Source organism: Phaseolus vulgaris, chromosome 3, assembly GCF_051622355.1.
Source record: "Phaseolus vulgaris cultivar YP4 chromosome 3, ASM5162235v1, whole genome shotgun sequence".
Taxonomy (NCBI): Eukaryota; Viridiplantae; Streptophyta; class Magnoliopsida; order Fabales; family Fabaceae; genus Phaseolus; species Phaseolus vulgaris.
In genome coordinates this window covers 34,345,278-34,417,366 of record NC_143500.1, presented here as the reverse complement: position 1 = coordinate 34,417,366, position 72,089 = coordinate 34,345,278, and the positions used below count along the sequence as shown (strand labels likewise).

The following is a 72,089-nucleotide window of genomic DNA, read 5'->3' as shown; positions in this document are numbered from 1 at the left end:
AAAACATGTTAGTCTAACCTTTGCAGTTACCCACGACCAAACCTCCAGTTGAACCATCATGAAGATTTCACTATGATCTATAGTTTTGTTCCTAAAAATCTTCTTGTTCCTTTGTTTCCACAATTCTCCAATGACTGTTATCCATACGCAAGACCATATGTTATTAACGACTTTGCTTTCCTTAGTCAACCTGAACTGGGCGAAGTGCTTTTTAGGTTCATAATGAGCGATCGATGTCACCCCCACTCATTCTTAGCATTTTGCCCACACCAGCCAAGCTACCCTACAAGTACCAAAAATATGTGACGTTGTTTCCTCTTCCTCCCCACACATACTACAAATGATATTCTCCATTGATATCCCTCTCTTCACCAAATTTTCTTTAGTTGCTATTTTGTCCTCCAACACCCACCATGCAGTCAAGTGAGCTAATGGTTGAGCCTTAATTCTCCAAAACCCCTCATACATAGGTACTCATTCCCCCTGCTCTTCGTCTTTTAGGGTATTGTATACTGATTTGACTGTATACTTTGTTGTTTCACTATCCTTCCACACCCACTGATCCTTCTTTTCCTCGTTGATACTCTTGCTTCCCATCAGCCTTTCCATCTCTAGCTCTTGGTACTTTTCCCAATCAAACAAGTTCCTCCTCCATCCTATATTCCATACCAACTGAAGATTATTATTCCACTCCCCTCCTTGCCACAACTTATCACCCTTGCCAGTACAAATAGAGAAAAGTCTCAGAAACTTATCTTTTAGCGCCTCGCCACCCAACCATTTATCCTCCCACAACATAATTTCTCTCCCATTCCCAACCTCCCAAAATCAATTATCCTGGAAGCTTCCCTTCCATCCCTTCAACCTCCAAATCTCCTTCAAATCTCTCCACCATAAGGATTCTGGCCTGCTAATCCTTTGGTTCCTCAGGCTTCTTCATCCACCGTACTTTGATTCCATCACCTCTTTCCACAAACCTCTTTCATCATTGCTCAACCGCCATATCCATTTTCCTATAAGAGCCACATTGAACATTCTTAACTCTAACATTCCTAGCCCTTCCATCTCCTTTGTTTCGCAAACTTTTTTCCACGACACCCACGCTACCTTCCTTCCTTCTGAGCCCCACCCGCATAAGAAATTCCTTTGCAGTCTCTCCACCTCCTTAGCCACCGTAACTACTATTTTGTAAAGAGACAAATAAAATAGGGGTAATGAAGATAACATTGATTTAATTAGACATAAGCGGCCTGTCATAGAGATAAACTTGTCTTTCCATCTTCCTAGTCTTTTCCTCACACTCTCCACCACCCCCTCCCAAAAACTTCTCCTTTTATGGCTCCCCCCAATGGGCATCCCCAAATACTTAAATGGAGTTTTCATCACCTTACAATTCAAGATAGTTGCACAACTCTGAACCAAGTACTGATTGCATCCCACCCCTCTTATACGACTCTTCATATAGTTAACCTTTAGTCATGATGCCAATTCGAAACAATTAAACATGACTTTGGTCACAGACACATTTTGTGGATTCGCTTTGCAAAAGAACTGAGTATCATCTGCGAACTAGAGCATATTCACCTTTACTTGCTTATCTCCAACAGTCAGACTCTGAAGCATCTATTTCTCCGTCGCTTTCCTTACCACGCCAATTAAACCCCCTGCCACTATAAAAAAAATAAAGGTTCTAGAGGATCACCCTGTCTCAACCCCTTCCTGGGTTTGAACTCCTGAGTAGGACTATCATTCACCAGAACGGAGATCGACGATGATTCTAAGCAAGCTTTTATCCATTCAACCCACTTTTCACAAAAACCAAGTCTCTGTAACATATAATAAATAAAGTCCCAATCAACTGAGTCGTATGCCTTCTCATAGTCTACCTTGAAGAAGATGCAACTACTTTTTCTCCTCTCATTTGCCACTAAAACACTGTCCATCAACCCCCTACCTGCCAGAAAAGCAGAGTGTCTAACATCGATGACCTTGTGCAAAACCTTCTTCAACCTCAAGGACAAGATCTTGGCAACTATTTTTTACAAGCATCCAACCAAAGATATTGATATGAAATTGTTTAATAGTTGGGGATTATCCACTTTAGGTATAAGTGAGATAAAAGAAGCATTTGTCCTCCTTGGCCACCTACCACACTCCTCAAAATTGTTCACCGCTCTCATAACATCCACCTTGATCTCTTCCCAGCAAAACATGATGAAACCGAAGTTAAAGTCGTTAGGTCCCAGACTTTTCAAATTGTCACAATTCCACATCGCATTACTTACTTCATCTTTAGTGATTTTTTCCATCAACATATCATTATCCTCGTTTGAAATACTGTTAAAAACTGCATTATCAAGCCTGACTTGTGGCCTATCACCTACGTTGAACCTGGCCATGAAGAAGTCCCTTACCTTCCTTTTTACCTTTGTTTGATCTTCGAGCCATCGCCCATTTTCTCTCAACCCACTGATTTTGTTTCTTACCATTCTCCACTTGATAACTGAGTGAAAATACCTAGTGTTCAAATCCCCCTGCTTCAACCATCTCTGACGAGCCTTCCGTTGTAAAAGAAGTTCTTATCTATGTTTGGTTCCTCTTTGTTTCGCCAACAGAATCCTCCTCCCTCCTTTCCTCATCTAACTCACTTTCATCGTCCTTGGCATGAAGATTTTGAATATGTCGTTGGATGTCCTCCCCTGCCTGATTTAAGTTTCCAAAGGTTTCTTTGTTCCACACCTTTAGATCTGCTTTCAGTTTCTTAAGTTTTTCCTTGAGGACGTAAATCCCACTACCTTGTACTTCATATCTTTGCCACTTACTTATGACGAAATCCTTAACCCTCTCATCACTTTGCCAAACATCTATACTCCTAAAGGGTTTAGGGCCCCAATCTGTAGAACTAGTCTTTAACACCAAAGCACAGTGATCAGACAACACTATTTCAAGAACATTCTAAATACTATATGGCCATCTGTCCAACCACTCCCTTGAGACTAAAATTCGGTCAATTCTACTCTTTGCAGTTCCATTCGGTTTATAACACGTAAATTTTTGCCCCACCATCGAAATATCCAACAATTTCATTTTTTCTATGAAATCGTTAAACCTTCTCATCTCCTTCTTATAGTCCATATTTCTGTTCACGCTTATCCTCTCACCTAACCTCCTGATAGAATTGAAATTACCGACCACGCACCAAGGCATAGATATTTGCGTCCTTCTTGTTTCCCATATCTCCTCCCAAATAACTCTCTTCTCTCTAAACGACCCAGAGATGTAAATATTCACAATAGTAATCTAAGTCGCCTCCCCTACACTCCACTCCCCTTGAATAATACAAAAATTCTCCTCGGCAAAGGCGTTTGTCACTTGTAAACATCTTCTCCTCCACATCGTAATCATCCCACCTGCATTATTTACAGCACCCCTCTCGACCCAATCAATTTCGTTAGAACCCCACATCTTGAAGATACTTTCCTTCTCCATCTCCTTGCATTTGGTCTCTTGTAAGCACACCACTTCAGCCTGTTCTTTCTTAATCAGCTCCTCTAGATATTTCTTGTTAGCATAACCCCATATTCCCCTGATGTTCATGCTAATTATCTTCATCATCAGAAACTATGTTCTCCACCTTGCTAGTACTCACCTTTCTAACAGCACCATTGTCCCTCATCTCCATTGTCTGAATATGTCCTATAACCGCATCCTCCTCTCATGTAAAAGAAAACATTATTTCCTTTCCCATCCTCCAAATTCTTATGGCTTCGACGTGCTCATTTTTCAATAAGTATATCTTGTTATAATTTCTAACATCGCTATCAATAGGATGGTTGTTGAGATAATTCGTGCCTAACCTTATCTCTTGGCTGAAAAAAATTGTTCTTTGAAGCTTCTCCCATCTCCGCATTCCGCACCTGCTTCTCTCCCAAAGAGTCCCTATCTTGGCCTACAAATGGTGTTGCTGCCATCAATAAATGCCCATGTTTCCCATCGACGGTTACTTCTTTCTTCCTCAACACCCTTCTTCTCCACAGATTTTTCGTCATTGCCCCTATTCGGAGTTACTTCTGCTCCCTTCGACGCACTCCGCCCTTCGTTTGTGACGCGCACTTCATCAACGCTACAACTTTAACCATAACGTGTGTAGTTGCGCCCCATTCTGACGAGGTTGGTCACCCCTACGTCTTCTTCCATCGTTGGTACCTCCTTCACCAAGCCAGTAGAGCTCCATCGTTGCTACCGTAGTGTGATTGTGGATCGTGGTTCGCCATAGTCGTGTCACCATTGTTAGAATATATGGCCTTAAACGAGAGGGGGGGTGAATTGTTTAAGGGGGATTTTCACAAACTTTGAAGGTATAATGAAAATCAATGCTGAATTACAGAGAAAGAAATCAAAGAAACAAAGAACCAAAACTGTTTCAAGATGATATTAGAAAAACAATCAGTTGTTTCTTCGAAACAATCGGTTGTTTTTATCAGCAGTTTATAAAAACAACTTAAAAACAGAATTTAAAGAGTTAAGGGTAAGAGATAAGCACGCAAACAATTTATACTGGTTCACTCTTACACCAGGGCTACATCCAGTCCCCACAAACCACTGGGTATTCCACTATGCAATCAAAACCAGATTACAAACACCACACACCAAAGTAGTGACCTTGAACCCCTCAAGAAACACACTACCTTTGGCAAACCACACCAAGAATGTTGATCTTGAACCCCTCAAGAACACACAACACTCCTTGGCAACACAACTACAGAAATACAGTAATCAAAGAAGAAGGGAATAGAATACACCTGGGTATTACAAAGATTAAAGATCAGAATTACAACCCAATCCTATTCCACACACTTAAGAATGATCCAAAGCTCTTTTCAAATCTTGGAAAAATTGTTTTGATAAACTCTTTCTGTTACTTCAAGATTAGGAGCGTAAAACCACCTTTATATAGACCAACCAAGTGGTCAAAAGCATTTAATAAAGGAGCCAAGTTAGTTAGGATCATTTAAAACATATTAAAACCGCTTAAAAGAATTTTGTTAAGGTTTTCAGGAAAACAATCGGTTGTTTTGTCGAAACAATCGATTGTTTTGGTTTGACAGCAAAGTCAACCAAGTTTTTCAAAAACAGCTAAGGTAAAACAACCTGTTGAATTTTTGACAGCTTTTCAGAAAACACATCTTTTCAAAAGGTTAAAGATTCAAATGAACTTGGATCAACTTAAAGAGTGAATTAACAAGTTTCAAACAACTAGACAACACACACACACACCCAGCAGCAAGGTCTTCAAGCTTTCCTCTTGGATTTGGAGACATCAAAGCATCTTGTTCAACAATCTCCCCCTATTTGATGAAGACAAATCCCTGGTTTGTTTGTGTTGTTGTTTTTGAACTTGAAAGGTCCTGCAAAACAGAATTTGTGCATATACAAAGCAAGTATACCAGCAGGATACCAAGGCACACAAAACCAGTTTTCTGCATAAGCCTTTAAGCAGAAAAACCAGTCAAATAACCATAAAAACCAGTGCCAAAATGAGACTTGTGTGCAGCAGAACAATGGTGAATAATAACATGGCAGCAGCAGAATTTAAACCATGATAAAACCAGATAACACCAGAGTGTATCAGCAGCACCACAACACATAAAACCACACCATTCTCCCCCTATTTGTCTTCTCAAATAGAATGAAAGAAGGGATACAGACAATAAAATTTCCAGCATTGAAAACCAACATATAATAGCAACATGATAAACCAGAAAACCTGTGTGTTGTAGCAGCACCATTGCAGCAACAAATCTTTGATACCATATCAGAATTGCAGCAAAATCTATGGTGTATCAGAGCTATGACAGCAGCAAAATCAAAGTACCATAGACCCCAGAAATTTTAGCAAGGAGACCACAATTTCTCCCCCTATCTTTTCTTCATCCAGCAATTCAAGTTGGTCAAATGATTGCTCAAGAGGCGAATTTGGTAGAAATATTCTTTCTTCTGTTAAGAGCAAACCTTCCAGATAATCCAAAGATACATTCACAAATATTCATCAACCCCATGATCACCAATGTGGTTTCCATTCATAAAAAGCTTTGAATTTCAAGGATGACAAAGAATATGTCTCTTTATGATCTAATTCAGAGGCACAAAGAATGCACATTTGACTCATAATGAGTTATGAAAGAAAATAAACAGTTGTAATCATGCATAAGAAATCATGACAACTTTATTCAAATGTTCCAGAGGTAAAACAATCGGTTGTTTCGTGAAAACAATCGGTTGTTTTTCTGAGACAGCAAGAAAAAAATGTTATTTTTCAAAGCAAATCATCTTTCAAAGTGATGGGAAATGCATAATAAAATACATTCATACCTTTGCATTACCTCAAGCATGTTTAGAATCTCATTTGGTCTTATGAAGCCAAAAGCATAGGATAAACATATACAACTTACTTTACAAAGGATGAACATATACAAGTTACTAAGCCTCTCATACCACATTGCCTTGGAGCTTGCTTAAGCCCATACAAGGCCTTTTTCAGCTTGTATACATGGTTAGGATGTTGATGATCTTCAAAGCTCGATGGTTGTTCAACATAGACTTCCTCATTGATGATTCCATTGAGGAAAACACTCTTAACATCCATTTGAAACAATTTGAATCCTCTCAAACAAGCAAAAGACAGCAGCAACCTTACAGCTTCTAATATTGCAACTGGAGCAAAGGTTTCACCATAATTTATGCCTTGTTCTTGATTATAACCTTTAGCCACAAGCCTTGCCTTGTTCCTTGTGATTTCTCCAGATTCATCCAGCTTGTTTCTGAAAACCATTTGCATCCAATGATGTTCTCCACTGAAAGATCCCTTGGAATTCTCCATTCCTTTGGTTGCTCTTCCTGTTGCAAAATTTCAACCGGTTGTTTCGCAAAAACAATCAGTTGTTTTTCTGGACAGGATTTCAACTTCTCCAAGGTGATGTTCTGCTCATCTTCTTCTATATAAACCTTTGTAGAACTTTGATCATTCTTCATCATAGCACCTGTACTTGAAGGGTCCTGTAACACAGAATTGATGCATATACAAAGCAAGTATAGCAACAAGATAACAAGACACACACAAATCAGTTTTCTGCATATACAACATTAGCAGAAAAACCAGAAAAATTGAAGTAATCAAGTGCTTTCAAGTGCAGAGAAGCAACAACATAATGCATCAGTTTTAAAGCTATCTTATACAACCAAATCAAGCATAAACAGCTCCCCCTATTTGATCTACAAATAGACAATGAGAAGGGTTGTACAAAGCAGAAATCATAATGATAATAGAGTAGTCCGGCAATACAAACAATTTTGACATTTCAAGAATATAACATGTCATAGAGCTTTCAAGAAAACAAGTGGATATAATCTTTTATTATCATACTCTGAGGCACACTCAATGCGTATTTGTCCAAAAGCAAGATTTGAAAAAGAGAAATAGGTTTAATCATGCATAAGCAAACTTGACAGCATTATACAAAGGTGTCAGAGGAAAAACAATCGGTTGTTTCGAAAAAACAATCGGTTGTTTTACTGTGACAGCAAAAAGAACATTTTTCATAACCAAAAATTACCTTTTAAATTGATGAAAATGCAGAATGCAATTTGTTCATACCTTTGCACAGAGAACCCCAATAGATTCACTAAAAAGAAGACTTTGAGATGTTCATATGATCATAAGGCATACTTACGTAAATTGTGAAATGAAAACACACATACTCTCTTTGAAGTTTCTCTTTTGATCAACACTATGCATGTGCCAAGATGTCTCTTGACTTTCAAAGAACCTTGCAAGACATATACAATTGAAAGTGTAGGTACAAAGATTGACTTTACTCTTGTCACTTTTCCCTTTGACAGTCATTCTTCAAGCCCAAAGATGATTCTTGGCTGCCAAGGATACCTACAAGAGAGGATTAAGAAGCAAGATTTGGTCTCCTTATGAATTTGGGTCCAATGATGTTAGTAGGAACCTTAGAAACCTTAGGAACCCATTTCAAAATACCTTTAGGAACAGAAAACCTTCTTACTCTGCAAAATCTAATAGTGTGGCCCCTTTTCATGCAGTAATGACAAATTTCAACCGGTTGTTTCGATAAAACAACAGGTTGTTTTTCAAAGAAACTTGAAAAGGGTTTTGAAACAGATTTGTTCTTGCTGTTTGGATTAAACCCCAACCCAGCCTTGCCAAAAACACATTTTTGAGAAGCAAGAACAGTTTCAAGATTGGATTGGCCTTTGGAAAACTTGTCCATGGTTTTCAAAAGATATTGAACCTTCTTTTGGAGAGATTCACAATTTTCACAAAAACTTGAATCAACACACTTACAAGAAGAGTTTTGGTAAATCATTTCCAAATTTTCAAAATCTGTTTTTGAATTGTTCAACTCTTCTTCCAAGATCTTGACTCTATTTTCCAATGAGTTGTTCAAATCTTTCAACCGTTTATTCAAAAGGGCCAACCTATTAGCTTCTTCATGAGTTTCATTGAAGGCCTCAAGAAGTTGGCTATAGTTTTCAACATTAATGGAAGAGCTTGAACTTACATTGCTTGTGTCACTTTCTTGTCTTGTCATTTGACATAAGATTGCTTCTTCTTCATCACTTGAAGAGGAGCTTGATGAGTCATCATTATAAGCTCTTCTTGATTTTCCTTTCTCCTCATGCTTCTTGAAGTTTTTCCTCTTTTTGTTGGGACATTCAGTTTTAATATGACCCTGTTCACCACATCCAAAGCATGTATATTTGTTAGTGTTAAACTCAGTAGGTTTCTTGTTATCATACCTGTTGAATGAGTCACTTTTGTTGTTTCTCTTCTTTATGGACTTGCTGAATTTCTTAAACAGCAACCTAAATGTTTCCTCTTCACTCTCATCACTTGAGTATTGACAGTTTTTGTTCCCAGCATCTTGACTTGATCCAGATTCTTCTTTTGTCATAAGACAAACCTCTTTTCTGGATTCTGAAGAGAAAGATTCAACAAAAGATTCTTCTTTGTCCATCAAGGCACTCCTTGGATTCTTGTGATACTGTTCAAGGGTATTCCACATTTCTTTGGCAGAACTACATTATGAAACATTGAGCAATTCATTAGAATCAAGTGCAGATACAATGATGTTCATAGCTACACAATCAAGATGTTCTCTTTCAGAAAAAACATTTTCAGATATAGGCATGAGATAGTTATTTGTAATAACATTCCAGATTTTTCTATCTATAGATTCAACAATGAATTTCATTCTTATGCACCACAATTCATATTTCATACCACAGAACAAAGGTGGTTTGCTTAAACATGCACCTTCCCCAAAAGAAAACTTTTCAGCCATTTAAAAAAGATTTAGGATCAAAACTTGAATAACTTTCAAGAACCAAGCTCTTGATGCCAATTGTTAGAATATTTGGCCTTAAACGAGAGGGGGGCGAATTGTTTAAGGGGGATTTTCGCAAACTTTGAAGGTATAATGAAAATCAATGCTGAATTACAGAGAAAGAAATCAAAGAAACAAAGAACCAAAACTGTTTCAAGATGATATCAGAAAAACAATCGGTTGTTTCTTCGAAACAATCGATTGTTTTTATCAGCAGTTTATAAAAACAACTTAAAAACAGAATTTAAAGAGTTAAGGGTAAGATATAAGCACGCAAGCAATTTATACTGGTTCACTCTTACACCAAAAGCTACATCCAGTCCCCAGAAACCACTGTGATGTGATTCCACTAGCCATATAGAGAAAGGTTCTTGACCTTCTTAGGAATCACCTTGAGTTGGACATTAGAGAGGCACTTTTCTTAGAGTTGGATCATTGTTCTAAGACAAGAACTCACCAAAAACTAGTACCAAATCCCAAACTCATTTGGATGAACCAATTGTAGTCAAATTGAACCGAACAAATGAGCAAGAAAAGCAAAGGAACAAGATGAATGGACATAATTATAAAACTGCCGAACCAAAAACTCATAAAAACAGCAAGAACATCTAACCAAAACTCAAGAACACAAGCTAACACAAACAATAGAAAGAGGAGAAAGGAAGGAGAGAAGAAATGCTCATGAAGATGGAAGGAGGATGGATGATCTCGCCACTAGAAGTGTGGAATGCTCCTAGATGAGAGTGATGCCGCCACTTGAGGACTCCATTGATCCATCGAGATAAGACTAGAGAAGAAGGCTCAAAGCTCTCCAAAGATCACTCAAAATTTGAGTAGAGTTTTCTTAGATTAATTCCAATCTGAATTTTACAAAGAGAGCACCTCTATTTATAGCCTAAGGTGCTGAAAAGTAAGCTACACAAATTCAAAAACTCCCTCCTAAAAAGCTTCTAGAATTTGCGCCTAAAACAAAGCATGAGGAAGGTGTGATCCCTTCTCTCACTTTGGCACCTCCTTATTTACTCCTACACCTATCTACTAACACACCCCCCCTAAGACTCTTAACTAAAGACTAAAAGATGCTTTAACAATAGAGGTTTCTAATGTTTCCCTCTAAGCACCTTTCTAAACAATATTTATTTAAAACTTGGCTTTGCCCTTCATGGGATGGTCTTTGGGCTTTTGTGGGCTTTGGCCTTCTTGGGCTTGGGCTTGGGCTTTATCTTTTGCAAAGATTAACAAGAAAAACTTTAAATGTGAAGGCGAATGATCTTGTTCTTCATTATAAAAAGCCACCTTTAGTTGATTCTCATCATACTCCCCGAGTTGGAGAGAATTCGCCCGCGAATTCTGAATCCTTGCATATAACAAAGTCAGTTTACTTTTACAATCAAAAGTGTAAGAAAAAGGAATACATGACTTAGCAGATGGAACCAAAGGGATTGCAGAAAAGGAGGTCCTACAAATCGACCAAGTTGGAAAAATGTGTTTGGGAATGATGATATTTTTGGGAAAAAGACCTCTTAAATGGTGAAACCCATTAGGAGGTATGAAAAAATCATCCCTAACATATTTTAACCAAGGTGGTGTTGAAATAGGAACCTTGGGTAATGAAAAAGATAAAGAAGAAGAAGACCTTGGAGGGTCCATTTGAGGTATAGCACGAGTCAACATGATGGATTTAGAGGAGAAAATGGTGTGACTCGGTGTAGTACTTACTTCTTTTTCTTTCTCATTTTCTCTTTTAGTTTTCATTTTTATTTGGTCCTCATGAACCTCTTTGGGAGAGAGGGGTTTTAATATAACCTTGCGCCCTAGGAAGGAAAAAGACATTGTATTGGATAGGCCATCATGTAAAACATGTCTATCATATTGCCAAGGCCTTCCTAAAAGAAGATGAGAAGCTTCCATGGGCACAACATCACATAAAACCTCATCTTTATACTTTCCTATAGCAAAGTTAATGAGGACTTGTTTATTCACCATGATTTCACCTACTTCACTAAGCCATTGTAATTTGTAGGGCTTGGTATGAGAGATAGTGGGTAAGGCTAACTTCTCCGCAACTCTTGTACTAGCCACATTAGTGCAACTTCCCCCATCAATAATCAAGGAACATAACTTGTTGTTGATAAGACATCGGGTGTGAAAAATATTTTCTCTTTGAGTATCATTCAAAGATTTTGGAATTGTGCCCAACATACGTCTTACCATCAATAAGTCACCTTCACAAGGACTTTCACTCTCATTTTCACTTGATGGTCTAGAAGGTGAAGAATGCCTAGGTGAATTGGAATCATGCTCACTAACTACAATGCCTTCATGCATGTACATACTTCGTTTAGAAGGGCAATTAGCAGCAATGTGACCATATCCCAAACATTTAAAACACTTTTGACTAGACGATTTAATTGGGGATTTAGGCCTAGAAATAGATGGCGTAGGATCCTTGGGTTTGAAAGAAGAATCTTTGGAAGGATGTTTAGAAAAAGAATTTTTGTTTTTCCAAGACTTGGAGTAGTATCCATCATTGGAAGCATTTTTGAAAGAGTTTTTCTTAGCAAGTTGGGCTTCCACCTTCATTGCAAGATGAACTAAAGAGCCCAATGATGAATACTCTTGTAACTCAACAATGTCTTGAATATCCTTCCTAAGACCACTCACAAACCTAGCAATCATAGCTTCCTCACTTTCCTCTAATTCAATTTTAAGCACAAGCGTTTCTAGCTCTTTATAATATTCATCCACATTTAGCGTGCCTTGTTGAAACCGTTGGAGTCTCAACATGAGGTCTTTCCTAAAATGTGGGGGCACAAATCTAGCGCGCATGTGATCCTTTAAAGAGTTCCAAGAGTCCACGGGAGGACCCTTGTGATAGATAATGTCCTTTACAATTCCATGCCACCATTTCATGGCATAATCACTAAACTCTAGGGTGGCTAGCTTAAGCTTATTCTCATCTTGGATCTCATGGATCTCAAATATTTGTTCACACTTAGCCTCCCAATCTAAATATACATTAGGATCACTAGAGCCATTAAAACAAGGAAGTTTGACCGAAGGTAGCCTAGCCTTTGCATCTTGGTAGTAACCATTGCCATAGTGAGGTCTCTCCCCTTGGTTGTGATGTCTATGTCCAAGGAATTGGGGTGGAGTTCTCCTTCTCCTATGGTCCTCTTCACGGCCTATGTCATTGGAAGAACCTCTTGTTGAAGGTCTATGTGAATGATGCCCATCATGGATAGAAGGAGATGGTCTAGCTTGTTGGACCTCCATCTTTTGCATTTTCTCTTCCAAGCGTCTAATAGTTCTTTGTGCTTCATGTAATTCACCAAGGATTGAAGCTTTGGAAGGAGAATTCTGCTTGTAGGATGCATCACTTGAAAATCCAGCCATTTGTAATTAAAAACAGCAAACAAGTTAAAAATTAGCAAAAACAGTGAGCTTGGTAATTGAAACTGCCGAAGTGAAATGAGGTAGAAAAAAGAGGTCACTCTCAAAGAAATAATGTTCTTGAACCAATCTGATCTTGAGGCCTTGGAATCCTCAAATGAAAGATGTCAAAGCAAGCACACCAATCTCAAAAGCAACCACCACAAAACCAATGAAACAATAAAGACAAACAAGAAAAGGTATAAGCAAAGAAAGGTAATTGCAAAAGGAAAACTATATGTAAGACAAACTCAAAGAGTAAGAATGAAAGACAATCAAGAAAATAAAGAACTCAATGAGAAAAGTAGGCACACAAAAGAATACTTAAGGAAAAGCTCTAGAGTAGATGAAGAAAACAAAAAAATTAGCTACTGGAAAATTTTTTTAAAAAAAATGCAAACTGTGCGTGATATTCACCGATTTAACTGGAATGATGTAGAGCGAAATGGATTATGAAATTTAAACCACAGAAACTTCAAGATGTTAACTCAATAATGGCACTGGAATCAATTAAAAACAGTAAGCCAATTGAGAGAAATAAATTTTTCAAAATCGCTGCCAGATTACCGTATTTTTTTTCGGCAGAAATGTACACTTTTTTATTTTATTTATCATTTTTTGTGTACTTCGTATTTTTGAATGATTCTTTTTGCTATTCTTTTCTAACACGTTGAATATCTCAAATCCAGAATTTCAGAATTTTCCAGTAAGTAAATCAATTGCAATAAGGAAAAACAGTAAGCACTTTTTTTCAGAAACAGAGGAATCCTAATAGGAATAAGAAAAAAACGGGATGATGAACTAGCAAAGACATAATAGAAAATGATGTATTGGAACTTGTATAGGTCTAGAATACAAGTATGAACTCAATTCTAAAAAGAAAATGCACAAAGGATCAACATCAATTCAGAAAATTATATGACACCAAAGCAAGAAACAATCAAAGTAATAAAAGTACTACTAGAAGTAATGACAATTATGGAATAACATGACTAAGATAAAACTTGACATGATTACAAAATTAAAAGACACATCACAAATTTTAACAACAAGTGAAAGGAAGCTTAAGGTAAACTCTAGGAAGGATAATGCCATTCCAAAAGAGCAACCATACTCATAAGAATTATGAGTGCCATAAACCTTTTCACAAGCGCTTGGTGTAAAAGAAAAACAACAAGAATACTCAAATAAAATTCTAAAACAGAAACTTAAATTGCAAGAAATTAAAGAGCTCTTGAAATTAAAGTGCACACAACTCAACAATTAAACAAGAATGAACCTAAGACTCATGATACCACATGATGTGATTCCACTAGCCATATAGAGAAAGGTTCTTGACCTTCTTAGGAATCACCTTGAGTTGGACATTAGAAAGGCACTTTTCTTAGAGTTGGATCATTGTTCTAAGACAAGAACTCACCAAAAACTAGTACCAAATCCCAAACTCATTTGGATGAACCAATTGTAGTCAAATTGAACCGAACAAATGAGCAAGAAAAGCAAAGGAACAAGATGAATGGACAGAATTATAAAACTGCCGAACCAAAAACTCATAAAAACAGCAAGAACATCTAACCAAAACTCAAGAACACAAGCTAACACAAACAATAGAAAGAGGAGAAAGGAAGGAGAGAAGAAATGCTCATGAAGATGGAAGGAGGATGGATGATCTCGCCACTAGAAGTGTGGAATGCTCCTAGATGAGAGTGATGCCGCCACTTGAGGACTCCATTGATCCATCGAGATAAGACTAGAGAAGAAGGCTCAAAGCTCTCCAAAGATCACTCAAAATTTGAGTAGAGTTTTCTTAGATTAATTCCAATCTGAATTTTACAAAGAGAGCACCTCTATTTATAGCCTAAGGTGCTGAAAAGTAAGCTACACAAATTCAAAAACTCCCTCCTAAAAAGCTTCTAGAATTTGCGCCTAAAACAAAGCATGAGGAAGGTGTGATCCCTTCTCTCACTTTGGCACCTCCTTATTTACTCCTACACCTATCTACTAACACACCCCCCTAAGACTCTTAACTAAAGACTAAAAGATGCTTTAACAATAGAGGTTTCTAATGTTTCCCTCTAAGCACCTTTCTAAACAATATTTATTTAAAACTTGGCTTTGCCCTTCATGGGATGGTCTTTGGGCTTTTGTGGGCTTTGGCCTTCTTGGGCTTGGGCTTGGGCTTTATCTTTTGCAAAGATTAACAAGAAAAACTTTAAATGTGAAGGCGAATGATCTTGTTCTTCATTATAAAAAGCCACCTTTAGTTGATTCTCATCACACTGGGTATTCCACTATGCAATCAAAACCAGATTACAAACACCTCACACCAAAGTAGTGACCTTGACAGCAAAGTCAACCAAGTTTTTCAAAAACAGCTAAGGTAAAACAACCTATTGTTAGGTAAAACAACCTGTTGAATTTTTGACAGCTTTTTAGAAAACACATCTTTTCAAAAGGTTAAAGATTCAAATGAACTTGGATCAACTTAAGAAGTGAATTAACAAGTTTCAAACAACTAGACAACACACACACACCCAGCAGTAAAGTCTTCAAGCTTTCCTCTTGTTCAACAACCATAGTCGTAGCATGCCTTTCTGTTGGCGACGGGGACCAGAGTGGACTTGTGTACCTGGCCTTCTTTGTCGTTTTCTTCGTCCATGGTGTCGTCGCCCTCCTCCCATGCGCGTCGCCCATTCATCCCATACCTGTTCTCGTGAATATGGGCCAACTCCTCACTCCCAGCCTGCCCATGCATCCCAAACCTGTTCTAGTGAACGTGGGCTAACTCCTCACTTCCAGCCTACTTAGCTTCCACCTCCTTTGGGCCCAAACCTTTGAACTCGCTAAACCAATGGGCATCCTTCAATTGGGCCTTAGGAAGCCCACTACCAATTACATCAACCTTTCAGCCTTTCAAAAGAGTCGTTGCTTTATTTGTTTGGTCCAAAAGCTGTTATGACTCCTCTACCTCAAGATAGCAACTACCACACTCTCATTTTCTACACCTGCCTAATTGTGCCTCCATTTTTGTGAAACCTGCATATTTTTCCTTCCTCCCAACCCCACTCAAGGCATTACACGCGCTACCGTCGTTCGTTGTCTCCTTCTCAAGGCACTGCACCGTTGACTCTTCACCGACTCTCCCTCCACCCCCTTCATTTCACCATAATCTGAGCTTTTAAATTCAGATAGGTTCGCTCCTTCGTTCTCCTCTATGTTTGTCCCCGACTCTCCCTCTGAAGCTACCCCCCACGTAAAAAACGGTCTTTGATAGAAGGAGAAGGGAGACATGTGTATGCAGCACTAGACGCCATTGATGTTCAAGAGCTTCTCCATCTTCGCCTCTCCACCCACTAGCAACCTTATACACAACCTCACGAACTCCATCTCCTTCTTACCGATGGTTGCTTCATCAACATTTACCAGAGAACCTACCAAATATGCTTTTTTCTCAAAGTAATCTCTACTCCAAACCCTTAAGGGAATCCCTCTGCACCTCACCCAAGTATGCTTTTCCTCAACGACGAAGCTTCTCTCCCATGGAACCACTATTTTGAAGACCGAATCAAATCATGACTTTTTCTCCTCATAAGTCTTTGTGACTACTCCTTCTGTTTCCCCGATGAGCAATACATATTTCCCTCTTAAGTACCTGACTCGAATCAGATTGAACCCTTCCAGGCCGTCTCATCAAGGGCGTATTATTCTTAAGAAGGATGAGAAAGCGGACATGCTGGTGAAGTTTTATTAAAAAAAACTTTCCTTCACCTCCTGCACCTTTCTCGCCTCAAACATACTGCCTATAAAGCTTCCCTCGAGCCACTTAGAACTCTCCTCCCGTACTCCAATATGGACAACATTTGCTTTTGCAGCTCTTTGCTCCCTCCTTTCATTCCCTTTCTCTACCGCTTGTGCGTAGGTTTGAAGTTGGTCCTTCTTCTTCCATACCTTTCTCTGTTGTCTTGGTTGATGACTGTTATTTCACTCCTTCCTCGTCTCCTTATTCCTCTTATACTCTGATCCATTAGCCCTCAGTTTCCACGTCCATATCCATATAAGATTAAACCTCTTCTCTAGAGCTACTTAATCAACTATCCCTTGAAATCTAATGAAATCAAACCTTTTTCCTTTCACGTTTAGTCTCTTTGAAATAAAAATGTCTTTGATTCTTCCCCACCTCTGAAAAATCTTCCACATATCTCTTTCATCCTAGTCTAATGGAAAATTTGAGAAGAAGAAGTTAACCTCCATGCATAAAATGTTCTTTGGCATGGTTTGTAGATTGCTGAAATCATTTTCAACACCACATTTTAGTCATGCAAGTAGCCTCAACAACCATCATGCAACGGTTGCCAGAATCTTTCCCCTTAATGCCCACTCTAAAGTTATAGCTGATGAATCAGTTCCCCCACAAAATTTTGTTGCATAGCAAATGGGGTTTTAGCTTATGTTAATGTGGAATGGTATTCCATCAATTAAACGGTTTCGTCAGTCATTCCACATTGTTATCCACCTTTGGTGATATTGTGACCAACATTTATATGATCTCCCACGTATGTATACTTTGTGCACTTCATCGAAGTTGCATGGGTTGTATGGAATGGGTTGTCGATACCCAAATTGTTGCATCACTCGGTCTTCATGATGAAATTTGACAGTTGCAAAATAGATTAAAGGTACAACCATCCGAGTTAAACCTGCCACATCAATTGTAATTATGATGTGAGTTGATTTTAGGATTGCATATTTTAGAGGTTTCACTTTTTTTAGGCTTTTTGAGTTTAAAAATTATGGTGAGAAACCTAAAGAAGATTCTCACTAAATACGAACTTAACCAAGTGGTTAAGTAAATGTAAATGTTCACTTCTAGAGGACAAAGAGAAAAACACAAATATGGTGAAATGATGAAGATAACTTGCAAAATTAAATGAACACACAGATGAAGATAACAAGATAATGACTGGAATTAAAAGGACATGAGATTATAATGGAGGAAAGAAAAGTGGTGCAAAAGAAGAACATAAAAGAGAAAAGATGAAAGGATGAAGAAAGCTTGTGGAGAATGGGTAATGAAGCACACCACTTGGAGGATGGGTAACTCCAAGATGAGTGGTGAAGAGTCATCACTTGAAGTGCACACACACTCAAGATCCACTAGGAGAACACTCAAGTCTCACTAAACACTCCTACAAAGTTTCTTTACTATTTCCAAATTCAATGTGCTATTACATGGGGGAAGGCACCCTTTATATAATAAGGAGTGACTTGGAGAGCAAGATGAGAGAGGGCTAGAAATGTGAGAGGAGAGGGGCGACCTAGGGTTTGACTTTAGGTCAATGTCGCCCCCTTAGGCCTAGTTTTTAGAAATTAGGTTAAAACCCTAATCCTAGGTGCCTTTTCATAAAAAGTGGGCTTTTGCACAAGCCCAAAATATACTAAATGCACCCTACTCTAGCTTATTCTTCTATTTGGACCCCCAAAGTGAGCCCAATTTATTTACATAAACTTCTCTTATGGAAAGACTAGAAGGAAGAACTTATGATGCTCGGACCTATGTTCAGTTCTTCTTTTGCTGAGGTCCTTTTGAAGTTTGGTGGACTTAATTGTGAAGTGTTTGTGGTGTCCCTAGTCATTTGTTTGTCAAGATGGTTTGTATCATGCCCCCAAGTTGGAAAGAATTCGGTCTCGAATTTAGAACTCTTGCAAATAACATAGTTAGTTTGTTCACTTGATTTATATATGTGAGTTGTGAAGCAAACTTATGTTCATTGAATTTTAGGAGTTTGGGTGGAATGGTTCTAGTTACATGTAATGTTTGTAGAGAATGTTTAGGATCAAAGGGAATTTGGTGTGAAAAGCTTCTTATAAGGTGTAAACCTTTAAAAGGATTTTGAAAAATATTCCCACATTTCTCTAACAGATGTTGCATGTAGTTAGAGCTATGAATAGATAAACAAGAGAAGAAAGGAGAGTACCAAAGTGAGCCGACAATATTTATTTTTGGACGGATCAATACTACGGTTTTCACCATGTTTGGTGAAGTGATGAGCCCCGTTTTGTTATTTTCGTCATCCTTTTCAGATTTCTTTTTTGTTTCATTTTTATTTGGTCTTTATTTACCTCTTTTGGAGATAGAGGTTTCAATGTGATCTTATGGCCTTGGAAGTGAAAATAAATCTTGTTAGTTAGGCCATCATGTAAAGTTTTCCTATCATATTGCCATGACCTTCCTAAAAGAATATGGGTTGCTTCCATGGGCACAACATTACATAACACCTCATCTTTATATTTGCCAATTGAGAAAGATATGAGGATTGGTTTATTAACAATTATTTCACCCTCTTCACTTAGTCATTGCAATTTGTAGGGTTGTGTATGAAAAACGGTGGGTAATCCAAGTTTCTCCACCACTCTTGTACTTGCCACATTTGTACAACTACCCCTATCTACAGTTAACGAACATAATTTGTCATTAATAAGGCATCTTGTATGAAAAATATTTCCTCTTTGAATTTCATCAAAAGGGTTTTGAAGTTTTCCAAGCATGTGCCTTACTACTAACAAATCACCTTCACTGGGTATCTCAAATTCTTCCTCACTTTGGCTTCTTGTAGAGATAGGGGAGCTAGAACTTGAAGATTGGGAACTATGCTCACTCACTACAATCCCTCATTTGACCATCATTGTTCTTTTGGTTGGACAATTGGCAGTTATGTGTCCAAAACCTAAACATTTGAAACATTTTCTACATAAGGTTTTGGTTGGTGACTTAGGGATAGAGGTGGAAGGTTTGTCTTTAGAAACTCTATTTTTTTTCTTAAATTTATTTTATTTTATATTTCCTTTCTTCTTTCTCATTCACTTTCCATAAAGTAAAAAAATAATTTAAAACATCATCCTAAATTTTGATTACCGTATAATTAATTTTGGATGAACACTCATACACCAAAGTTAAAAACTAAAAGTTAAAATTATGTTTTTCAGAAACCGGATTTCGATGACCCATTGAACGAACCTTTTCCGCTCTTGTTTATTATCGGAAAAAATATCCCCAAAATTTAAATTAAATTCTGTAATTCTTTTTTTTTCTAAAATAAGAAACCAAGTGAATTCTCACCATAAACAAAATTGGTGCTATTCAGAAAATTAAATATCAAATGGTACTAAAATATGAGACTTTCTTAAACAAATTTTTGTTGATTCTTAAAATGTATAAGAATGGGTGTAATCTCAACTTGAAGAGTTCATTACTGAACCTGATACTTAGAATGTACTTGAACCAAACAGGGAATTTCTGGAAAATTAACGAAGTGGCTAGTGTAATTGAAATCGTATATGCCCAAATTTATATGGTTGATTAATTACAAATATTTTTATTTATACTCGTGGAAGGTAAAATTAGAATTGTTTTTGGAAAATTGGACTATGTTTTGGTTCCTCTAAGCTTGCTTTGTATCTCCAAAGCATTCATTGACGGAGCTTAGTGTCGTATGAGAGGTCTTCCTCCAAATTTTGTTTGCATATATAAAAGTTTGTATAAATTTATAAAGACTAAAATACCAATAAAAAATAATCATGATATTTAAAAGTCAATATTATGGTTACTTTTTATTGGTATAAATTTTGGCCGCATATCAAGTTATGTATAAGAACTAGACAGACAAGTGACATCACTCTTATTTAGTCATAAATCAGCAGCTGCACATATGGAATTAATATGTGGAAGACTCTCTATATGTCAGCGCATGATATATATTTGAAGTTGCAGACGTGATAATGCGTTACAGATTGAGATTGCGTGCGAATGAGCAACACGAGCTTTAAAATAAGGTAAAAAATAATATATTACATGGTTCTTAGAAATAACCGGTGTAATATATTTTTTTACTCAGAATGACCCATATTACACGGTTAAGTCATCTAACCGATGTAATATATGATCCATATTAAAAAAATGATTTTTTTTTCATAAAGAGTGGGTGGGTCATAAACGTCACATAAGTAACCACTTGCAGACACACGGGTAACCAATTTTACGTGTGCCTGTATATGTGGAGGAACCTGTGGTTGGGTAACCAGTTCTTGTAGGGTTATTACATCGGTTAAGCCATCTAACCGATGCAATATATGATTTTTACATTGCTTAAGTTATCTAACCGAAGTAATACATGGTTTTTATTAAAAAAATGATTTTTTTTCATGAAAAGTGGGTGCCATAAACGTCACATAGGTAACCACTTACAAACACACGGGTAACTAGTTTTGCGTGTGCCAGTATATGTGGAGGAACCTGTGTTTGGTAGTTCTGATAGGGTTATTACACCGGTTAAGTCATCTAACCGATGTAATATATGGTTCTTATTAAAAAAAATTGAATTTTTTTTTCATGAAGAGTGGGTGGCCATAAACGTCACATAAATAACCACTTACAGACACACGGGTAACCAGTTTTGCGTGTGCTACTGGTCATATATTATAATATAGAGTCAGTGTAACATCCTCACCAAATGTCACATCTGCAGCGTCAATTAATGCCACGCAAGCGGTGTCAAGTCTGTGTTAGTGACAGAGGGTGTTAATAAAACATTTTTCTATGTGAAAAGCAAGGTTAGTTGTTCTGAAGCAAAAATTGAAGAGACTCACGTATGACTTGAACTCTTGGAATCGTTCTCCTATAAAAAGGGAATGAGAGAACATTTATGTTTGCTAAACTATTCTTTGGTGGGTCGGTTTGCTTCCTTCTTGTACCGAACGAGTCAAACTGCTTTATTCTTCATTCTTTTAATCTCGTTTCTTCATTCCAGTCAAACTCTCTTTTTCTTTGTGAACTCTTGGTAAGGAGGACACCTGCAAAAGATGTTCCGATGTTCAAATAAGTATTCGGTATTCGATACAATTAATGCACGATAATAACATATCTTTTTCTCAAAAGTTGTGACTATTTATATGTTTATCATTGACCCATAATTATTGGGTGAATTAGCGTTTGGGTCATAATTAAGAACACATTACCTAGTGTTTCGTATTGCTTAGGCTCATTAATCTTCTTATGGTCTTAATGAACATATTGGTCGGCTAGAATCGAACACCAATTAAATCATAAACCTTAAACCATAAACCATGGTAACTAATTAGATATTAATTTAAAAATCATTTAACAATAATATAAACTAATTTAGAAACCAAAATTTTTGTAATCTCTAAAATGATCTCTAATTTAGTCATTATTTTTTTCTTTAAAATTAATTTTTATTTCGTGATATATAATTATTCCTAAAATTATTCTCATTCAAAATAGTTATTTTAATTTATATGGAGAACATTATTAGGGTGTCAAGCTGTGGTTTTTAAAAAATGTTTTACATATCTTATTATTTAACTATTATTACTTTATAAATTTAATCAATCAGTTTCTTTACACATTTTATCATCAATTTTTTTTCGTGTACTTCACCGATAAGTTAATAAAGTACTATTCATTTAATAAAGTACTATTAATAATGTACTATGCCTTTTTATTATATAGCTCCAAAATGTACTAGTATTTTAATCTCGGCAATTCATGGAATAACTAAATTATTAAAATCCAAAATATATCAATATTTTTAGATATATAATAACTAAATATATATGTTAAAAATCATATTCATATCCTACTAGTTAGTAGTATAACTTTCAAAACAGACGGTTATTAATTTTAGTGCAGTTATTTTAATTTTATATAAAAAAAATTATTATTATATTAATTTTAGTATTTATTAGGTTATTTTTTTATGCAGTTCAAATTGAAAAAAAAAATAATATAAATTGAATTAATGTTTCATTACATGATACTATGTAAAAATTATATACAATGAAAATTATAAGAAAAGTTAATATAACAATAATTTAAATTGATAAATATACTATTAAAAAATTATTAAATAAAAATTAATTTAAAAAAATAATTAAATTAAATTAGATATTATTTTAAAAATTAAAAAAAAAATATTGGTATTCATCAAACATTTTTAAAAATTTTAGTATATTTTACACCAAATTCTTCTTGTATATCTAAAAAAACATTTTTACACTCCCAAAATATTTTCTAAAAATCCGTCACTAAAAGCAAGCATTTTGACATAACTCTTTCAAAATGTTGTACAATATAGAAACCTTAGCATAATAAATTTTAAAAGGTAATTATTTTTATAGAGAATGTAAAACATTTTATGATAAAATATAAAAAAAAAATCAAAATTGTATAACTTTATAAGAGTATAAAAGTAATTAGATTATTTAAAATTAGACAATTTCAAATTTTACTTAAAAAGGATAAAAATTTGAGAATTTTCATACTTTGATGTGTTTTCATATTAACTCATCAATTTGATTTTAATTGTGGTGTCGTCGACTTAATTAAGATGATTATTTTCTGAGGTTGATTATGATTTTTTTTTGTGATGTTTGTTTTAATTTAAATTTTAAGGAGTATTTTTGTTATTGTTGTGTACCACTTATGTAGCACAAACACGAATATGGATACTGACACGACACGGACACGGACATAGAGATACAAATAAAAATATAATCATAATAAAAATTTATACAATAAATTTGAGTTTTTAAAAATTTATTGTATTTATCCTTTTTAAAATTGTGTTAGAACCGTGCTAGAATTGTCAAAAATCCAACAAATATTTTTTGAATTGAACACTTCACCGATAAGTGTCCTACGAGTGCCAACACCGATACGTGTGTCCGACACGAACACGCCATTTAAGAGAAGTGTCCAAACCTCGTAGTATACCATCTCATTTCTCGTTAGATATTAGTCAATATTTTTTAATTAATATCAACCGATTGATGTTTGACGGGTTATTTTGTATTGATGTCTTTAGTATTTTTTTTCAATAGTTTATAATTCAAAAGAAACTTTCAAAAAAACATTATTGACATCTTCCATTTTCAAATTGATGAAATTTCTCAATTGACATCAAACTAAAAGTCAACAAAAAAAAAAAAACATGTCTTTTTAGAATTTGTTTTAATAAACTTTTATAAAAAAAAACATTACCAAGATTGAGTAAAAATATAAAGCTTATATATTTTCAGTCAAACTAAAACTTCTAATTATAACATTCATCATATTAAGAAAAGTTCTATTTTTTTTTCAATACCATTAGATTGAAGACTACATGGAGATGTTACTTCATGAACAAATTTTCTAGGCTTACTTGAAAGTGACTTAAACATATACATGACAAACATATGATAAAATATTATCTCTGACTTTTGTAATAAAAGAAATAATGAAGTCATTTTCTCTATAAGAATGATAGCAAAAAGACAAAGACGAGAATAAATAAAATTGATCAAGCCAAACAATTCTTATAACAAACAATACCATTACAAGATAAAAAAAAAACTATAAGTGAAAAAATTATTAGAAAGAGTTTGGGCATGCAAAGTCTATCCTTATAGAGAAAACATCTCCACTACACATGACAAAACCAAAATAATATACGCTTCTCTTTCAATATATACAACGCCCAATTGAGTGCATATACACTTCCCTCCCAAGATACATTGACCCGTTAGATGGATTGAGTGCACGAAAGATCTCTAAACCTTATGACACCAATATTTTTTTAAATAATACATAATAGGTAAAAAAAAGTTATAAGATTTGTTTTGTTTGTTGTATATTTTCTTGCTTTGGATATATTGTATTTATAGGTAAATAGAAATAAGTAGTAATAACATGCATTCATCACTTGTAAAAGTAATGTTCAAAACTTTCAACCAGAAAATATATATCCATAAAAGTAACGACAACAGTAGGATTTTTGTTCTATAATTGAAGCTCATAAATTATGGAAATTTGAGTGATAAAGGTTTTTTTTTATTATTTTGGATTGAGTTTGTATCGAGACTATTTTTTTTTAATGAGATAAGGGTGTGAGGTGCTAGAGCACATATAATAAGACAAATAACAAATAAGAGAGATTCTTAAACTCTCTAAATAATCTCCAAATAAAGACTTTAAGTCCATCAACACTAGACATTGATGTTTCTGATACGTTGTGGATGTCATTATATTGATGAACAATAGAAGTATCTATGGACAACTAATCAATAATGGACAAAGGAATTACCATATCATCAATAAAGGAATGAGGGAAGAATCTTTAAAAGGAGTCACTACCTTGAAAGGAAAATTTGTGTCATGAAATAACACATCCTTTGAAATAAAAATTGTTTGGTGTCTAGATTGTATAAGGTATATCCTTTGTAACTTCTAGGATAGTCAACAAAAAATGGATGGAATAACCTGAGGAGTAAACTTCTTTCTAAAGGAAGGCAAAGTTACTCCAGTCAAATAACTAAAAACTTTTAATGATTGATAATCAAGTTTGGATCTATATAGAAATTGGTAAGGTAATTTATGTTGTAATACAGAAAAAAGAATTGTATTGATTAGAAAGATGGAACGCAGTCCCTCAAGTTGGATTGATAACATAAATTAAAACAATCAACTAGGGTTTTAAAAAAATTGAGATTAATGTTGGTCAATGCATCACTAGGGTTTCAAAAAAAGAGTATAATAATATACACAAATGTAATGTTCATAAATAATATACCCAATTGTAATCTTCTACTTGAAGTGAATGTGTTTCGGTGTAAAACTACTATGTTAACATTTTACCAACAATTAATGTATTGTGATTGGGTTAAAGATTGAGAAGATCTCAAAGCTCTTATTTGTTTCTCTCATTTTCCTCTTCTCCACTCATGATCTTCGAAAAAATATTAAAGTGGTGCGATTTTTTTTTCCAAAATATACCATCATGTAGTTTTGAAAAAAATTACACTAATAGGCAAATAGTGATTTTCTAGCACGACTTTATTATGAAAAAAAAAATTATCTTCCATAAATACAACTTCAAGTTAGAACTTTGAATGATACAAAAGTTGTAATTAATAACCATGACTTTCATGTGTGTTTATTCGTTGTGAAAGTTTTTTGTACCAACCAGTCCTCTGGCATCGTTGACCACTGGTAATGTTGGTGCCACGTAAGCAGGGTCACACGAGCGACGTGGGCCAGTATCTCGCGAAGCACGTGCGCCAAGGAACCAAAGAGTGTTCAGACATCGGTCGCCAAGATGTACCGACGTGCCACTAGACAATGTGGAGAGATCGGACATTGGGACCCGAACAGTAGAGCTGGGCCACGAGAGGTGGATCCCAGACCACACACCAATTATCAGTAAAGGAGAAACCTAGGTCACGAGAACCCATGCGTGTAGAGTGGATGACGCGTTTAGGCGTAACACAAGTGTAGAGCCACTGGAAAGATATGACCTGTGAAGGTCGCATTCCATGGATGAACTGCATGCATGGCGCGTGAACAGCTAGGGCACTCCCAAAGGCGGGTGACCCTAGAGATCAGGTGCACGAGGAGGCATCTAGGTGGTCACCCCGTCAGAGGTTGCACTCCAGTTAGGGAACCCACGCGCTAGGTTATCCTAAGAGTAGGGTAACAACAATGTTGGGCCCGCCCCATCAGAAAACCCATTTTGGGTAAAGAGGAAACCCTAGTTTCAGTCTATAAATAGGAAGGTAACAAACTTGGCAAGGTACGCTATTCATTTGCGCCGCTTAATACACACACAATGACAGTTATACAGTTTTGGTGTTTCCTAGCCCTAATACTGACTTGAGCGTCGGAGTGCAAACGACCTCTAGGGCGCCCTTTGTCTTTGTGTTTTCAGGCAAGAAAGGCACGTGCAAACACATGGATTTTGAACGTAAGAGTGACGTAGGCGCACGAAAGCGTTTCAGGTCAACAGGCAGGAACAGTTGTGTTCAACAACTTTGATTAGTTTATTCACTACCAATGTCATGTTAAATCACTAGAGTTAAAAAATATAATATTTCAATAATAATATATCTAAATATATTGTTGTGGTAGAAACTAAGTGGTACTAAGAATTTATATATATATATATATATATATATATTTACAACATTAGTAATAAAAAATAGGATTCTTCAAAATGATAGTAGCAACTAACATTTATATAGTTAAAAGAATCGACCTATAAAAAAACTACTTAGATAATATTTGACCAACAAAGATGGTGTTATGGTGCTATGTTTGTTGGTTCTATATTGTATATTTTTCCTGGTTCTATCTGAGTGTTTTTGGTTTATGCTAGCTTTGTATCTTAGCCCTAATGACTAGGAAAGGGCAAGTTTGTTGATTTGTAGGGAAGGACGGAAGGGGTCTAAATTATACTCTATATGTTGTGATACCATGAATATGTTTGATATGAAGTCAAGATCAATTGGGTTGGGCTGACTAGACACCTTGTTTAGTGAGTGGACTAATCATTGTACACAATTGAAGCGCAGGTGAACATTGTTCCGTGACTTCAAGTGGGAGATTGTTGGGTATGAAGTCAGGACCAATTGGGTTGGGTTGACTAGGCACCATGTTTAGTGAGTGAGCTTAATCATTATGTCTCTTTTATAATCTCTATTTAAAGAGATCATTGTACTTGTAATTGGTGTGCAACAGAATAGAATGAAAACCTAATAGTTGTCCGTGTGGATGTAGGTTGCAGTTGGCAACCGAACCACATTAAATCTTGTGTCGTTTATTTTTCTACAGTTGATTCGTGATTGTGTGTTGTTTCTGCGTGCGTTTTTTCCATCAGAATATCATATCAAATGTAGCAGAAGATGGCTTTATTTGCGGAAGATGGGATAGTTCCATTTTAAAAAAAATACCAACAAGTTAAAGTCTGGAAATGGAAAGAATGCAGGTTTATATTTGGAAATGAATGCTTACTGGTCACAGTTTACAATTCATTTTATTAAATTTATATTCAAGAATTTAATTTATATTTTAATTAAAACTGAAGTCAATATATTTAAAACATCTTTTTCCGACTTTTATATGCATTTACCAAAACTAGACAACAACATCCAATTCACATTTCATCCAATAATAATAAATGAGCAACACGAGTAATTTGGTATTCAAGTATTAAATCCTAATTCCATGCATGTTGCATGTCCACCTAAAAAATAGAATCAATTGGTAGAAAAGTGAACAATCTAAATAATAGAGAAAAAGATGCACTTCAAAGATTCAAAATTATTTTTTTTGAAGAAAATTGAAGAAAAAGACACATGTCTAAACCCTAAATAATATAATATATATACTAAAAATTACTTAACCTATACACCAAATGCATACAATAAAATTAAATTAAATTGTCATCATAAAGCATTCATTATTTATACGTTTAGAGAACTAACCTTAATTTGAAAGTAACACTCAATAACACGCATTCATCAATCACTTATCAGGGTGTAGTTCTGTTGTAACCTCATTGCCACACTGCGATCTTCTTCTTACTTTCAAAGTAAAATAATAATATTTTGAATAACGAATTTTGTGTTCTACACGTCAAATGTGCATGTTAATAAATAAGAAATAGTGTTATAAATATTACATTAAAACAATAAAAATATTTATTACATAATTTTTTTTCCTATTACATACTGTTTACACAGAACGCGCGTTCAGAGAAACAGAAATAACTTTGAAAGGAACTTTAACAAAAATTAATAATAATCCATCACTCTTTTCTTTTTAGAGTTTAATTACGGATAAATATAAATAGATTAATTACAATTTTTTACCAATCTAAATATAATTTATCAAATTAAAGATAAATTCAATTTGATTTGGCATTATGATACAAAAGTATTACGGTTATTAAACGTTTCATCTCTGTTTATTGTTATTTTATGCTATAAATATTTGATTTTATATTAATTAGTTTTGGTATAAATATTATTTTTTAATTAGTTATGTTTTATTTAAATATTAATTATGTTTCACCAACGACGAATCCAAAGATTATCTTAAGAAGGAAAGAAATGATAAAAGATGTGGTTTGAGATTGATATGAAAAGAGAGAAGTGATTAAGAAAATGAAGTTAGAGTATTGATGGAAGATGATTGCAGAGTATAGAATGTATCTAAAAAGATATAAAATAGAAAGTTTTGAATAAAAGTAAAATTATTAATGTGGGTGTGGAGGCAGTGAAATTGTAAAAAAGGAAATAGGAAGGAGGCATAAAAGGATCGATGTGAAAGGTGATGGTGTTATAGATTTTGAAGGGAGTGTTGTTACCCCATCGTCATCTCCGGAACCAACTTCCAGTTCCCACTCTCACAACTTCTTCTTCCCTTTCAATTCACTCCAAATCAAATTCATTTTCCTCAACACATTCATTCCTTCACACCATCCTTTTCTCACCAACCCAATCCATGAGTTTCCATTGACCCACGTCTCCGCCACCGGCCAAATCCAACCCCGTTTCGCAAAATGGTGGAGACCTCCACGCTAGGGCGCTTCCACCACCAAAGGCTCGACCTTCGCCGCTGCCTCCCCGCCATCCTCACCTCCCACAAAACCCTCTTCACCGTGCTCTGGATCGCCGCCTTTGCCTCCGTTTTCCTCTGGCAGAGGAACATTGTCGGCGGCTTCCTCGTCTTCGGCGCTCCTCCGGCCAGGCCCATGCCCAAGCTCCGCCCCACCGCCTTCAATCTAACGGATTTCGGAGGCGTCGGTGACGGCGTCACTATCAACACCGAGGCCTTCGAGAGGGCCGTTTCCGCGATTTCCAAGTTTGGGAAGAAAGGCGGTGCGCAGTTAAACGTGCCTCCCGGACGCTGGCTTACGGCGCCGTTTAATCTCACCAGCCACATGACTTTGTTTCTAGCTCAAGATGCTGTTATTCTCGGCATTGATGTCAGTTATCTTTCTCTCCTTCTTACTTTTTTTTTTAACTTACTGATAATTTTGTATTGTGTGTGTTATTATTTTTAATATGAACCATATTGAGGGAAGTTGTTCAGGTGATTTGTACATGTAACAGAAGAAAAAGTAGTGAAGGGAGTAGATTGTATGATCTTTAGTGTTGTGAAACTACGGAGAGAGATTGGGGTAAGTTGTCAAGGGATCTAGTAGGAAGTAATTTCTCTGAAAAATTGTCTTTGACCTGATCGAACAGCGTTGTTGATCTATTTAGCTGACCTTACCTAATGGTATAAGGCTTTTTTCTAGATGTTGTCTAATCATGAAGGATATGGTTGGATATCTCATGTCCAGAGTTGAAGACACAGTGCACTAACCTGTTTAATGTTTGAGAAGGTAAGCAAATGAAGTATTGTAAGAGTAGAACTGCTGTCCAATTATATATTTTTTTCAAGGCTTGGTGGTTGTAGCTTGCACTTTGGCTATCGTGGCTGCAGTTGTTTGGCGCAGTTTTTCTTATTAAAATAATCTCTGACTTGGTTCTAGCTTGAATACAACAATACCCTGGGTCCATCATGCAAAATGATGGGGAGATAGAAGGTGATGTCAACCACAAGATCCAAGGTTGCATGAAATGGAGCAATGCTTGTGATATGTGATAGAAATATGCCACACAAGCTTAGAGGGACATTCTATCACGGAACCATATGATCTGTAATGTTTTAGGGGACTGAGTGTTGAGTAGTAAAGAGACAGCAAAGAAATTCAATTACATGTCCCAAATATGATAATGCTACAATGATTGAGTTACCTCCCATTGTAGAAAAAAAAAATAGTAGAATTTTGTCTTTAGATGGTTTAGGTCTATTTTAGAGAACCCTTGAAGAATCACCAGTGAGGAACATTTACCATATAGAAGATAGTCCAATGGGTAGAGACAGTGAGGGACACCAAGGAAAACTATAGGCCAAATCATTAAGAGAGATTTAGAGGTAAATGGTTTATCTTTTCACTTAATACATGATAAAACTTTTGGTGTTTTACAATCTATGTTGCTGACCCCTACTTGGAAAAGGATAGGTTGTTGCTGTATTGCTATTTTGGTATGTAAATTTCTGTTGTGGTAGACATATAGTTCAATTTAATACAAGAGTAATGATCAAGCTTGGAGCAATAAGAAAAATAATTCTTTAAACAGCTACTGAGAGTCCAATGTGGTAGGATTACTGAAGAGCACCTTGAACTGAGTTATAGGTGATCAAATGATATAAAGAGTTGTACAACATGAAATAATAGTGGATTGGCTTCTGTTTAGACCATATGCTGTTCTTGTACAACATAACAAGTCCTAATTAAGATTTAAAGAGTAGAATGTTGCTTGATTTATCTTTTTGAAGAAGTTATTGTACCTAGATCATAACAAACTTTGATTTTTTCTAAAGTCAATCTTCTGGTTTGCTGAATTTCTTCATACCATTCTGTATAATGTACCCATCATAGAATATTTCAGAACTTAATGTACAGGTCTACATTGTATACTTGGCTTTGAGTGAGAGAATTTGAACTTAATAACAATGATCTAGATATTATCACTGGATTTTGTATTTATCTCAGAGGAGTGGTATCAATTCCCTTTTTCCAAATCTTATCATGGAGCTCTTCAATTATAGTTACTTATATTTGTAGTCTTGTCTTTCTCCTTGATAAATCTATTTCCTATGTTACAAATTCCTTCCACTCTCATACTTAAACATTTTACTTACACTATATTGTCACTTATGTGATGGCTGACAGGATGAAAAATATTGGTCTCTGATGGCTCCATTGCCTTCATATGGGTATGGGAGGGAGCATCCTGGGCCACGATATGGCAGTTTGATTCATGGTCAAAATCTTAAAGATGTTGTGATAACAGGTAAGGATTTTTTATCATGCCTACAATGTGTGAAGGAGTACAAAAGTCATCATTGTTCTGAGTTCTTTACTTAGTATCACTTGAAACTAGAAAATATGAAAAATGTCTAAGAGAGTTCAAGATTCATTCATTTATATAGATGCTTACATCAGTAGAGAAACAAAAATGATATGATGGTTTACATATATGTGTCAGATAGGTAATACAAAAAAAAATGAGTTAACCTATTCTAACAAGTTAACTCTTGCACATAAATTAAGCAATTTTGCCATTCCCCCTCAGTCTGTAGCATAGCATACAAATCGTATGTACCAAGATTGGAATTTATAAATTGAATTCAAGGTCCCCTCGAGGACTTAGACTAAATATTTGCAAATTGATTATTGGAGTTGACAAATTTTGTGCAAATTTCCTTGCTCAACAACTTCTCCCAAACAAAATGGCAATCAATCTATACAATGTTTTGTTCTCTTAGGAAATATAGGATTAGAAGTGTTGGAAGTGATGTGGATACCTAGTTGTCAATGTACATGCTCATTTGTTGTATCCCACAAATTTCAGCTCTTGAAGGAATTGTTTTATTTTATCCACACAAGTTCAAAAGTGAGTGATGTCTTTGCTCATATTAAGCTCCAACACTAGATTGAACAACCACATTTTTTTTCTTGCTTTTCCAAGAAATATTATTGCCTCTAATGAAAACACAATATTCAGTTGTGGAACGCCGATCTATAGAAGTTCCTACCCAATCAACATCACAATAGCCGATTGAACTATCCACAGGTTTTCAATTCATTCGTGTTTCCTTTAGAATATCTTTAAGACATATTTTCTCTGAGAAATAACAAGACCTTCTTTTGATCGAGCTACTTCGTACCCACAAAATACTTAAGACATCCAAGATCTTTGGTCTAAAAATGACTTCATAAATGCTTCTTCAATTGAGAAGTGGTTTGATTTAGGGTGCCATGAGTAGGGGTTGGCAATGATTCAACAAATGGAACACAACTTGTTGTACATAACTAACATTGTGGAGTGAAGAAGGAAAGAAGGGATTCTCCTAAAGAAGGGTGACATTAGCAAACATGTAGTATTTTTTAGTTTCTGGAGAATAACAGTGATGCCCTTTTTGGAGATGATAGTATCTTAGGAAAACACATTTGATAACTCTTGTGAGAGTTTATCCAACTTGAAAGACATCATGGACAAAACACTTAGACCAAAAGATACAAGGAGCAATATGAAATAAAAGCACATGATCAAAATTTGGGTGCATGACACGAAGAATCATAACCATGTAGAACTTATCCAACTTCTTAATCTCATTAAAAGAATCAAGTTCTAAAATTATCTTCAATTCCTTAGCATTTGATTGGGATTCAACAATAAAGGAAGTCATGCCATGATCTATTTGTTTTAGAGATGTCAATTTATGAGTAGAATCATGAAAATGTTGATTATCATTTGCAAGAAAAATACTCTTAGCCTTCTTTGTGCGTAATACAAGTTTTAAATGCTCTAAAAGTGCGTAATATATTGGGTTCCACATATTGCCAAAATAGGGCGCAAAGTTGAAAATCCACCTTCTCCCACCATTCAACCTTGTTTAATGGTATTTTACTAGCAACTTCTTCCAAATGATCATGGAAGCCTTGTCCAAGAAACCAGATGTAGAACAAGACAAGTAATATTTTTGCCATTAAGCTTCTTTGAAGTAATTATGGGAGAACCAAAAGAGGAGTGGATAGGTCCAACAACAACCATTTCAGAAAAAAGGAGAAGATAGTGGTAAAAGAAAAGGAACCCGCAAGGTGTTCAAGGGGTTGTGCTTGAACTAGTATGAAATGAAAAAAAGTGGGTTGGAATAAGAACAAAAGAGGTCGGCGACAACAAGATGGGTGACACAAGGTCTTTTTGGTGGCTGGGAGGTGGTGTGAGGAGAACACGTGCTTAGGTGTGCCATCTACTAATGTTGTGCAATGCAATGTGTGTGAGGATGAATTGGCATCTGAGACCAGTTTGGTTCTCCATCGCTCAAAGAGGCACTTCTCATCTGGTGTTTTTCTGGAAAAAAACAACCCTAGCTGGTTGCAGCCAACAGGAAACGATGGCGAACGGAGAAGAGGGGTATTTGGTGTTGTGTCGCTTGACGAGATGAACGCAGCCACCGAAAGACAGTGGACAACAGTGAATGCACCATACAATAACAAATAGTGAAGGTTCAATGATCGACCCACTCTGATACAAACATGAGATTGGAAAATATGAAAAACATGTCTAAGAGGGTTCAATGATCTGTTAGCTTATTCATTAATTATATGGATGCTTATGTATGTAAAGAAACAAAAATGATATAGTCTACCTATGTATCTTTTTGGTCTAGTCCTTCCATATTTTTGTATTTTCTTTCTTTTTTCTTTTTTAATAATACTTTTTTTCATGTGATGGCAAATGATTGTTGTTATTTGAGGTGTCAGCATAACTGAGATGTCAAGTTACATAGTGATGCTCAACATGAAAGTTTTTATTTTAAAAAAAGAAACAAAAATGATATGACTATCTACATATAAGTATTGGATAGGTAATACGAAAGATGAGTTAACATTCTAACATGTTAACTCTTTCACATAAGTTAAGAAATTCTGACAGTATCCAATGTCATTGTAAGCACATTCAAGTCTTTATCTTGCAATGCAATATAAGTGTTGTATTTCAAGGAGAAAGAAGGAAAATAGATGTTTAGAGTTTCAAAATGAAAATAATATTGTCAAAACTTGCCTTTAAAGTTGATTTGATATATTTTGAAAGGTCTTAAGCTTTTGGCGAACAACTGGAATAGTTCCTTATTGACTAGTATTTTTTCAAGTGTTTATATCAATTTGAATCAATAATATTTCAATATTCGAAGAAAGATGAATTGATTTAGCATTTACTAATAGTTCCTTGATATTGATAAATTGCCTTGCACCCTATACCTCATTTAAGGTAAAAGGCTTAGCATAGTAGAAGTCTTTTGTGATTCATGTCAATTTTGATGCAATTTAAGATATATTAGTTGAATAACCTCATTGAAAGGTGGCATAGTGCACTATTAAGGAGAAATCTGTGACCTGGTTGTAAGCAGTACAGTAGTTAGGAGGCAATAATTATCAGGATAAGCAAACCTTTTTTTTTTAAGCAAACCTAGCACAGCAATGTTTTCCACTTTTATCTCCTCCTTTTCTGTGTTGCTTAATCTTTATTTATAAATTTGTGATTCCATCTATTGTCATAACTCACAGGGCATAACGGTACCATAAATGGTCAAGGACAAGCATGGTGGAAAAAATATCGCCAGAAGCGTCTCAACCACACTAGGGGGCCACTTGTTCAGATCATGTGGTCTAGTGACATTGTGATCACTAATATTACTTTGCGTGACTCTCCTTTCTGGACACTTCATCCATATGACTGCAAAAACATTACAATAAAAGGGGTAACTATCCTGGCTCCTGTGTTTGAAGCTCCAAATACTGATGGCATTGATCCTGGCAAGTATCTTCTACTGAATGCAAAACTTTATTTCATATCTTATTGTATGGCCTATAATTTGCTGATTAGTTCTATCCTATCAATAAGGAAATAGATTTTGACAATTAGCTGAGGGTAGCTTCTTCTTGATAGTTAGCAATGCCAAAGAAGCCAACTTGAAGAGACGTCATGTTAAGGATGTTGCATAGAAGGGGATTAGTAATATGTATGGTGGAAAAATGGATGGAAGCTTAATCCTGGAAATATTTTGATTTTTATGGCTAACTGAACCAAAACTCTGATTGATTCAGTGGGAAAATTATTATACTGGCAGGAATGGGTTAATTGATTTTTTTTCTTCTTTTTTGGTAAGCTTGTGCGAGATGTCAGATTTTTTGGGAATTGTGTTTCAAACCTGTGGGTGATTAATTTTAGAATTTAGGTTTGCATAACATGTGCGAGATGTTTGTTTGTGAACAAACATGGTACACTCAACATATCTGGCACTGGTTTGGTTAGCATTTCAATCATCAAACTGAGAGGAATCTAAACTTTATTGTAATGTTCATCAAATTTTTATTGTTTGTGTGAAGAATTTTAATAAGCACTACTTTCTACTGTATGTAACAGACTCTTGTGAGGACATGTTGATAGAGGACTGTTACATAAGTGTGGGAGATGATGCAATTGCAATAAAAAGTGGTTGGGATCAGTATGGAATTTCATATGGAAGGCCTTCCATGAATATAATGATCCGAAACCTTGTTGTTCGCTCTATGGTCAGGTGAATCCCTAACAAGGCCAATTTGTAATTTTCTGCAAACCTTTCAGCATCTTTTTATTTGGGAAAATAATATCCTGTTTCAGGAAGCTTCCTGAGAGCTTTTAATAACTGTATGCCTGCATAAATTTAAGAACCTAAGAGCAAATGACTACCATGTATAGCTGCTTGTCTGTGATAGAATGAAACTTGTTTTTTCTCATCTTTGCATAGTGTTATAATAAGTACCCTAAAATCTCAAGTTCCATGTCTCATTTGGCTTTATCAATCACTCGAACTTTTAAGCTATGCAATTTACTAATTATCAAGCAACCAGCAATTACATGTTTGTCATCGTGGCACACCTGATTTGGTTTTAAGATTTGTTTATTCTACCACCAGGATGAAACTGTGTAATTTGTGCTTTGTTTGAAATCACCTCACTCATGGGATCCCTTGAATATGTGATTCATAGGCTCCAGGTAAATTAACGAATTTGTCTGACTGGTGGCAACTTTTCCCATTGATGATCCTGGATATTTTTTCTAGTTAACTCTTTTGTGCATAAATCAATCTTAGTTAACGTTGACAACTGCTTGCTAGTTTGTGTTTGTCTATAACACGTACTGAGGTCTTCGTATCTTAATAATTTTTTATCAAATGAAACAGTGCTGGCATCTCAATAGGCAGTGAGATGTCTGGTGGAGTATCCAACATCACGGTGGAGAATCTTCTTGTCTGGGATTCTAGGCGCGGTGTGAGGATCAAGACCGCCCCTGGACGAGGAGGATATGTGCGCCAAATAACTTATCGGAATCTAACATTTGAGAATGTCCGTGTTGGAATTGTGATGAAGACAGATTACAATGAACACCCTGATGATGGGTATGACCCTACGTCACTCCCAATTCTGAGAGACATAAGCTTTACCACAATCCACGGTCATGGGGTTCGCGTGCCAGTACGTATACACGGTAGTGAACAAATTCCTGTGAAAAATGTGACTTTTCAAGACATGTCAGTTGGTCTAACCTACAAGAAGAAGCATATCTTTCAGTGTGCCTTTGTTGAAGGCCGTGTAATAGGGACCATCTTTCCTGCTCCCTGTGAGAACCTGGATCGGTACAATGAGCATGGACAGCTGGTTAAGCATTCTGCAACCCAGAATGTGACAGATATAGATTATGATTTTTGAGGTGTCACCTTCACTAATTCTCGGCCTTGTTCCTTTTGCTCAGGCCTCAATTTATGTCTGTATTACATGTTTTTTAAGGAGGTTGGAGAAGTCAAGTCCCACTCTTTTTTTCTTTTTTCTTCTTTTTTAATCTTGTAATTTCACTTGCCTACTCCATTTTATAGCTTTCTGAAGTGGAGTTGTAAATACAGAAAAATTTCATATGCTTACCTAAGTTTACTAGATTACACGATGGCGCAGTCCTCATGCTTTAGGTTGTTTATTGCACTTTATCTGTCATTATGGTCTCATTTTTCTGCTGAGGAAGATTGGTGCATTCCCTCTCATCTCAGCATGTAATGCATTCTTGTTTTCAGGCTTCATTCACATATCATCACCTCACACTATAATTTTATATAGAATGTATTTTTGTCAATTTAACTTACTCTTAACTATTTGTGTCAAAATTAGGCTATTTTTCTTAGATAGCATTAATTTCATTTTTATTTCTCCAATTAGTACTCTTTTGTTTTTATTTTTCTATTTAACATTATTTCAAAAGTAAAAGGAATTAATAAATTAAAAAAATTAATAATTTTAATTTTGGATGTTTTGAAAAAATAAATTTATTAGTTGTAAAAAAATATATTTTTAATATTTAAAATAGTTAGAAATATAATTATTGAAAAACGAAATCAATTTTTATAAAATAAAAATAATAAATAATAAATTAAATGAATATCATTTCTCATGTTGAGCATATACTACATCATTTCTATAAATTAATAACAATTCATAACCAATAAACATGAAAACATATAAAATCAATTTACAATGTTAGTAATGATACAAAATGTGTGACAAATTTGTTTCATATTTACTTCTTTCTTACCTTATACAACACAATAATTGTTTTTTTTCTTAGGTTGTACAACACAATAAGATAATAATGTGCATCCATCACATCATTTTTTCATAATTGTTTTTTCCTTAGGTTGTACAACACAATAACATGTATTATTACATCACTCTCTATATTTAGTATCGTCTTATATCTCTTATTTTTATTTTGTTTTGATATGTTTCTTTTATATCTTTTATCTTTATCTTATTTTGTTTTGCCTTTATTTTATACCTCTTTTGTTTTTAGTTTTTTTTTTGTAATTCTTTATTTATTTTTGTTTTTATTTTTATTTTTATTGTTGCTGTTTTTTTCTATATTTATTTATTTTTGTATTTTTGTATTCTCATTTTAAGCATTAAGTGTAGCATTTGCATTAGTTTTTCTTTTTTTTTAGGATTTTGCATTTAGGTAGACACTTCAATATTATCTGTATGTTCAATACTAATTAATACTAATTGACTTTGGTTTTTTTATAATTATGTCCTGTATTTTTTACTTGAAATTAAAATAATTATATCATCAATAATAATAAAAATAAATACTAATTTATGTTTATAAATTCAATTTTTATGTTGTTGTTGGGTTTAATTTTTTATTTTCTTCATTCTTAAAAAAAAAATTTAGACTAAACATTTTTAATTTTTTATTTATTACTTTTATTTTGTAGAAACTCATTTCTTTCTTTAATAATTATATTTATAACTATTTTAAACATTAAAAATATTTATTTTTTTATAATCAATATATTTATTTTTTTATAACCAATATATTTATTTTTTTAATGCATTTAAAATTAAAATTATCATTTTTTTAATTTATTAATTTCTTTTTCTTTTAAAACGGTGTTAGATAGAGAAATAAAAATAAAAATATGTTAAATAGAAAAATAAAAAAGTGTTAGATAAAAAAATAAAAGTAAAAATAGTGTTATTTGAAGAAAAGTTCTAAGCAACTGTATAAATATTAAATATGGTCTCTAATGTATATTAAGGTGATTAAATAAATTTATATTAATATAACATTTTTTTAATTTGATTTATATTCATTTTTTAATGTTAAAGTGACTCTTAAGATGAAATCATCCAATAAAAAGTTATTGATGCAGTAGTACAAGTTAAAAAAAATATGGGAACATCGCAAGTTGATCTTTCCTCTGATAAGGGGAGATATTTTGAGGTAGGATGCCCCAACGCCGTATGGAAGTAGGATTCTGCTGTGCCCTACAAAAATATGGCAAACATGATAAGTATGTCGATGATTAATGTGTGAAAAAGGCCACCTATAGGTACCTAAAAAGTTATTTAAGTTAAATACGTAAGTATTAATATATGGTCTTTACTATAATAAAAAGGTAAATTATAATTTTAATACAAAATTTTTAATTCTATTAATTTTTAATTGAATTTCGTTACTAGTTAAGATAATTGAAGATATATTTTGTCTTTAATAATTATCGTTTATTATTAAAAAATAATATTAATATATAATTAACATTTTAAAAAATCACTAAAGATTTTAAATTCTTCTAAAAAAGAAAATATTTTTAAAGGCTAATGACATTAATTTTAATTCTCTCTTTGATAAATACACGTGATAATTATTAAAACCAAAAACTTATTTAATTACCTTAATTATTAATAGAATTAAAATAAAATTAACATAATTAAATATGTCCATATTAAATATTTTCCTAATTTGTTATAGTATTTATATTACTTAACGTGTAATTAAATTTTAATATTTATCAATAAATTTCTGAGATAAATAAACCAATCATATTTCACCTAAAGATACAGCAACAAAGATTAAAAACAAAAACAAGCAGGAAACGTTAAACTTCTTTACCAGAATCAGCTTCTCTTTCTTTTTCACTTTTTTGTCACCTCTTTAGAAATAAATACTAGATAGATTATAAATTTATGCATATATAATGTTTATAATGCTTACATTAACTAATGTTATTTTAATATTTATGAATAAAATAAATTTATGTGTCCCTACATGTAATATAAGTAGTATAAAAAAACGAAAAGCAAGAGTCTTTCTTATAAAGTAGCATGAATAAATTATAGTTGGGTGATGGCGAAGAACACGAAGATCACGTGCATGTGTACAAGTAAAAACAATGAATGTGTGGATGAAAAGTAGATGTCATGTCACTTCCATTGAATAGGAATCCATTGAATAGGAGGAAGAATTCAAAAAAAGAATATTAAACTAATCTTACTTTGTTTTATATTTGTTAAGATATATGTTTTGTATGTTAAAATAATAATTTTTATACAGTGCATTGACTTATTATTTGCCATGGTCCACAGAATGTAAAAAAAAAAAAGACCTAGATTTTCTTACTACAAGTCTCTTTTCAACTTTTTTTATTTTGGTATAAGATTTATTATATTTTTGTTTTTTTAAGCATATTGATTTTTCTTCTGCTTTCATTTTTTTATAAATTATTTTAACCTTGTAAACAGAAAAATATTTCTTGTATGGATTCTCATAGATATATGAAAAAAAAGTTTCAAATATTTTTTTATCGTAGTTTATGAGTAAACAAAAAATGTTGTGGAAAGATAAATCAAGCTATTTTCTTTAATATAGGTCAATTATAACTTCTTCAATATGATATTTTCATTTGTTTTAAAATTAAACAAGTTTTGTTGTTTATTAAATTAATTTGATTAAAATTAAAACAATAAATTAAACTGAATTAAATACTTTTTGACATATTTCTGTTTCTAAAAATTTAATTAAATTAGTCTTATAATAAAAGTTGAAACTAACATAAATTTATTCTTAAAAATGGAAAAATATAATTTAAATTTTGAAAATTGAAAATAAATTCAATTTTAATATTGTCATTTTATTACAAACTTATGAAACCTTTTTAACGTTACATTTTTTATTTTTTAATTATTAACTAATTATCAATATCTTACTATTGTTTAATTTGTTATGTTTACTAAATTATTTATTTATTTAGTGTTAGGTACAAAACTAACCTTAACTTCAGGACAAATTATTTACCTCAAATTTTCTTACTTGTATATATACACCAAAGTATATGAATTAAAATTTTGATATTTTTTTTAAACATATATCAATTTAACTTTATCTGGTAGAACTAAGATAAATTTATTTTAAAAATATAAATCATGATTTAAAATTTAAAATCAATCTCAATAATAAATGTTAATTAATAATTTTTGAATATGAATTTGTTCTGTTTCGTTAATGATTAATTATTAATGTTTTATTGTATTTTAGTTTCTTATGTTCACTAATGTATTTATTTTTATTTATTTAATTTATATTATTTTTTGAAATAATGTTTACGATACACTATATTCCTTGCTTACCTATATTAAGGTATTGGGATATCAAGTTTTTATTTTTCAAATTGATAATTTATATCATGACTTCTATTCGAGTATTTATTTTTTATTTTTTAATGAAGTCGCATTTGCAGTTTATTTAATAATGTTTTAATAGAACTGTGCTTACATATGGAATTTTAATTTATTATTATATTTGTTTTTGTTTTCTGTAAGTAGTGTTAGCAGTGATATTAAAATCGACACCAGCAACACATAAGATTGAGTACGTAGTATTTCTGAGTTATAATATATAATATAATATATAGTCCGTATAATAATTGAACACACAGTTTGTTCATATGATCCTTGCCTCTGGTGTGAGCTGTTCCTTCCTGTTTCACAATGTCAGAAAACAATAAAGTAGGGTATCGCCATTAATTACACTGGCCCACGCAACTTCAAAGAAAGCCCGGGCCCAGCCCAGCCCGTTCCAACCACGCACTTGCATAGCAACAACAAACTTTGCCGCTGCCGCGTCACCAACGCAAACACCACGTGGTCCAAACCACTCTTAACAATACCATAAATAAATAAATAATATCAGCAATGTCAAAGTCCACTCCGAGAAGGTGCAACGCAAGGTTGTAGGTCATAGGAGGCAACCAAGTAAAGAACCAAAGCATTAAAAAAATATAAATAAAAAAACACCCATTTATTCCTCGTGCTCCAATCTCATTTTCCCTCCTCCTTAAATTAAAAATTCTCACCACCATATATATATATATATAACACAACAAACCCTTCCGCACCAACATCAACGACTTGCATCAACTTCGTCTCGTTTTTCTCGTCATCTCTCTGTGTTCTTAAACCACGTTTGCGAGCAACCATTCTGATTCTTCCTATATCGGATTTCTGTTTCACTGCTGCCTTGATTTTTCTCTCCACGGCTAAAATGTCGACCTCGTCGGAGTATTCAGGATTTTCCGGCAACCAGACGGCGAATTCGTCGTCGGAGAAGTCCACGTTCTCTCAGACTTGCAGTCTATTGAGCCAATACCTCAAGGAAAACGGTACCTTCGGAGACCTTACCCTCGGAATGACATGCACCGTCGAAGCAAACGGTATGAATTTCATTTTATTTCCCAATTAGCCCTAAATTATTTATTATTGTTATTATTTCCCTTATTCGTGAAACCGTGGGTTAGGATTATTATTTTTTTAATTCTTGGAGTTAAACCTGGGTTGGGTTCAATGTTTGTAACCGTATTTAATTGCTCGAGGAATATTGGATAGTGTAAAAACGGGACCAGTATGAGTCATGGTGTCCAAATTTCCCTTCCTTTCCGGAGAGCAAAAAAGGTAGCGTGAGAGGGAAGATGAGAAGATAAAAAAACGTGAAGCAAATGTGTTTTAACTGTCCCTGATTTTTCTCCTTGAAATGTTAAGGGTATTTCTCTAATACAATTAAAAGAAAAATAAAATAAATAAATGGTGTGGATATGGCTATGTAACAGAACTGTAGCATGTGTGTTCCTTGCGTGTTTTGTGCATGAGTTCCTGATCCTCCGTGTTTCACAGCTTCTCCTTCTGAAACATCGTGTCACCCTGCAACAACCATGGAGTTGTTTCCCACCATTTTGACACAACGGAACCCTTCTGCTGCTGTGGATTTCCTCTCTCCCTCGCGTGCATATCCTCACTACTCAGAGCTTAATAAATCAAGGTGTGTTGCTGTGCTAGTTTAATTAGTTCTCAAGTGAAGTTCCCTTTTGTGTGCAACCAAATTAATGAATCATGAGTGGATACTTAATAAGTGTTCTGGTTTTTTGTAATGATCCACAGTGGTTTCAAGCCTGTGGAGAAGGAGCCTAAAGCTTCTCAGATGACAATCTTTTATGCTGGACAAGTGGTTGTGTTTAATGATTTTCCCCCTGAAAAAATGGAGGAGATAATGTCACTGGCCAGGAAGGGAATGTCCCAAAGCCCAAACTACCATGCATATGCTCACACTAGAAACCAACCATCCTCCATGGCAATTGTTCGTGGTATACTTTCTTTTACTTTTGATCTCTGCTATTTTGTGATGGCCAAAGCTAATCAATTCTATATAAACCTTTTGTTCTGATCATAATTTTTATTTCTATGTAGGTCTTCCAATTGCGAGGAAAGTTTCACTTCATCGTTTTTTCGAGAAGAGGAAACATAGGTAAGACTCTTGAATTGAAATAAGCAAATATCGTTTGATTTAGGCCCTTGTGCTTTTTTTTCCATAAAAATAAGAAATAAAAATGAATTGATCCAAAATTGTATCAGTGTGTGCATAATTCATTTCTTCTTTATAGAATTCAAAAACTAAACTTTTAAGCTTCTATTATGGATTGATTATTTGAATTTGAAACAGTCGCTATCAATAGTGAACATCTGAAACCTTTTTTCATAGTAAATGAGGAATTAATGTAATGTATTGTCTGGTTTTTGTTTTATGGAAAACAGATGTGTCAATTTTCGTGACAAAGAATAAACTAATCTAGTGCACTGTGCAAATTGAATTTACTCTTTTCATGCTGCAATTGTTGATGTTAAGTTGTTTTGGCCTGGTCCATTAATTTGTGTTCTTTTCTACTGTGTTTGCAGAATTTCTGCCAATGCGCCATATCAAATAAACAAACCCAACTCTGCTCCAAATAAGCTCGCCGCAGAATCCATGCCATGGCTTGGATTTGGTGTTCCATCAAAACAAATCTGAGGGGAATTGCAGTTTTAAGTAGATTTAACCATTTTTTTCTTCTTTATTTGATTTGCTAGCTCTTGGTGGTGTTTGTTTCCACACTACTTTGACTACGACAAAACTAACATTAGGAACAGTAGTAAAGTATTAGGTGAAGCTTAATATTTGCTCTGAGTAGTATTTCAGAATCCTGTCTTCACTATTGTCATTTTTTTTTATTGCAAGGTACTTGGTTTTGATAAATTTCCTATTTGTAACAATCTCTTAGCCATCGAAATTTACAGCCAAAAATAACATAATAATGATCAGAATTAAAGTAGGATAGTGTAGAATTAATTTTTATTATTATTATAAAAAAATTATTTATGCTACAAAATAAGTATTTTAAATCCTTTAAATTTCACAAACAAACTTACGAAAGTTATCATTTGATAAAAAAAAACTATTGAACACTTTTAATTAAATCATTTATACTAATACCACATTAATTTGTAACCAAAAGAGATCAACACATCTCAAAATAAAGCACAAATTAAAACAGTGCCTACCACTTGGGTTTTGTATTGAGTAGTTTATTTCTTTGTGCATTCTTTCATGCCCCTAAGATATTGATCCCCCAAATCCAAAACTTTGAATATTTCCTAATTACTTAATTTCACAGCTAGACATTAAATTGGGTTAAATTGGATATATACACACACACCACATTATATAGCACATTCCTTGTAACTTCCTAATGCTTTCTTAAAATATTACCATGAATTAAACCTTTATTGACTATAATTTATACATTGATTTTCAAGAGCAATAATTATAAATATTATTACAGTTAAAATTTAAATATAATCACAATAGTTAGAATAAAAATAAAATATTTCAAACATGGCTTATATAATAACAATAATTATTATCATATTAATATATATATATATGTAAAAGTATAATCTTAATTTATTTACAATAATAATACTAATCTATAATGTAATGTCTAGGCTGAATGACCAAAAGGTTGAAAGGTCGACAATAAGATTGAAAACTAAGCAAAAATGAATAAGTAATTAAATAGTAAAGTAGTGTAGCAAAACCCATTAAATAGATCCAAATACGTGTAGTATGTTTAATATATATAAGGTACGAAAAGTAAAAGTCCAATTGGATCTAAAGCCCAATAAGGGAGTACTATAAATAGGTGTGATGAGCATATATTTATTCACTCACTAGCCTTATTAATAGATTATTGGACTATAATAATAAATAAATCTATTGTTTTAATTAATATTCTTATAATTGGGTTTATTTGGGCCTTAACTATTATTATTGTTAATTTTGTGTTTTTAGAGTAAATTATCCGGAGGAAGCATCTACCTTTGTGAATGGGTCAAATATGCAAAAGTCCAAGTTGTTTCTTGAATCAAAACAGAAAAAATATTCTGAAGAGAAGAAAGAGAAAATAAAAGCTACAAGATTCCAGAAATAGAATTGGAAGCAAATCTTCTGCAAAATAAAAAGAATTATGGAAAGTAGAAACTGTTTAAAAAATCTAAACTGCAATATTTTCCCAAGATCCTTGGAGTAGAAAAGCCTATAAAAGGACACAAGCATCAAGTAGAAAGAGAGAGCTTCATAGGGTTTTCTTAGTTTATTTTCTTCTTAGTAATTCTTTTGTTTTGCCTCCGCATGGAAGGTTAAACCTTTTTGGTTGATTCTTTTGTAATTCTCCATTGAGTTCTGAGGTTTTGTTCAATAAAAGTTTCATTTTTCAATTCTTTATAGCAGTTGTTTTTATTGTCTAATCTTCTGAAAAACTAGTTTTTGTGAGATGTTGTACTTGAACGCATGATTGAGAGTCTTCCTTATCTTAAACTTTGGTTTCTTAGTTAGTTCTCATTGTTCTAATTAATTTCTTGGGCGCATGATTCAAGAGAGAGGAGGTAAGCATTCCCATGGAGTATACGCATGGAACAAAGTGGGTATTGATTAAACTAGTAGACGCATGTTTTACTGGTGAGTTTCAATTGAATCATATCGGCGCATGTTCAATCTGGTTTAGCTCTGTTGGAGGATTGAGAAAGGATTAATCTTTAGAGAACCTGTGAAGAATTCAATGGTGGAAGAACTTGGGATCAACAGCTTTTTATTTGTTATTTTAATCTCTTTTATATTTTTCTGCACAACTATCTAACCCCCTTTTTATTATTATTGTTATTACTAACTTTTATTGCTTGTAGATAAATTCTAAACACTGATCTACTGATTTTACTATTGGATTCGTTGGGAGACGACTTGGGGTCATCTGACCACTTTTATACTATCATCTCTCTAGTGTTGGACAAGTATACGCTAGAATCATATTAATTTGACAGCAAAATGACAACTATCAAGGTGATCAACCAAATAGGTAAGTAGAGTGAACTTTATATGATAATCAACTAAAATCGATTCTGACTTTATCATCAGAGCCCCTTGTTAAGTCATGTATGGTGGATGAACATGTGAAAGATCTTGAAGAAGTGTTTGCAAAAATAAGAAAGTATGATCTACGATTGAATCCTGGAAAGTGTGTTTTTGGGATGAGAGGAGGAAAAATTTTAGGGTTCATGCTGACTAACAGAGGCATTGAGGCAAATCCAGATAAATTTGAAGCCATTTTGAACATGAGAAGTCCAACGAATTTAAAGGTGGTACAAAGGTTGGTATGAAGACTGAATGCCTTGGTGATATTTTTTCCAATGCTTGTCTAGAGATCAAAGTTAATAATAAAGTTGTTGATAAAAGCATAAGCCTTCAAAATGGAATGAGCAATGTGAACAAACCTTCTCCATAATCAAAAAAATTATAGTTGAACATCCAATCCTAGTTAAACCAGTGTCATCCCAGCCCATCATCGTATACCTAGCAACCTCACAAGAAGTCATAGGAGCAGCCTTAATCCAAGAATTCCCAGAGCAAAAAACGATATACTTCGTGAGCACTTCCCTACAAAATGTTGAAACTAGATACTAGTTACTTGAAAAGATAGCCCTCACCATCGTGTATACGACAAGACGCCTTCAACCATATTTTCATAATCATCAGATAATTATGAGGACCGACTGTCTGATAGCAAAAATTTTAAGAAAACTAGAACTTGCAGGTAGAATGGTGGCATGATCAGTAGAGCTTTCAGAGTTTGGAATCAGATATGAACCGAGAGGAACAATCAAAGCACAATCTCTTGCAAATTTCATTATCCAACTATCGACAACAACATTCGAGCAAGAAACATGGATTATATATGTTGATGGATCGTCAAACAAAAGGAAGCGGAGCATAAATTGTACTAGAAGGACCGAAACATCTTCAATTAGAGATGACTTTGAAATTTGAATTCAAAACTTCAAATAATCAAGCTGAATATGAAGATTATTGCAGGTTTAATTCTCGCCAGAGACATGGGAGCCCTGAAGGTTATTTTGCAAAAGTGATTCCCAACTAACAGTGGGATGTATAAAAGGTGAGTATCAGGTAAAAGATCATTTGTTACTAAGACATTATCATAAAGTTTTAAATATCATGCAGAGCTTTAGTAAGGCTGAACTTGAGCACATTCCAAGAGAACATAACTCAAGAGCGGATTCATTGTCCAAACTGGCAAATCAATGAAGGTAGACTCAGCATAATTCAATTATATAACAGACCATGAATAGTCTGACAGTTGGAGTAAAAGAGTGTTAGGCAATTACAACAACAAAAGATGATTGGATCACATTTTATAAAGAAGTAATCAAGAATCAAGAGCAAGGTGTTGAAAATGATGTCAAAATTGCAAGAAAAGCCGCCAAATTCGTTATAATAGGAGATGAGTTATACAAGAGGGGACATTCCACTATTAAACTGTCTTTCTTAAGAACAGGCTAAGTATGTTATCTGAATGCTTCATGAGGGACTTTGTGGACTACACTGTGGTGCGCGAACAATGTCAATAAAGATTTTGCGTGCCAGACATTATTGGCTGACAATACGAGAAGATTGTAATGAATATGTCAAATCTTGTAAGAACTGTCAAGAGTTTGGTAATCTTAATCACATACCATTTCAAGACTTACAAGGAATTGTTTTGCCATGGTCGTTTGTAAAGTGGGGTATGGACATTCTAGGCTCATTCCCTTTAGGAAGAGGATAAACGAAGGTTTTGGTCGTTGCAGTAGATTACTTTACAAAGTTCTCATAAGAAATAATTGCTCAACAAGTTCAAACATTTGTGTGGAAAAATATAATTTGTAGATTTGGTATCCCACATGCTATAATAACTGACAATGGCCGACAATTTACTGATAAAAAAACATATGGAATTTTATGCAAATTTAGGAGTTAAGTTTATAACAACTTCGGTTGAACATCCAAAAAAATGGGCAAGCAAAGTTCACCAACAAAATCATTCTCAACCAGTTGAAAAGAAAACTTGGAAATGCAAAGGGACTATGGGTCGAGAAGCTACCTCAGATACTATGGGCATATAGATGCACGTCGCAAACAACAATTGGAGAAACTACATTCAACCTCACATATGGTACTGATGCCATGATACTAATTGAAGTAAGTGAACCAACCTTGAGAAAACAAATAGAAGATTTAATAACGAATGTTTAAGAACATAAATTTGAGAGAAGGCAAAAATAAGAGAGGAGGCAGTGAAGAGAATAGCATGCAAAAGTCAAGTCGAGAGTTTTTAACAAAGGAGATTTAATATGGAGAATGAGAACTAAAGCAAGAAAAGTTTCAACTCAAGGAAAATTAGCACCAAATTGGGAATGCCCGTTCAAAATAGTTGAAAATTTACAAAATGGAGCTTATAGATTGGAAACACTAGATGGAAAAGCAATACCGAGAACATGGAATACAAGCCACTTGAAATTTTATTTTAGTTAAGAGTTGTGTGTAATGTCAAGAATCAATCATTGTATATAAAATCTTTCGGTCAAGGATGATTTCTCATGTGTAAAAAGGTTCTTGTCCAAGATCGAACTACTTAATCAAGAAGTTATTCATATGAAGAAAAATTCTCGATATTTCATCTAATTGAAACCTCTCGACCTAGAAGTTTTCACTTTAGGTGAATCCCTCTCGATAGTATAGTTCATCTAATTCAAACCTCTCAGCCTAGGAAGTGCCGAAAAGTCGAAAGGTTAAAAACCATTTAACCATCTTTACATGATTTATTTTATCATAAGTCGATACGCTGAAAATGTCAAATGATCGAGAGGTTGAAAGGTTTTAGAACATTTAACCATCTTTAACTATTTTTTTTATCATAGGTCGAAAACCTCCAGAGGTATAAAAAACCACAAACATATTTTGTTAAAACAGTTAGTCATTTTCACATAAATTGTTTTATATGTTGATCATACTGGATGGTCGAAAGGTTGATAATAACAAAATAATGACGCTGAAATTATTATATTAAGTCTAATAAGTTAAAAAGTGACAGACAAAAGTCAAACCGAAACATACAAAACTAGTAACTAATGACCGGGAGGTATTATAAAAAGCAAAAAGAAATTAAAACTAAGTCATTGAACATCAACATTGTCATATCCATTTGTAGTTTCTTCTTTCGGTGCTTCATCATAAGGAATACAAATCCTTGCCCACATCAAAATTTTCTTCATCCAAAGGAATCTTGTAAAAATACTTGGCTTGTTGAAAAGCTTTGGAAAAACCTAGTGTTTGTTGATCAACAACAAAGTTCTGAGCCTTTGTTACGTCTTTCTCTAGCTTACTTATTTTAACGTCTAATTGATTTATCTTTTCGACATTAACTAGACCTCCCTTCAACCTTTGGATTTCACCTTGAAACGATAACATTTCGATAGTTAAACCAACAATTTCAACCTTTAAAGACTTTTTTTCAGCTTCATAGTGTGAATGGTCTTCCGAGAGTTCTTTAATTTGATTGGTCAAGGTCAGGTTAGCTTCAAGAGCGGATTCAAGGCTTTTCTAGACTCCCCCCAACTCCTTTTTCACATTTTCAAATTCAATGGTTGAGACACCATTAACAATTTCTTCTCTAAGTCTTTTTGCAATTAATAAAGATCAAGTGGCACGCTCGATGGTTGAATCCTTCAGAGAAGAAACATTTGTTGATCGAAACATATGTCGAGATGGTCCATCTAAGTTAGTGTGAAAAAACTCTTAGAAACATCGAAAATAGCCTCTAAAAAGGTTCAAAAGAGTTGTCGGCACCAACGATGACGTCGTGGTGAAGAATGAGACCGCCTACTACTCTTGTCTCTTTTCCTACTTTTCTTAGGAGGCTCAAAAACAGCATCACCAACATATAAGGTAGCTTCAACCTTTACAAGAGACACAATAGTCGATGAAGCAGTTGAATGTCTCTAATTTTCTCAATCACTCTCCCGATTGCCCCATTGCTCGTGCTAAAAAATCTCAAAATCTCATTAAAATCGAAAACAGAGCTTGAGAAAGACTTAATACCTTTTAGGAATGGTTGTGAATATCTCTCGGACACAAAAATACAAAATTAGTAGAAGTAGTGGGGTATACCATTTGAGAACAAGTATTTATACGATTTCTAAACCCTTTCCTCACTACATCACGATCGTTGAATTTGAATGCATCCAAAGATCAATGATTGATAAGCTTTCACATCAATGACACAGAAAGTGTGACACACGCGAAATGATGCAATAGTTTCATACAAAAGTGCATTTAATATACATAATCTCATAAATGCCAAAATCAAAATCATTTCAAAAAAAATATGATAAGCATTTCAAGTAACATTTCGTCTTCTTTAATAGGCATTTCGTCTTTTTAAATTCCTTATGCCTAGGGGGGCTAGTATATTGTTTAGGCCGAATGGCCGAAAGGTTGAAATACTGATATTAAGGTTGAAAACTAAGCAAAAATGAATAAATAATTAAATAGTAAAGTATTGTAGCAAAGCCCATTAAATAGGTCAAAAAATGTGTAGTAGGTTTAATAAATATAAGGTACGAAGAGTAAAAGCCTGATCGGATATAAATCCCAATATGGGAGTACTATAAATAGGTGATCAACCCAAAAGGTAAGTATAGTGAATTTTATCTGATAATCAACTAAAACTGATTCTGACTTTATCATCGGAACCCCTTGCAGGTACACCCACCAACCCGAGAGCTGACCCTAAAATCCGAGACCGAGAGTGCAAATTGATCGAATTCAATAAATGAGAGCCCACATCCTACATTCAAGAATTACTCAAAGCCCAAATTAGTAGATGGAGTAGTCGAGAGGCCAAGCTCGAACCAAGAGATCGTGAAGTCGAGAGGTTTAGAGAGAAGAAGTTGCTTGCTTCTAGACTTGTAAGAACATATAACAATATATAAAAGGATTTTAGTATACACATTTCATACTCCTATTTTATTTTTAATTATATTTTAATATTATAAAAAAGAAAAAGTATAAACTACTTATATCTTAAAAATAATTGCATACTACAAATCACTAACTATTACTTTTATTTAACTAGTATTTTTTAAAAAAAATATAAAGATACAAAAGGACTTTTTTCCACTAATAATATTTAATAAAGATTATTTAATTTAGTGTACACAATATCATTATATTATTTATTTTATAGTATTGTATACACTTTTTTTTAATTAGCAAAAAGAATAAATAAATAAGATGAACCACTTAAGGATAACAATATTTCATAGTATATAAGTGTGTCCAAATGTAATATTTTGAGCTAGTTAATCAGAATGCTATTGCATTACTCATAAATATATAGTCTCACGTGCAAGTTGACAGGTCTCAACGCGAAAGTTGACAGGTTCAACGCGAAAGTTGACAGGTTCAACGCGAGGGAGTGTATTAAAGATCTCACATACAACGACTAGAAATAAAAATATTTCATAATATATAAATAGATATAAACCTTATATTATGAACCGATTTATAAGATTAGGTTAGGCTTAAATTTCACTTAATAATATATTTCACTAAAATTAACCGAAAAGTATAGAGTAAGTTGAAAAATATTCTTAAATTGCATAGTCTTGTTTAGGAGAGTGGAGGATTGAACCAGTCCCTTATGCTTTGTTTGTTTCCACTTATACATTGTTGGCGAAGAGAAACTTACATGATGAAATGTGTTTGCATCCGCAGATATGCGAATAATTGGAAGCGGGGATACGGGATGATAGGATTTTGATATCCTTTGTGGGATGCGAAGATGGATAGTGGAGACAAGGAAAGTCCATGAACATCTCAAATACTAATTTGTCCTCACTTTTTGTTGTGCACGTGCAGTTTATTTTCACTCTTGAAGTCGTGTAAAACTGGATTCAATTCCCTATCTAGCACCATTTACACTTTTATTTCCCCATCTAACACCCTTTTGTTTTTATTTCCCTATTTAACACCCTTTTGTTTTTATTTCCCTATTTACCACCATTTTAGAAAAATGATAATTTTAATTTTGAATGCATTAAAAAAATAAATATTTTTAATGTTTAAAATAGTTAGAAATATAATTAATGAATAAAGAAATGAATTTTTACAAAATAAAAATAAAAAAGTAATAAATTAAAAATTTTTAGTTTAATTTATTTTTTTTAAGAATGAAGAAAATAAAAAATTAAATCCTACAACAACGTAAAAGTTGAATCTAGAAACATAAATTAGTATTTATTTTTACTATTATTGATAATGTAATCATGTTAATTTCAAGTAAAAAAAAATACATGACATAATTATAAAAAACCAAAGTCAATTAGTATTAATTAGTAGTGGACACACAAATAATATTGAAGTGTCTACCCTAAATGCAAAATCCTAAAAAAAACTAATGCAAAATACTTAAAGACGAGAAGAAAAAAAAAATGTAAAAATAAAAAAATATAGAAAATAAAAACAGCAACATTGCAACAAGTATTTCATGTTTACGAAAGAATATTTGGTGAACGCAGAAATGAAGAGTATCGACTTGCATACACTGGTCAAATATTATGTTCAAGTCCCGACATGAAAAGAACCTCAAAGGGGAGGCCTAAGTCAAGTCGAATAAGGACTGATATGGACATAAGAAAACAACATGATCGAACAAAAAAAATGTTTATATTGTCAAACACAAGACATACAAAAAGAACATGTCCCAACATTACTGGATTGTCTACTTCTCGTCATTAATTATGTTTCATTTCGCACAAACTATTTAATGTTCCATTGAAGAGAATATTAAACGAATGATCATCTCTCATTTATTTTCCTTTTTATGATCAACATATACTTATTTAGTATTGTTTTATATCTCTTATCTTTATCTTGTTTTGATGTTTTTTTATATCTTATATTTTTATCTTATTTTGTTTTGCCTTTATTTTATATCTTTTATGTTTTTAGTTATTTTTTTCTGTCATTCTTTATTTATTTTTGTTTTTATTTTTATTGTTGTTGTTTTTATTTTTTACACTTATTTTTTTTTTCTTCTCATTTTTAAGCATTAAGTGTAACATTTGCATTAGTTTTTTTTAGGATTTTTGCATTTAGGTTAGACACTTCAATATTATTGTGTGTCCACTACTAATTAATACTAATTGACTTTTTTTTATAATTATGTCATCTATTTTTTACTTAAAATTAACATGATTACATCAACAATAATAATAAAATAAATACTAATTTATGTTTATAGATTCAACTTTTATGTTGTTGTAGGGTTTAAGTTTTTATTTTCTTTCTTAAAAAAATAATTTTAAACTAAACATTTTTAATTTATTAATTTTTTTTTATTTTGTAAAACTCATTTCTTTATTCATTAATTATATTTCTAACTATTTTAAACATTTTAAGCATTTATTTTTTTAATGCATTTAAAATTAAAATTATCAATTTTTTTAATTTATTTATTTTTGAAATGGTATTAGATAGGGAAATAAAAACAAAAGAGTGCTAGATAGAGAAATAAAAAAAAATGGTGTTAGATAGGAAAATAAAAGTGTAAATGGTGCTAGATAGGAAATTAAGTCGTAAAACTGATACAATAATTATAAATTTATTTTTGTATTTTAATGAGTTATGATGGTGGAATATTGATTTGGAGTAGGTTGTTTATACGTGAATTAGTTACTGCAATGTTTTTTTAATAATATTGTGTTTTTTTATTAATTTTGATTTTGTTTAATATATATAATAACATAATTTAATATATATAATATAAAATAAATAACCATAAATAATATTAAAATTATTTAAATACATTAATTTAACTAACAAAATTAATTTAAATTAATAAAATAAAAAATAATATAATTATATTTAAATTTTTAATTAATTTATTTATTTTACTTTTATTTATATTCTTTTTATTCTTTTATTTATAATTATAAATTTACATATTATTTTAATTAACTAAAATATGTACAAAATTAATTATTTTTTCTTTTTTTTTATACACAAGAGTATATTTGTAATCTTACCATTTACATCTTTAAAAATAATTCAAATTATACTTACAACCATTACGTCATTCACTTATTTAAATAAATTTTTCTTACACATTCATTCTAACAAATCACAATCCAAATAATCTCAATTTTCTTTAGACTTTCTTCTCAAATTCTTACATTTCAACTGCTACACTCTTAACTTCTTACTCTCTAATCAAAACAAAACTGGTGAGTATAAGAGAGATGAACACGTCTCTCAAATAAAAAACAATTGATTTAGGTTGCTTGCAGAATTAATTAACGCGTATCTAACAACCCAACCAAAACCACTCTTCTTTTTTTACTTTAATTAATTATAAAAAAAAACCATTGCTTAGGTGTTAGTTGCTAGGTTAATTGTTTATCATCCTGCATGCTACGCTAAATTAAATGATTAAGTTGAATGTGTAAGCTGTAAACAAAATATTTATTTAAATTACAAGTTGAAACAAGTAGTTACTTAGTCCATATAAATTAAGGTTTTTACTTCATAATTTCTAAAATATTGAAAAACATTCCACCTTTTTAACTGTAATTTATACACTCTTTTTATAAGGCTACTAAATAAAGCTGAAATTGAGACATTTTAGCACAATGAACTTTTTTTTTAACACTTTATTTGATCATTATATTAAATTATGTGGATACGTTTATAGCTTTTTTTTTAACACTACTACTTATTTTTAAATTTCTCTGATGTGTTAAAAGTTGTAAGTAGTTTTTCTTTTTGGTTCATTAAAAAGTTCAGGGGAGTTGAGAGTAGTTGTAACTGGTAAGTAGTAATATCTATGAGTTATTGGTGAGACATTGTTTCAATGTAGTATAGCAGTGCAACATTATTTCAAGGTTTGTTTGCCATTTTCATGAATGTTGAGGTAATTACAAAACGTTTACTTTTTCATTTCAAGTATTGTACTAGTGTTTTCATGCCTAAACAAATGATAGTTTTGGAAATAAAAAATTTATAGAGGTGGAGGAGGAAATTGTCCTTTTATAATGCAAACTTATCCGTGTAAGAACTTTAACAAACAGGTACATCTATTTATCCAGCTCTAATTCTTATTAATTTAATATGTTTTTGACAAATTCTTGTTCCACTTTTATACCTTCCCCTTTTCTTCATAATAATTATGAAAAATTGATTTTCATCTTTTTAAAATAAAGTATAATCTCACATTTTTAGATAATCTCAGTTGTATTACTCCCATACCTTCCTTTCAATTGTAACACTTTCATTATTTTTCAGCTGCAATGTTTGAGAGATCAATTTTATCATTTGAGTGTGTGAGACAGTTGGTAATAAGATTCATTATATTCGACATTTTAGTGTGAAGATAATTTTTTTTTAGTTTTATACTGCATTTTTTCACCTTTATTTATTTATTTATTTTGTGACTTTAAAAAAAAGCAAACAGGAAAAGGTCACCACAAATAAAAAAACTATAAAACTTATCTCAACAACCAACTTTCATCGTCAACCAACACAAACAATTATCACCACTTAAAATAACAATTATCACCACTTAAAATGAAAGAAAAAAATCACCACATTCTCTAACCTACTCAAAAAATATTGTTGAAATTAAAAATTTGCCTATGTTTTCACACTACAAGAACGAACCATGAGATTTTCCACTAATATATTATTCTACTACATGTAGCCAAATTCATTGAGTTATATTTCTATTTATCATTAGTTAATTTTAATGCTTTAAGTTATATAAAAAAATTTAATTAACATATATTATTAGTACAAGACTTTTTATATAAACCAATAAAAAAATTATATCTGAAATTATTTATAATAATTCATAATTGAACACGTGTTTGGAAAACATTTTTGGAACAAATACGTTGGACTGAAACATATATTCCACGATCAAGTTGTCTTTTGGAATATATGCTCAATAAATTGTGGAGATGGTTTTTATAATTCAGTGTTGGAGGGAGTTCTGTTTGGGAACCTAATTTGGTTTCAAAATTCCGGAATCACTATTTTTCCAGAACGGTGGTGGTGCAGGAAGAAATATCGTAGGTGTAGGAAGAAAAAGGGTTTTAATTGGGCTTGTTGAGTTATGGTCTTAGGAAGAGAAGCCCATAAGCGTATATCTGGAAGCAAAATGTAGGGTGGTCCTCTGAATAGCTTATCTGTTGTATTAATTAATTAGTATTTTTGGAAGAGGTTTAAACATAGGCTTTAAAGGGGAAGAGTGTGTGAGACTAGGTCCCTCCAAATCCAGTGTACCATCCTTCTTCGTTTTTCGTTTGTCTCTCTTCTTTCCTTTCCCCTCTCTTTCGAGGGTTTTTCTTTTTCTTTTCTTTTTCCCTTTTATTTTTCCTTTCATTTTCTTTTTTTTTCTCTTTCTCTTCTTTTTCAGTTTTCCTTCCATTTCCTTTCAATCCCCATCTTCTCTTCCTCTGCAACCCTAACCCTAGAATTCAAGATGCAGCAACAGAGGTTAAGACAGCATGCCATGATGCAACCCTCTCTCTACCACCACCCCGCTCTCCTTACTCCTCCTCAGGTTCCTCTTTTCCTTCTCTTCCTTTAATTTTCACTTTTTTTTTTTTTATCTTTCTCCATACTGCTTATTCTTCATATTTTCAGCTTAATTCTCCCCAGTATTTATCTTCTTGTATCATTGATTACTGCGTGCTCTTCAATTTCCTGCTAATCATAATTAGCAGTTTTTTTTTGCTAGATATATATACTAGTGATTTTAGTGGTGCAAATTTTTTTTTGTCGTTTTGATGTTTTGTTTACTAGTTGAGACATTAGGTATTTCTATGGTTTGTAAACGCTTTTTGTTTGATTAGATTAGTTGAGAGGTGAGTGTATAATTTTGCTTTTAGGAACTCTTTTTTCCCTTTTTTTTCTTTGTCTTTTTACATTTTTATTTTGCAGATAGAGCCTATCTTGAGTGGAAATCTGCCACCTGGCTTTGATTCGAGTACTTGCCGCAGTGTGTGAGTGTTAATAGACGTTTTATTTTAATTTTTTTAAATTAATATCTTCAGCTGTTGTTTGTTTATTTTGGTTTAGTCATTTTTTCCACTTTAGGTGCCTTATTTAATTTGTTGACTTCATTGCCTAAGAGATTATACTTAGCTTGATTTTTTTTTTAATTTCATCTGTTGGTCTCTGTTTTTTGTTGCAAGTGAATCCAATTCGTTTGTCCTCGGGCTTATTGACTTAATCTTTTGCTTGGTTTGTTTCATTTTAAATATCTAACCACTTTTGAGGATATGCAGTTATGTCGGCAACATTCATCCCCAGGTTACAGAACCCCTTCTTCAAGAGCTTTTTTCGGCTGCAGGCGCCCTTGAAGGATGCAAACTCATTAGGAAAGAGAAGGTCAGCTTTGTTCTCACTATATAATGTTATCTTCAAATAGAGGATAAAGTGAAGGATTGATAATGTATGGTAGAGTTCATGATTCCCTTTAGCTTCTTGTAGTGCATGACAAGTAGTATATTCACCAAAAGGTATTTGGCTAGATGATAGGTATATGTTTTTGCTTGTTATATATGCTTTTCCCTGTGTCATTTCAATTTTCAATCATGATGATCTCTGCATTATTTTGTCTTCTGCAGTCATCCTATGGTTTTGTGGACTACTTTGATCGCAGTTCTGCTGCATTTGCTATTGTAACTCTCAATGGAAGGAATATGTATGTGGGATCGTATTTTTTAGTTATAGTACAAGTTTTATGAATTTAATCTTTTAACATAAACACATGGCCTGCAGTTTTGGGCAGCCTATTAAGGTTAACTGGGCTTATGCTAGCAGCCAGAGAGAGGATACCTCAGGTTATGTTCTTGCTGATCATGTACTCTGAGGTGATTTTATTGTGCTTTGTTTTATAGAAAGGGAAATTGACATTTTTCTCTTCATTTTGGATTCAGGTCACTTTAATATTTTTGTTGGTGACCTCAGTCCTGAGGTCACAGATGCGACATTGTATGCTTGCTTCTCTGTATATCCTAGTTGTTCGTAAGTGTTTATGTACCCTTCTATTTTCCTTCTCATTGCTTGTGTGTTTTGTGGTTTAGTAGAGATATTTTTTGAGAAGTGCATATTCCTGAATGTATATGTAAATCAATGCATATTTGTAATATGATGATGAGAATTTTGGTATTTTGGTTACAGTGATGCAAGGGTAATGTGGGATCAGAAGACAGGCCGTTCCAGGGGATTTGGATTTGTTTCTTTTCGGAATCAGCAGGCATGAAATCATTGCCTTATTTGTACATTTGTTAACTTACAGTCTTTGGTGTTTTTTGTTCTAATTTTGGGATGTTTGGTTATGTGATTCAATTTATCAGGATGCTCAAAGTGCTATAAATGATTTGACTGGTAAGATCATTTGGTTATGTAAAGACTAGTTTTTTTTTTAACTTTCTTTGTCTGATGTATGATTGAATGTTGTGAAGTATGTATACGGCAATCAAATATTTGTTACTATATTATATTTTTTCTACTTTGTATAATCTGAAAATTGTTTAAAGCTTGCAATAACCATATCTTGCAGTTATTTTCATTTTTAAAAAATGAGTCTAAAAGGCACATGATTCCTGTTATGTAGTTAAAACATTATATATGGGGATCTGATAACGGGGTGTTATCATTTCTGCAGATCAAATAACCATTTTGGTATAAAATCCTCAAACATAAATTTCCACGGGATATTTGACCCATTAAATTGCTGTTTCATCAATTTGTGTTTCTTATTAATCATTGTTTAATAACTTTGTTCTTGTGCCACCATAATGCCTACATAAAGCACTTTTTGGCCAGTGTTATAGGAATTTCTCCAAATAGTGGTGTCATAGGCTGCAAAGGTGTGTGTTTATATTGCAAAATTTTGGCCTTCTGCCTCTGATAACCTTGTTATTTGCATTAGATGTGCCAATTGTATTAGATTTGGTGTTTCAATTTTATCTTAATTTTTAATTTTAATTCCCCCTCCACTACTCAGGAAAATGGCTTGGAAGTAGACAGATTCGTTGTAATTGGGCAACCAAAGGGGCCAGTTCAAGTGATGAAAAGCAGAGTTTGGATTCCAAAAGTGTCGTGGAGTTGACTAATGGAACGTCAGGTGAGATTATAAGTTTACCGTACTACACTTCCTTTTATCGTGACTCCTCATTTACCTTTTACATTTTTTTGGTTTGCGGTTGTTTTGGAGTCAATTGAATTCTAATGTTTTTATCATGTACATAGGAAATCAATAATATTTTCTGGTGGAAACATTTACTGATTCTTTATTTTATATTATTTGAATTGGAAGTAAATGTTAAACCCATGCTATCTGACCTGAAAGTTTATTTCAAATATTATATTTTTCAAGAAGCTGATAATATATTTTTCTTTATCTTCTATATGTGCATCATGATTGACATTTTACAAATATTTGTATCTTTCACTGTTATATTTATACTTTTCCATCAGTTGATCATAAATAATGGCGTGATTGTAGATTTTGTTTAGGGAATGATCTTTACTTATGGTTGCGTTTCTATTTTTTTCTTTTTGTAGAAGAAGGTCAGGAAATAACCAATGATGACGCTCCTGAGAAGAATCCTCAATATACCACTGTTTATGTTGGCAATCTTGCTCCTGAGGCAAGGATTATGTTTTCCTGAGACTTTTTACCTTTTTATATTGGCAATTTATAGCTTTGTGCATAGATGGAGAATATTTAAGTACTACATTAATATATATGTATAGCTTAGTCCTGTACATTCTATTTGTTGTGAAATGGCTTTGTAGTAGCCCTCAATTTTAGGATGTGAAACTGCAGGTCACTTCTGTTGATCTCCATCACCATTTTCATTCTCTTGGTGCCGGAACTATTGAAGATGTTAGGGTGCAACGAGACAAAGGTTTTGGGTTTGTGAGATATAGTACCCATGCTGAAGCAGCTCTTGCTATACAGATGGGTAATGCTCGAATTCTCTTTGGCAAACCTATCAAGGTATGAATTTGCAGGATATTTGTATGTTGAATTCTAGTATTGTTGTGAGCTGTGTATTATTATGGCATTTCATACGGCGAATTCTCTTCGTTGAGGGTTCCAATGGAAAAAAAGGAGAGTCGGCATAATTACACTGGAATTTGATGTCATCTGTGATTTTTTTTTTAAATCATGTAAAACGCCGACAATCTATTTATATTTCTCAGAAGTCCACAGAATCCCTTGTTCTCTAAGATCTTACATCGTATTCTCGACCATATATAATTTGATCTTTCGAGCTCCTATCAGAAGGCTCTGGAAATGTATCTACTAATGTCAATTGATGTTTTACAGTGTTCATGGGGTAGCAAACCTACTCCTCCAGGAACAGCCTCTACTCCTCTTCCCCCACCTACTTCTGCAAATATGCCGGGCTTTTCTCTTGCTAGTCTTGCAGCATATGAACGCCAAATGGCTTTGAGTAAAATGGGTGGTGCACATGCCCTTCTGCATCAGCAAGGACAACATGCCCTAAAACAGGTAGCCATGGGAATGGGTGCTCCAGGGGCTGGTTATGATGCAAGGTTTCAGAATGTTGCGACCACCCAGCACCTTATGTACTATCAGTAAAATGTGTTGTGTAACTCCCTGAGATAAAAAAAGGGAGGATTAAACTCTGTTAAACCGAAGAACAGTTCTACAATACCCGTTTATTTCTTCCACCTCCTTGTCTGCTTTTCTAACTTTATCCTCCAAAATTTTCTTTTGTTCTTATTTATGGTTGGTACACTTGTAATGCTACCACTGCGTGCATGAATGGTGTGTCTTGTATCTTCTAATGACGATCATTCCATGATTGTACTGTTCGTTAACCTTTGTGCGGATTGGGAGCTATTAGACTTTACTTAGTTATGTAATTCTGTCTTCAAACCTCCCATAATCCACCCTCCCCCTTTTAAGGTACCAGATAATTTAAGACTAGCTAATTGCTTGTTTGACTTGTTTATCAACATGCAAAGAATTCTTATGTTTGAAAATGTAATTAGTCTGGCAATTTTTCTTTTAATTTATCGACATGCAAATGTTATTTGACCAAATTGTGTATCTTTTATATTTTGGTGAGTGGAAATGATGCTCTTAGAGTTTGTTCACAAAAGTAAGCTAATCATCTTTCAAAATGAAGTTAAGTACAAAAATTTAACCATTTTGGACACAAAAGAAGCAATAATTTAAAATAAAGTATACATCTAAATATGTATAATTGGCTTAAGTTACAATGTCTATCATTGATTTTGGTCAAACTTTCGGATAAAGTTATTAAAATTCAGTGCAATGTTTTCCCATTTTGTATGGAAACCAAGCACAAGAAAATAGATTGTTAGATTCATTCTACAGATTAGGCCGTGTTTATTTTAGTGTAGTCAGTTAGAATTAGATTTAATGACAAGTTCAATAGTTTTAAGTGCAATAATTTCGATCAAATCTGACTGTAAGTATTGTACAACAAAGATACTAATTGTTGTAAAAAAATGGTTTCATTAATGTTCTATAAGTATTTTAAGTAAATAGTTTATACAATGTCATGTTATAAATAAATGTTAAAATTTTAATGAAAGTTATTTGACTTCCTTTGTGAAACAGATTTCTGGTTATTATCTTTATGTGTGTTATGAGTATTAACTAGTATATATATCACAAACCCATATAGAAAGTTTTGCAAATGAGATGACAAGAAACATTGGACGAAAAAAATGTATTTATGAGAACCTTAAAAAGTTATTCTCAATGCACGTGGAGTTTCTTCATTTTTATTGATACTGAACGTGTTATATGCCCAGAATATTAAATGCCCACAAAGTAATATTTTTGATATATAGTTTTTTTTAATAAATTTGGGAGTGTAATTTGGCGAGGTTAGAATGTTATTAAGGGAACTAGTTTTTAGGTTGTCTCCAATGAGAAGACCTAAAAATTACTTTTCGAAAATGAAGTCAGTAGAAGCGCAAAGATAACAAATTCTTCGTAGTAAGAGTTAAGAGTATGATGAGATAAGATAGATTGTACTTCATGGAAAGTAAGTATTTATAGTTTAATTAAGTAATATCTTGTGAGTGAATTCTTATGAGTCCTTTGGATTAGTCATATAAATATTATTCATTGTTTTTGTTTTATAAATAGTCGTTCATTATTTAAGGCTAATTGATTAGGCCGTTTTTCCTATGATGATCATTAATGGCAGGTAACAACTCGGTTACGAAATCGGGCAGTCACCTTGAGTTGTTATCCGTTTTTGACCTAAAGGCGGCCAAGTACACAAGCCCCCAGCTTGGAGACTAAAGTGATTATTAGTTGATAAGGAAGCTGAGGGCAAACGAGTTACTGAGTTAACCTGTTTGTGCTTAAATGAGGTCAACATAAAATGAATCAAGTAAATCGTTTCTGCCCCTTCAGTTTTTATATTTCTAAAAGTAATAATAAAAGAAAATGGAATTTAAACCCTTTTCCTTTCGGTGGTTCCTTTTCCACGACAGTGCATCATTGACATGACAATTGCTGTCACGTCTCCTTAATTTCCTATATTTTGTATTTCCTAGAATCTTCCTTTGAAATCTTTCAAAGAAAATGTCGTTTTGCATTTCTGACTTTCCGGTCCCTTGGTTCATTAACACCTTTTATCGCCACGAGCTTTTTTGATCATCCCCTTCATGCTCCTCCACAAGGTTCAAACTTTTGCTTCTAGGCACGCATCTCATGGCTTCCTACTCTATATCATCTGCTTCTACTGGTAGCTTTTCTTCTTTTCTTCACATACCCGACCAGGTAGATAGTGATTCTTCATCTTTGTCGAGTCAGACCCTTTCCAACTGTTTGGAGGAGGTTTACGCTTCAATGCAACCTCCCATTACCTCCATCTTCGTGAGGAACCCTGGAAAGAGGGAGTCCTCCAAACAAGTAGCCAATCCCAATGAGGCTCCCAAAAAGCATAGGGATACGTTTCCCTCTATACGTTACGGGAGTTAGCTCTGGGTCTTTAGTGAGGTACACGCGTACCCCTCCGAGTTCACCTCCCAACGACTTGTGGAGGAGCTTGTCAGCACCTATAATATTGGTATCGAGAAGACGAAGAGATTCATTAAGGCAGAAGCTTGCACTGATGAAGATAGGGTTTACCTGGGCCCTCTAAACAACAATCCAAGTTTTTCTTATGTGTAGGAATATTTCTTCAAAAAGCTGACAATCACCTTTCCACTAACACCCTTTGAAAGTGGAATGTTGTTGATTATGAACGTTGCCCCCAACTAACTCCATCCCAATAGCTAGGTTTTTCTGAAATTGTTTTAGCTGTTGAGTGAATATCTGTATATACAGCCCACTGTAAATAAGTTTATGTATTTCTATCAACTGAAGCATGGTGCCCAGGTTCGTTGGGTGTCTTTGAATGGCGTCCAACATGGGTCCCTCTTCACCGTTTATTCCTCATCTTTTAAAGGCTTCAAGAACTGTTTTTTTAAGGTTTTCAGTCATGAGGATCCCCGGAAGAGGATATTTTATCACGTGGATGGTTCCACCAAATTCCCCTTATATTGGTAGAGGCCTTGCAATTTCAAGTCCAAAGCTGAGTACCTTCTTAACAAGGAAGAAAAGCTAGACATAGCCCTTTTCAAGAGTCTTTCCCGACCTATCAATAGTCGAGCTCTATGAAGAGTTCCTAAGGTTGAGGACCCCGCCAAGGTCTTCAAGGGCAAGGGTTGAGTCTCATTGCTTGTTTGTCTGATCTCTTCAATTTTTATGCAGAGCTCATGGGCAAGGATTTTGACTATAAGGCTCTACGAGCTCAGATAAGTGCTCCTTCCCGAAGCAAGGAGGTTTTGGCTTACCTTAACCCTTCAAAGAAAACCAAAGTACTAAAAGGGGGAGCATCCTCGACTCTGTCAAGCCCCCCGACCAGGTTTGCCCTTCGGGTAGCCCTGTGACAATACCTAACTCTTCTAAGCCTTCTTCTCAAGTCAAGAGTTGTCCACCTCAGAACCAGCCTCCCTATCCTCCACACGCTACCCTAGACAACACGTCACTCCTGAACATTATGAGTCGAGATAGTTTGATTCCCTAGTTGAACCATACCTCCACCTCGGCACCCCGCTCAAACTCGTTGTGGCACGTGAACATGCACGATCACTATGTAACCCATTCCCTGGTCTCTATGATGTCGAAGTGTTAAATAATCTTGGTCCCATTGTGAGTGTGGATTCAGCTGTGATCATGATGGCTCGCTACATGTCCATTACACATCCTTGAGGTGGAGCTATGAGAAAAGCCGTTAAGGCTTCCGCCTAGATCCAGGAAATGGGAGACCAGATTAAGGAGCTTGAAGATCATAACCAAGAGCTCTCCAAGCATAAAACTGGTGTGGAGGAGGATTTTTCCTCTACCAAGAAGAAACTAAAAGATTCTAAGGCTAGTCATCAAGCTACCAAGGAGAAGTTGGAGAGTGCGAAGATGAATCTTGAGGTCCTCCTCATGAAATTGACCACCGTGAACGTGACCAAGAAGGAGGTCAAAGAGAATGTTAGGCACTTGTAGGCTGACGAGGTGGGAGAGTTGAAGACCCAAAAAGAAGAGCCTAAAACTAAAAATACCAACCTCGTGGAGTCTTCTCTTCTCGGGTATACTGAAGGTTTCAAGAAGGCTCTGCGCCAGACCATTTACTTCAGCCCCAATGTCAATACCGAGAATTTTGATATAGATAAAGATGTAATAGATGGTCATCTTGTTGATGACTAAATTTTGGAAAACTTCCTTGTTTGTATAAACTGTTTTTATGCCTCTTTTTTTGGTGTCTTTCTATTCAATCTCGTTTTGAGGCAATGCCTCATCTTTAGTTGATCTGAGCTTTAAAGTTCTACTCGTAGCTGAATATGCTCTGTTTTCATCTTGCTTAGCTTTACGCGTGATTGAGCATGCTCGATTCTTGTTTGAACTTGCCCTTTTTTAGCTTTGCTCATGGTTGAGCATGCTTAGTTCTTGGTTGAAATCCCCTTTTTTAGCTTTGCTCGTGGTGGTTCATGCTTAGTTATTGGTTGAACTCGCCTTTTTCAGCTTTGCTCGTGATTGAGCACGCTTAGTTCTAAGTTGAACTTACTTTTTTAGCTTTGCTCGTGGTTGAGCACGCTTAGTTCTAGGTTGAACTTGCTTTTTTAGCTTTGCTCGTTGTTGAGTATGCTTGGTTCTAGGTTGAACTCACTTTTTTAGCTTCGCTCGTGGTTTAGCATGCTTAGGTTGATTTTGTCAAGAATATGTTGAAAAAAGATTTTATTCCGCCGAGTTTGCCTTGTTAAAACCTTTCTCGGTAAATCTTCCTTAGGGAAAAACCCAAGCTAAGGAAAAAGAGTACAATGCCTAAACTTTTAACTATAATACATTTCAAGTGGGTTATATTCCACGTTCTTGGAATCAACTTGCCACTTAGCTATTGGAGTTTATATGTTTCATTTTGCAGGATATTTGTTATCCTATACAAACCCTCCCAATTGGGTGCAACTTTACCTTCTTCACGGCATCTCCTCGCTTCACCGGCTTTCCTCCCAATGAGGTCTTCTTTGTGGAGTGTCTGAGCTCTAACTCGGGAGTTGTATCGTCGGGTTGCCCTTTCGTATTTGGTTGTACTTCGAGTATGCGTTCAGAAAGCTTAGGAGCTTAAACTCGGTTGTGTTGTTGACCTGCCAATCTAGGAATGGTAGAGGATATGTGTCCTTCGGACACACCTTGTTGAGGTCGGAATAATCTACACACATTCATCACTTACCACTGGCTTTTTTGAACATTACGACATTGGCCCTCCACATGGTATAATTGACCTCTCTAATGAACTTGGCCTAAAGCAGCTGGTTTACCTCATGATCCGTCGTCATTTTCCTTTCATCCCCTAACCTTCTCTTCCTCTGCGAGATTGGTTTCGCCTAAGACAAGGTTGAGAGCTTGTGACAAACGAAATCAAAATCGATTATGGGTATGTCCGAGGTACTCCAAGCTAAAAGGTCCGAGTTGTGCCTTAATACTTCCTCAATCTCCCTTCTCAACGAAGGGCCAACTAACTGCCTGATCTTAGTGGTCTGGACTAGACTGGTGCCCAATTGTAGCTCAATCATAGGTTCATCGAAGATGGACGCCTTTTGTCAAACTATAACCCCGAATCGAGATCGATATCCCTGATTTCTGAATTGTGGGGGGTTGCCTCGCCAAGGGAAGTCGGATCTTCCAATGCTTATCTTCCAGGTAGGCTAGGTCCAGGTTCGTCCCTTCTTTTCTTGATCTTAAGCTCTGGGCGTAGCACTCCTGGACTACCTTGGCTTGGCCTTAATGGGGATCATGTTCCCCCACTCATCAGGAAACTTCATGGCCATGTGAGAGTGTTGATATCATCGCTACCAACTGGTTCAAAGTCCTCTTTCCAATGATGATATTATAGGAGGTGTCAGTGTCTACTAACATGTACGAACCATCACGAACCTGTGTGTCTTTTTCGTGCCAAATGTGTGAGAAGGTCTATGTATTCTTTCGTACATTCCTCCTGTGAAGCCAAGCAGGAGACCATGATAGGTTTTTATCTGATCCTCGAAGATGTCCAACTTCTTGAAGATCGACCAAAATAACATGTCGGTCGAACTACCTGGTCAATCAGGATTCGTTTCATTCGTCAGTCCGTCATAGAGGTTGTGAATACAACTGGATCATTCTTCTTAAGGTCCCATGATGATTGATCATCGTTTGCAAAGAGGAAATCGGGTCAATCCTGTGGTGGATGGAGGCTAACCACATTGACACTTTGGAGGTGCCTTTTCCTTGCCGAGCTGGGGGGCCCCCAACGAAAAAATCACCGACTATGGTGTTTATCTCCCCGCGGCCAAGGCTTACCCCAAGTTTTTCACAATTCTTGGGCTCCCACTAGGATTCTCCCATTTCAAGCTGGGTGGTTCTCGCCCTGTTTCTCCCTGGGGTGTGATACAAACCAATTAGACAAGCAGATGATCAAGGACACAAGAGACAATTCACAGTGTGATCTTTCATCTCAACATACAAGACAAGGCCTCGCCAAATATCAAAAGGACCTTAGTAGAAGAAGAACTGGGCATAAATCAAAACATCAAATGTTCTTTCTTCAGGTCTTCTTACAAGACAAAAATGTTCGTAAATAAATTGAATTCACTTTGGGGTCCAAATAGAAGAATAAGTTATAGTAGGTTTACATAGCATAAATAAGAGTGTACTTAGCAACTTAGGCTTATGCTAAACCCATTTTCTCTTCATGAGCACCTAGGTTGAGGAAGGGAAACCCTAACTTCTAGAAACTATATCTAGGGGGCGGCATTGACTTTGGTCAAACCCTAGGGTTGCCCCTCTTCATTCCTTTTCTACCCTCCCCTCTTCATGCTTTCCAAGACACTCCTCCCTATATAAAAGGTATCTCTCCCCATGTAAGGACGCATTGAAATTGAATTAAGTAAAGAAATTTTGCGTGAGTGTTTTTGTGAGTCTTAGTACTCTATTTATCTAGATCTTATCTTGAGTGCAATGCACTTCAAGTGGCAGCTCCACACCACTTATCTTAGAGTCTCCCATTCTCCATGTGGCGCGACACCATCTCCATATCCATAAGCTTTCTTTAATCTCTTCATCTTTTCCTTTTGCTTCTTCCTTGCGTCTTTTCCTTTTATCTTTATGTTTTTGTTTATGTTTTTACCATTTGGTCATCTTCATTCATTCCTTGCTTCATTTGTTCTTTATTTCCACACCATTGTATCATCCACACCATATATTTATGTTTTTTCTATTTTTCATCTAGAAGTGAACTTTCTCACTTACTTAACTATTTGGTTAAGTTCATATTCAATGGGGATCTTCTTTAGGTTCTCACCTTAAATTGATAATCTCAAAAAGCCTAAACAAAAGAGTAACTTATAAAAATGTGCAATATTAAAATCAACTCACATCAGGGTGTCAACTCGACATAAGCTCCTCGCTCCTCCACCTCGTCCTCAGTCTAACTGTCTTTTACCTCGACTCTGGTCTGACCCCCATCTTGATTGTTCTAAAATCGATAGATGAAACGATTTAGGGCTCCTGATCCGACAAGCTCCTTCTAGAGATCCTTCACCTTGAAGCACTCCTTCATATTATGCCCCTGATTTAGGTGATAGTTGCAATGCTTAACTTGATCTCCAAGGGGGTTGTTAGAGGCTGAAGATGGCAGGTAGACCAGCTCTAAATTACAGACCTCTTGCAACACGATTTCCCTTGAGGCATTCAGGAGGTGTACTTTTTGAACTTCCCTAACCTCTTTCTCTTGTAACTTGTGAAGGTCGTCATGGCTGGTGTCTTCATTGTCTTCCTTTGTGCATCAGCACTCTCCTCAATGCTTATATACTTTGCTGTCTTGGCCCTTAGTTGGTTTATGTCCTCCGGTGGTTCGACATACAAGGTGTTCAGGAATTTCCCTCGTAACCCAATTAGCAAGGCATGCATTGACACCGCCGGGTGCAAGTCAGGTATTTTTAGCGTGGCCCGGGCAAACCTGACCATGAACTGTCTCAAGCCTTCCCCTTCTCTTTGTACGACATTGTGCAAGGATGCTGAGGAGGCTACCACGAGCTTGCAATCTGTGAACTGGATTTGGAACCAACCACATAAAGTGTCAAAAGAGTTTATTGAGTTTGGAGGTAATGGGTAGTCCTGCCAGGGTGGTGGGAACAATCTGTAGTGCACATCCATATCTTCTGAGAACAGGTGGGTCTATGTCATATAGGCCTTAACATGGGCTTCAGGCTTCGAGGCTCCCAAATACTTCTCCAAATTGTTCTTTGAGGGATGCCATATCTTGCTCCATTTTCTCTTGCATTTGGCCCAAAGCTTCCCTCATGGTTCTATTTAGGTTCTCCTCATTCCTCCGTATGAGGGCCTCAAGCGATTGATTCGCGTTATCCTGTTGGGTACTCATTTCGAGTGTGTCTAGTCGCTGTGGTGGTCCTGAGAAAAGTTTTGCCAGGGTCCCATAGTGGGCACCAAATGTTCCTACCGAAAATAAACTCGGGAGTGCAACTCAACGAAGTCAGGATGTTCCTCAAGGAACGAGTTTTTAGTTGGCCTCCGGTGAGAATGGGAGGTCCACTTGAAAATGACTCTCCGATACTTAAGTCAGTAGGAGCACAAAAATAACAAATTCTTCCCAGTATGCGAGTTAAGAGTATGAGATCAGGTAAATTGTACTTCTTGGAAGGTAAGTATTTATAGTTTAATTGTTGTAAATCAAACGCACAAACCTATATTGCAAAATGAAATCAAACCTAAAACGTTGTCGTTGCATAAATTTTGGAAGTAGTGGAAGATGTTACCGTTGCATAGATTCTCGGAGGTGGTGGAAGAGAGGTTGTGAAAATGAAACAGCTTTATGGATAAATCAGATGAACCCTTCACTGTTGCAGTTAGGGTTTCTCCTTGACTCTTCTCCTTGAGACTGGGTCTTCCACAATCGCACACAAGCATTCCTCTTTCTCTCACGATTCTCGCACGATCTCCTTCAATTTTCTCTAGAGTTGAGATGCTAAAACAGAAGCACGAAGCACGTGGGTGTGGAAGTTGCAAAAAATTGTTGATTCCTTTGCCTATATAAAGAGAGCCTTTGCTTCAGAAATTGCATCTCACACACTCACCTCTTCATCTTCTTCAAACCCTACTTTGTTCACCATCTTCTTCCTCTTACCTTTTAACATTCTTCTTCTTTCTCTTTCTTTATTTATTCTTTTAATTTTATTATTATATTTCTGGGTTCTATTGGGTATTACTTTTTTAAGAGTAAGTTGCTAGTTCTGATCCTCAAACATTTTCGAGAAGTTCCTGTTGTATCCTGGGGGACTTGCGCAATACACTGCGGATAAGTCCTTACGGACAATGATTACTCACGCCTTAGGAAATCATTTTTGTTCATGTTTAAAGTCTCATTTACTACAATCGTAAGGACTTATGGCTGAAAATACGGACAACAACAACAACACTGCTCCGAAAATGTCAAATGTTGTTTCTGCAACATAAACCATTTTTGCGAAACCATTTCCGAATGTCTCAAAAATTGAAGTCTTCACAGGTTAAAATTTCCGACGTTGGCAAGAACGGGTGTCCACCCTATTGGACATGTACAAAGTTGCTCTTGCACTTACAACTTCTAAACCCGACTCAAGCACGGCCACGAAACAAGTTGATGATTGGATCCATGCAAATAAGGTATGTTGTCACACCTTACTCAGTGTGTTATCTAACGATATGTTCAATGTCTATGCTTCTTATAAGAATGCAAAAGATATTTAGGATTCTCTTATCCTCAAATATACTTCCGAAGACATCGTCTGATAAAGGTTCGTAATCGCAAACTACTACCGCTGGGAGATGATCGAAGGCAAAGAATCAAAATCCAAATAAACGAATATCACAAGCTGATTGAAGATATCAAAACTGAAAGCATAACCTTGCTGGATGAATTCGTGTCCAAACTCTTGATCGAAAAGCTTCCACAATCTTGGATGGATTACAAACAACAACTGAAGCACAAACACAAACAAATGTCACTATCAGATCTTATCACCCACATCATCATTGAAGACACAAACAGGAAAGATTGCCCTGCTGCAAAGGCCAAAACTTTGTCTTCCAAAGCAAAAGTGGTAGAATACAAACTAGCTCCAAAAAGGTACGAGAAAAAATCTGATCACAAAAAGAAATATAATAACAATTTCTCTATTCCCAATGGAAATAACCCCACTTTCAAGAAAATAGGTAATTGCTTTGTCTGTGGAAAGTCAGGTCATCATGCACCTCAGTGCAAACATAGAGCCAAAAACGACTATCCTCTTATGGCAAATCTAGCCGAAGGGGAAGATACAATTCTAGCAGTCGTTTCACAAGTAAATCTTGTGACAAATATGAGCAAATGAGTGGTAGACTCTGGGATTACCTGACACATTTGTGCAAATAGAAATGTGTTTACCTCCTACACAATTGTGGGGGATGGAGAAGAACAAGTTTATCTCGGTGACTCCAGGACAACTCCAGTCCTAGGAAAACGAAAGGTTCTTCTGAAGCTCACATATGGTAAAACTCTGGCTTTGAGTGATGTGCTACATGTGTCATCAATTAGAGTTAATTTAATCTTTGTGGCATTACTAAGCAAAGTTGGGGTTAAAATGTCATTTGAATCTGACAAGATTGTTATGACAAAAAAAAAATGTTTTTGTGGGAAAGGGATATTGTGATCAAGGTCTTTTTGTATTGAACATTTCTGAAGTTATGAATGAATCTGAATCTTCTGCTTATATTGTTGACTCGTATGATATATAGCATGCTAGATTAGGACATGTGAATTCTTCGTATGTTATGAAATTGCAACGACTAGGATTAATCAACATGCATGACAAACAAAATAGTAAATGTATGTATGTGTAGAATCTAAAATAATGAAGAAAACATGTCACTCTGTAGAACGTCAGACTGGACTTCTTGGTTTAATTCATACTGATCTTGCTGATTTAAAACAAACCATGTCTAGAGGTGGTAAAAATTATTCTGTAACTTTTATAGATGATTTTTCTAGATACACCAAAGTGTATTTAATTAAACATAAGGATGAAGCTTTTGACATG

At 34.3% G+C, this 72,089-nt stretch overlaps 3 protein-coding genes across 3 annotated transcripts; all 3 read left to right on the top strand.

Moving 5' to 3' along the window:
• The first annotated feature begins 28,813 nt into the window (after positions 1-28,813).
• On the top strand, positions 28,814-37,272 carry LOC137807155 (Pectin lyase-like superfamily protein). Its single transcript, XM_068607636.2, has 5 exons — positions 28,814-29,659; positions 31,460-31,580; positions 34,862-35,110; positions 35,721-35,874; positions 36,520-37,272. Exons 1-5 carry the CDS (start codon positions 29,234-29,236, stop codon positions 37,043-37,045), a joined length of 1,476 nt encoding a protein of 491 aa, XP_068463737.1. The 5' UTR covers positions 28,814-29,233; the 3' UTR covers positions 37,046-37,272.
• A 4,646-nt stretch (positions 37,273-41,918) lies between these two features.
• LOC137807154 (protein TIFY 10A) lies at positions 41,919-44,219 on the top strand. Its single transcript, XM_068607635.1, has 5 exons — positions 41,919-42,369; positions 42,827-42,971; positions 43,091-43,293; positions 43,397-43,454; positions 43,883-44,219. The coding sequence occupies exons 1-5, from the start codon at positions 42,201-42,203 to the stop codon at positions 43,992-43,994; spliced, it is 687 nt and encodes a 228-aa protein (XP_068463736.1). The 5' UTR covers positions 41,919-42,200; the 3' UTR covers positions 43,995-44,219.
• A 12,366-nt stretch (positions 44,220-56,585) lies between these two features.
• LOC137807153 (oligouridylate-binding protein 1) lies at positions 56,586-61,277 on the top strand. The gene is made up of 12 exons (XM_068607634.2): positions 56,586-56,973; positions 57,354-57,415; positions 57,701-57,803; positions 58,043-58,119; positions 58,197-58,258; positions 58,355-58,442; positions 58,599-58,674; positions 58,775-58,805; positions 59,428-59,547; positions 59,988-60,073; positions 60,253-60,426; positions 60,760-61,277. The coding sequence occupies exons 1-12, from the start codon at positions 56,893-56,895 to the stop codon at positions 61,033-61,035; spliced, it is 1,236 nt and encodes a 411-aa protein (XP_068463735.1). The 5' UTR covers positions 56,586-56,892; the 3' UTR covers positions 61,036-61,277.
• Positions 61,278-72,089: the final 10,812 nt, after the last annotated feature.

Coding starts and splice junctions, on each gene's coding strand:
- LOC137807153 (XM_068607634.2), top strand. CDS start 56,893: ATGCAGCAACAGAGGTTAAGACAGCATGCCATGATGCAACCCTCTCTC. Junction 60,074..60,252: donor TTGGCAATCTTGCTCCTGAG/GCAAGGATTATG, acceptor GTGAAACTGCAG/GTCACTTCTGTTGATCTCCA. Junction 60,427..60,759: donor TCTTTGGCAAACCTATCAAG/GTATGAATTTGC, acceptor GATGTTTTACAG/TGTTCATGGGGTAGCAAACC.
- LOC137807155 (XM_068607636.2), top strand. CDS start 29,234: ATGGTGGAGACCTCCACGCTAGGGCGCTTCCACCACCAAAGGCTCGAC. Junction 35,111..35,720: donor TACTGATGGCATTGATCCTG/GCAAGTATCTTC, acceptor TGTATGTAACAG/ACTCTTGTGAGGACATGTTG. Junction 35,875..36,519: donor GTTGTTCGCTCTATGGTCAG/GTGAATCCCTAA, acceptor CAAATGAAACAG/TGCTGGCATCTCAATAGGCA.
- LOC137807154 (XM_068607635.1), top strand. CDS start 42,201: ATGTCGACCTCGTCGGAGTATTCAGGATTTTCCGGCAACCAGACGGCG. Junction 42,370..42,826: donor ATGCACCGTCGAAGCAAACG/GTATGAATTTCA, acceptor CGTGTTTCACAG/CTTCTCCTTCTGAAACATCG. Junction 43,294..43,396: donor CTCCATGGCAATTGTTCGTG/GTATACTTTCTT, acceptor ATTTCTATGTAG/GTCTTCCAATTGCGAGGAAA.